This window comes from Lactuca sativa, chromosome 4, assembly GCF_002870075.4.
Source record: "Lactuca sativa cultivar Salinas chromosome 4, Lsat_Salinas_v11, whole genome shotgun sequence".
Taxonomy (NCBI): Eukaryota; Viridiplantae; Streptophyta; class Magnoliopsida; order Asterales; family Asteraceae; genus Lactuca; species Lactuca sativa.
In genome coordinates, this window is record NC_056626.2 from 287191163 (window position 1) to 287263251 (window position 72089).

At 37.5% G+C, this 72089-nt stretch overlaps 1 protein-coding gene and 1 long non-coding RNA gene across 3 annotated transcripts; both read left to right on the top strand.

Moving 5' to 3' along the window:
• The first annotated feature begins 25527 nt into the window (after positions 1–25527).
• Positions 25528–30042, top strand: LOC111898931 (serine/arginine-rich SC35-like splicing factor SCL28). 2 transcript variants are annotated; one of them, XR_002852747.3, is made up of 7 exons: positions 25528–25837; positions 26512–26589; positions 26675–26839; positions 27374–27432; positions 27532–27571; positions 29175–29423; positions 29609–29746. XR_002852747.3 is itself a non-coding variant. In XM_023894813.3 (7 exons), the coding sequence occupies exons 1-6, from the start codon at positions 25629–25631 to the stop codon at positions 29850–29852; spliced, it is 795 nt and encodes a 264-aa protein (XP_023750581.1). In that variant the 5' UTR covers positions 25529–25628; the 3' UTR covers positions 29853–29864; positions 29979–30042. The 2 variants fall into 2 exon arrangements, 1 of the variants encoding a protein (XP_023750581.1); XM_023894813.3 differs by lacking the exon at positions 29175–29423 and adding an exon at positions 29979–30042 and having other exon boundaries at positions 25529–25837; positions 29609–29864.
• Positions 30043–39376: 9334 nt separating this feature from the next.
• Positions 39377–43064, top strand: LOC111898948 (uncharacterized). Its single transcript, XR_006190894.2, has 5 exons — positions 39377–39761; positions 39844–39888; positions 39968–40019; positions 42655–42725; positions 42811–43064. It is a non-coding gene; the product is annotated as an uncharacterized LOC111898948 (long non-coding RNA).
• The last annotated feature ends 29025 nt before the right edge of the window (positions 43065–72089 follow it).

Genomic DNA, 72089 nt, shown 5'->3' on the forward strand with positions numbered 1-72089 from the left:
TTAAATCCTACTATAGCGAACTACTTTTCAAACTCTGCAACTTTGCAAAATAAAACTATATATATATATATATATATATATATATATATATATATATATATATATAGCATTGCTAACTTGCAACATTTAACATAATAATTGTGCTCCCACTAGCATAATAATTACATACTTACAAGCATAACACTTATGCTCCTACTAGTTTTGACATGTATTCAGAAATCAGTTGGACTTTTAGAAATCAACACTTATTGACTTTCTTACCAAAGTTTAGATTTCTGATACGAGATGTTTTGATAAGCCTTTATCTATGCTTTTCATACTCATACGCCTTTCAATAGACAACCTATGTGTGTGTCTAAACCTTTTTAGAACTTATAGCACTAAGTCCCAAATGTTCAAACATTTGCCATTTTTCACAATTCGAACTATGAAGAGGGATGTCGTAATCGTAATTGAATTTGAGAACGCAATAAACACAATTGCTAACTCTTTAAAATCTACCAGTGAACATGTTTCCCTATAATCATTTTCATGAAGTAGAGAGAAACTTATTAACACTTAGATTTTATGGTGTATGTGTTCCTATCTATGTAAATTTGTCATTTCCAACCACTTTCATAAGAGAAGGTTTGTGACAAATCCAAACTCATATGGACTGAACTTGTCAAATCTTAATTTCTTGCCATTTAGTAGCACAACGGCCTACCATTGCTTCCAAGCTACTTAGCATCTCACCCTTACAGGTCAATGTACTTTCATTGATCAAGGTGCTTTGCCTTATGCAATCATATGAGAACTCATAGAACTCACATGCATAGTAAACTTAAATGGAATGGCACAGAAACAAAAATATGTCAACACGATAGGTTATAGACCTCAAGTTGTGTGCTAGTGATAAATAATAGGTTTATTCTTGATTAGTTTTTGAAACTGTTCAAGATCATTAACACTCCCACTGAACTCTTGACATATAAGATTCTCTTGTCAAGAAACATTCATTGACAAACAAATATTCAAGAGTTAGTGCGGATTCTAATCAAGAAAAACACTTCATACAATTGGTTTTAGTTGGTCTTTGTTTTATCCAAAACATCACAACTACCAATTTCAAATGTGCAAGAATTAGAAAACATTTCTACTCCACATTTCATGAACTTTTATAAACCTACTTAGGATAAGTCACTCAAGACACAATCTTGGAGTATGACTATAAGACTTGATTTTGGAACGTAGTATGACTCACCCTATTGATTTAACCATTTCAACAATTCTCGATTCCTCTTCTTAGTCATACTTATGCACTAAGGTGTCCTTAGAGGATCAATTGTGACATGGTTCCATAATCATTAGGATGATCATAAAACTCGATACTAAAGTACTCTCCTTTTTTTTCAGATTGGAGAAACCTTCATCTTTCTTCCTATTGATTCTTCTTGTTCGTTATACTTTGAAACTTTTCAAGGTATTAAATTATACTTAATCTTGTAAGTATAATCATATTTACTGAACCATTAGTAAATCATGAAAAATAGTCTTTATCATCCTTTGTGGTGGATCTGACCAGTACACATCAATGTACCCTAGATCCTTACGTCTTTGACTTGACTTACATACATATGTGAACAAGGAATTAGTCTTAATTTCCCAAAGATGAAGATTTTCATTCATCACACAATACAACTCGCATGATTCCAAGTTTTTGTCCAATTGAAACTTGGGTGATGAGAATCCTTCCTTATTTGGTAAACTATGACACTTACCACAAATGATATAACTAATAATTAAATCCATATACAACATTGCTAACAATATATAAAACACCAATTTTCACAAATGACATTACAGGGAAATATAAAATAAGACAAAATCAAAATTTTTCGTTATTTATAAAATGCAGAAAAACTTGTCCTTACAACGCAAGTACAAATGAAAGCTATGTTACTAAATATTCTTAAGCAATCTATCATAATTACTAAGCAGCAGCTCAAAAATCTTATCATCGAACCATACGATCGAAATCCATCTCTTCGCGGCCAGACTCATCTCGATCTTCCTTTAAGCTTCCTTTCTTTTCTTCGATCCTACAAAACATCAAAATGCAATCTTATCACATCATGTATTAAGAATCTATAAATGGAACTTAATAGAGTTATATAGTGGACTTACTTGAAGTAGAGTCACACATTTTGACTTTAACATCCTTGCGATCCTTCAGGTAGATATGACAGCTTCGCATCCAATGCCCCTTCTCTTGCCAATAGAAACAAACAGACTCTTTCGGAATGGCGCATGAGATTATCTCAGACTTGGCATTTCTCTTATGATCAAACTTTTCGACCATGGCCAATTTCTCTCCCTTAGGAGAAGAAAACATTTCTAGACTATCACCTTTGCCATTGTCAGGGTCCATGGAAATTTGAGATGCAGATCTTCCAGTCAAATTTGCTTGATCAGTGTGCCAAATCATTGCTAATTCAACAACAATTAGCAACCATGTAAGATCAATAAGGGTCATGTTGTGATATGTCATATATTAGTCTTTAACAAACTGATCATACGACTCAGGAAGTGATTGAAGAACCAAGTCAACATCCAACTTCCTTGGGAAAACGACACCCAACATTCTTAGCCTGTAAATATGCAACTTTATCTTTAGGACGTGTGCATACACATACTTTCCATCTTCGTGTTTGCTTAGCAATAGGGCTTGAGTGAACTTGAACTTTTCAAGTCGACGAACACGTGGGTCAGGGAGAATAATTGGAGGAGGTGGAGGAAGTGAAGTATGATTTCTAGTTCCTTGATCAAAACTTGGAAAATCATCTTCAAGAGGAAAACCTTTTCCAAAAGATCCGGGAAGACCATAGGTGTCAGAACCAAACATCTAAAAGGGAGAAATTCAAGTTAGTTGTTGTTGGGTTTTGAGCATTCTAACACTCCTAAGTGTACATGCAACCCTAACTACCTTGGATCTATGTTTTCTCTATTATACATGCAAATATGAACTTTCCAAGGTATTCGTCCTAACTAGCATCATAACATAGATTTATATGAATATATCAAGTTAGAATTACATACCTCTTTGATGTAGAATGTCTTCATGAAGCTTGAGTGCCTAGTGCCCCAAGCATGACACCTCAAATGGTTCACACAACACCAAATGCACATGGAAATGACTTGAGAGAAATGTACGACTCCTTGAAATCGTGTAGCCCTCATATTCACACACTAGTGCGCAATTTCTTGAGTCATGGGATTCTTTTATATGTTGGCTATTAGGGTTACACCATGTAAATCATAACTTTACCCATTCCTTATGCTCCATGGATTTTAACCTCCATGTAGTATCCATGGGTCGCCCCATGGACTTGGTCCAACATAAGGAATCTTGGATCACAAGCCCACATATAAAAAAATGAATGATTTACACAATCAAGCCATATATTTAATTAGTCTCCTTTTGATCACTTAATTAATTCCAATTTAATTATTGATCAATACTAATTAACTAACCTTATTAATATATTAGAACTTATAATATATTAATAAACCTTAAGTGTTATTTCTCTCATTTTAGTCTATCCAAATGCATGATGCCATGCAACCCAAATGGACCATGTCAGGTTGGGTTAAGTCTTACCAATTATAGTTATGGACTTAGACATTAATCCAACAGTCTCCCACTTGGATAAGTCTAAAACTATTATTGTGTATGACTTCAGGAACCAATCAGCAATCGTAGCTCTCAAAAGCTTCTGTCGAACTCTGACCTTGTCGATGATCTCTGACCTTTGTCAATGACTTGTCCAATAGATAAGGGATCATATATTCCTCCATTCTAGATATCATATGGACTGAGACATGGATTATAATCATTCTCTATGTCTATTTGTTGTTTCCCGATTTCCGATTTATGACGACTGACTAATTGAACAAATCAAATCAGTCCAGGCCCGACCGAGCACATACGTTTGTCATCACTAAATCATCGAGGGGCCCACATATATCGATTTTATCCCGAAGGTAAAAAGAGTGGATAAACTTCGACTCATGTGGCTTGTGCTACTACTTGTTGAATCATACACAAAGGCACGTTTTATAACATCGAGTTACCAATGTGTTTTCGTGAAATCAATGTATAACCAACTCATAGTAACAACTCATATCTCTAGGTTTGAAGAATATAAGATATTATTGTCTCATGATCACTCGTGATAAAATCCATGAAGTGATTCCAATGAGCGCGAGTTGAATCCAATACTCAGAACTTATGAGCACTCATGAGTGTTGTTGCACCACCTTGTCCAACACCTTAGACCTCTACAAGCCCAACCCATGACACTATTGATTCATATCTACTTCCAACATATGACCGATTGTGGATGGTTTGAATAGCATAGTCATTCAGAACAATGACCTAGTTATTCTGGAAGTCAAAACATGCAAAGTGAAACACAATAATAATCGAATCCAATATGGTCTCGGAACTTATGAATATAAATAAAACACCTTTTATTTATCACCATGTGATTACACATTATTCATTGTATACTGTTTCAGCTATCAACCTTATTCTTGAATTAAAACAATAGTTGTCCCATGCTCCAAGCATGTAAATTGTGTTTTCTAAACACTAGTCATGCCACACACCAAGTATGCATACTATATTTGTCTATGATCTTTATTTTGTGAAATAGATCAATTGAACATAACTCCAATGATCCTCTTTTCACAGTCCCAAATCCTTACTGCAAATGCAAGAATTCCAAATTACTGCCACTTACCAAAATCTGTTAGATTTTAAACTTATATGCACTGATCCCGTTGTAATGATTATGCACAAAGTCACAAGGACTTGACAACAAATATTACAGAGCATTCCAAAGGAGATCAACTCCTTGGAAACATCCTTTTTGCATTAAGTTTTTCTAATTTTACACAGATTGAATAATTTCTAACTTTGAAACATTTCCATATTCCATTTTAACTATCACTTCTGAACAAGAGTTGCCTCCTTACAGATTACGTCAATATGGTCCCTCCAGAATTAACACTACACTTCCAACTATCCTTGAGCAACCAATCTTTGGTAAACCTTAGATTGTCCTCGAAAATTGCTTAATCATTTTAGTCATATTCAATTCTAGACCTTTTCCCCTCTTAATGCCCCAAGCATTTGGAAATTTTTAGAAAGGATGAATATAGCACATGAATCGATCCTATATCTGAAGCATATGGGACACGATTCATGATGTCTCACATAAAGACTAAACCAGTCTTTTGCTATAATATTTCCATTTCAATTTGCCAAGTTCTCATAATTCAAATTATGAAAAGGGATGTCATAATCATAATCAAATTTTAGAACGCAAATAATGGACCCATATATAGAATTTCCTTATGTTGAGCCATTCCAACATGAATTCATATATATATCCTTGACTAAATACGATTAAAACCTCAATATAAGCTTTTAGATTTGAGATGAAGTATAATTTCCTCTCCCTTAATTATAGCAAAACAACTTTTTTCCCAATTGAAACCTTTTGTTTTCTATAATTAACATTGCTAGCTTGCAACCTTTATCATAATTATCATGCTCCCACTAACATGATGATTATTAGCATAACACTTATGCTCCCACTAGCTTTGACATGTACTCAAAAATTAGCTGAACTTCTAGAAACAGTACTTTATTGACTTTCTTACCAAAGTTTAGACTTCTGATACTAGATTGCTTTGATAAAACTTTGTCAATATCATACACCTTATCTTAGATAGCTCACAGGTGTGTCTAAACAATTTTAATAGCTATGAAAATGTATTCCGTAATCATAGTCTCAATTGTTTAGACCTTTACCACTTCTCACAAGTCCATGTTAGTGTGCTGGTTAACCACACACGCTCCACTAACGACTTTGAGAATGCAAATATCACAATTGCTATCTAGCTAAAATCTACTTAGTGAAAGTGTTTCCTCACCATCATTTTCATGAATCGGATAGAAACCTTATGACACTTAGATTTTATGGTGTATGAGTTCCTATCCATATTAATTTTGTCAAAACCATAATCACAAGACAAGGTTATTGATAAATCCACACTTATATGGATTTAAACTTGTACAATCTTAAATTCTTGCCATTTGGCAGATCAAGGGCCTGCCATTGCTTCCAAATAGTTGTGCAACCAATTAAGAACTCTCAGAACTCCTATGCAAAGCCAACTTGAATAGGCACAAACATGTCGACATGATAGGTTATAAACCTCAAGTTGTGTGCTAGTGAAGAACTTCAGGTTTTAATCTTGATTAGTTCTTGAGACTTTCAAGACCTTTAAGACTCCCACTGTCCTCTTGACATATAATACTTTCTTGTCAGATATTCAAGAGATAGTGTGGATTCTAATCAAGACAAACACTTCACACAATTGGCCTTAGTTGGTCTTTGTTTTATCCAAAACATCACAACTTACCAATTTCGAATGTACAAGAGTAGAAAACTTTTACTCTTACATTTGACTAGTGTTAATAAACCTACTTTAAGATGTGTCACTCAAGTTATAATCTTGGAGTATAACTCTAAGAATTGTTTTTGGAACGAAGTACGAATCATCTTCTTGATTTAACCACTTCAACAATTCATAACTCCTCTTCTTAGCTATCAGAATGGACTTAGAGGATGAATTGTGATAAGGTCTCTTAATCATTAAGATGATTATATAACATGAAACTAAAGTACTCTCCCATCTTTTCAGATTTGAGAAACTTTTATCTTTCTGCCTAAGTTGATTCTTCTTATTCGCTCTGCTATACATTGAAACCTTTTCCAATGTCTCAGAATTACACTTAAGCTTATAAGTATAACCATATTACTAAACTTTAGTAAATAATGACGAATAGTCTTTAACGATCTTTAGTGGTGGACTTAACCAGTGCACAAGAATGTGTACTCGATCCCTTAGTTCTTTACTTGACTCACTTAAACATGTGAACAAGGAATTAATCTTAATTTTCCAAAGATGAAAATTATCATTCATCATACAACTTGCATGATTCCAAGTTTCTATCCATCTAAAACTTGGGTGATGAGAATCTTTCCTTATTTGGTAAATTTAGACACTACCACAAATGAAGGAATCAAATTCATATTTCCACTCTTGCTCTTAATGGAATCTTATAAGCAACAAAAATTTTCACAAATGCCATTGTAAGGATATTTTTAAAATAAATAAAATCAAAATTTTTCTTTTTATTTTAAAAACTTTGCGGAAAAACTATCCTTACAGTGCAAAAGCACATGAAAATTTTGTTGTTATCTATCCCTAAGCAATATATCATAAATCCTAAGAAGTAGCTTAAGAATCCGATCTTCAAACTATGCGATAGAAATCCATCTACGCGATCAGATTCAGCATATTCTTTCTTTAAGTTTCTTCACTTTTTCTTTGATTCTTAAAACATCAACATGTGACCCAGTCACATCATGTATCAAGAATCTCATAATAGAAACTTAGCAGAGTTAGATAGTGGACTTTACCAGAAGTAGAGTCAAACTTATTGACTTTAACATCCTTAGGTAAATTTGGCAACTTCGCAACCAATGCCCCTTTCTTTGGCAATGGACCCTTGATAATGGGACTATCTCAGACTTAGCCTCTCTCTTTACCATTTGGTCAAGCGAGTTGACTATGGTTGATCCCTTTCCATTGGGAAGAGAGAGCTTTACTGGATATTCAATGTCATCATTGTCAATGTCCATAAAGTTTTAGGAAGTTGATCTTAACAAATAGATAAGATTATTAAGGGTCTTGTCATAGTCTGTTTCATAGGAGTCCCAAAGGAACTCACTATGTGACTTAGAAAATAGTTGAGCCACCAACTTTCTCAAGACTTTGACACCCAACTCTCTCGGCTTGTCAATATGTGACTACATCTCCAAGATGTGATCACACATAGACCTTTGCTTGCCAATAGGGCTCGAGTGACCTTAAACTTTTCAAGAACTTGTGGTTTAGGGAGAATAATTGGAGGAGGTGAAAGAAGTATGATTTCCATGGGACATCATCTTCATTTAGGAAAGCTTGTTTCAAGAGATTTGGGGAGATCATAAATATCTAAACCAGACATCTTTTGGGAGATATTCAAGATAGTTGATTTAAAGTCCTTAATATAACACCCAATATGAAATATTAAGGCTAGGACCCAACACCATACTGTTATAACTTGGAAGAGAGATGCCGCAATCCAAGTTATAAAATATTTGAAGGTAGGTGAATGACAATTCACCAATTTCCACCAAGATAAACGAAATAATTTAATTAGGCTTTACTTGGATTTGAAACTCCTAGATCTTTGAGATTCATTGAAATGTTCAATGGCATGTTTCAATCTCGAGTGTACCCTTCAGGTTTTGTGACTGGGATGCCGAGGATCACAAAACAAGGTGTGAATAACCATGCAAATATACTTGGTACCCTTAATATGTAACACCCCAAAATTCAAGCCCAAAAATTTCATTTTTGATTGATTAATTCATAAACATTCATTAGGAAATATTGTATAAACATGTCATCTCAAAACCAAGTATCATGTTAAAATCCCACAACCATAAACAAATGTCACATCAGAGTACAATCCCAGAAAACACCGTGCGGAAATCATATGTGAGTGTGTGTGATGCCATGCTATGCCGCCGTCTCCTTCCCCTTAGATGAAGAGGTACCTGAAACCAAAACTGAAACCGTAAGCACAAAGCTTAGTGAGTTCCCCTATTATACCACATACCATACAATCCCATCGGTATCTTTCAACCGGTAATCATCATCGGTATCTTTCAACCGGTAATCGTCATCGGTATTTTTCAACCGGTAACTGGGGACTATTCCACCCCTACCACTAGAATACAATAGCAGATATAAGCACACATTCAGACATATCCGGGTACTGACCTACCCCTTGGTCCTACGGTTCACTATCAGGGAAACTATCCCTATCATGCAACATATCATACAGATATAACACATAACCAAACGCAAACCAGACCAAGATAAATTATCACAAAGACAATTATCTTCTAAATACTCCTCAATGGTGGGCTGGCATTGTGGCCTTAGACCCACCCCTACTGGAAGGCAACTCACCTCGTATCTGCTGAACTGCGCGGAAATCCTCAGACTGCTGTCGTGGCTGCTGTGGAAGTCCTCCGGCTAAAATTCCCACAAAACACTTAGTCAGAAACTGACATCTACCCTTAGGGTAAAATGACCATTTTACCCCTTGACCAAGTCAAAGTCAACGTCAAAAGTCAACTTCCAGTTGACCTGACTCGTCGAGTTGACTCGTCAACTCGCCGAGTCTCTATCCTTCCATCAGACCTCATACCCGTCTCTACTCGTCGAGTTAGGCGATGACTCGACGAGTTTTCCTTCTAAATGAACACCGACTGAATCCACATCTGACTCGCCGAGTTGTATGAACAACTCGTCGAGTACATCATCAACTGATACTCATGTCCTGACTTGACTCGACGAGTTGTATGAACAACTCGTCGAGTTACTCTTCATCCTATGAACACGTTCTATCCTCGACTCGCCGCGTTGATGAACAACTCGCCGAGTTCCATGAAGATTGTCTTGGACTCGCCGAGTCCGTTCATACACTCACCGAGTACCAAGAATTCCCAGAACCCTTTGCTTAGTCCAAAACGTTGGGTCACTCCCCGGGACTCCTAAAAACCCTTCCACACTCAACTGGTCCTTACGACCCTCATTGATATGGGACCAAAACCCTTGGACTCGCCGAGTCCAGGAACGGACTCGCCGAGTCTATCACATTCCTTACTAAGAACTTCGATTTCTGATGTACAACACTTAACTAAAAGATAGATCCAGGCCCCTAAACTCGATTTAGCACGTAAAGTTACAAACTTTACGTGCATGCATGGGACATTAGAGCTAAAAAGGCTCTAGAATGGTTCTTTTGTTGCATGGGGCCTTCCTTGGTGCAAAAAGCAACATAGATCTGACTTGTGGCTCATAAAATGACATGATACAGAAGCCCAAACCCCCAACCATGTTTGCAAACATGGTTGGCCACCAAAAATGGCTTATAAAAGCCCTAAATCACCCCAAAGAGGGATCTAACAAAAGAATGAGCAAGGTTCAGACTTTATACCTTCCAAATACTGCAAATGATGAACCAAACTCGGATCCTTCAGTCCCCTCTTGATCCTTCTATGCTCTTCCTTCTTCCTTGAGACCAAAAACCCACAAGAATCACTCAAAAAGCCTTAGATCTTCACAAAAACGGCTAAGGTTGCTATGAGGAGTGTTTGGGAGCATAAAGGGGGAAAGGAGGCTGCATAAGGTCGTTTAAATAGGGTGCAAACCCCTGGATTAGGGTTTTTGCCCAAACAACGGCTACTCGCCGAGTCCGTGACTTAAACCCCGCGCCTCATCCCGCTTCTACTCGGCGAGTCAATCCTTCGACTCGCCGAGTCCAAGGCCAAAAGTGCAAAAATAAAGAAGATTTAATAACATAACACATACCAAAAACCAAGTGCTACTTAATATTTACCCCTTAACCGATGTGTCGGTTAACCACACACGCTCCACCAATACCATGATAAACATTAAGTTACCCTTTGCCTACCTTGTTAAGTCCAGGTTAGTGTGCTGGTTAACCACACACGCTCCACTAACGGCTTAAACATGCAAAGTGTAATTTCATGGATTAACACCTTATTCACATTTTCCTAAGTAACTAAGATTGGGTATTAATAAGAGTTTAATTACATAGTATTCATCATTAATACTTTTAATGAAGGGAGAATTCTAGTCCTTGTCCTACCCATTCGGCTAACGACCCTCCACCGGCCAAAGAAGTGGTGGGTGAGAGTGGACACCCATTAAACTGTCATTTTATAGGCAGTAACCTTATACCCCCCTTATAGATTGGCTTCGTGAATGAGGCCTACTAATGGTAAGACTAACTTTACTCTTATACATATATATAAATATTATTAACTTATAATATTATAAAGTATAAGGGTTGGATTTTAACTTTTAAAATTCTAAGGGCTAACTTGGAATTAAAGTATTCATAAGTGAAAACTTTTCAAATTCCAAAACTTGATGACAAGTTTTGAAACTATTCAAAACTAATTAATTCCATAACTTATGATTTTAAAGTAGGTTTAATTAAAAACTCTTCAAGTTCCATAACCTGAGGACAAGTTATGGAATACTTTAACCTATTAAAGAATGTAATTTTTCTTCTTTTGTAACTTATGGAACTAATTAAGGTTACACATTTTATTACTTAATGAAGTGACTCTTGAACCTCCATAAGTTGATGACAAGACTCTTCATTTTTTTAACCATTGCCAACTTTTATGAGTTTTATGAAACTTAAATGTGACCTTTCATGTAACTTGAGGACAAGTTACACAAACACATTTTAGAATCATCTCTTAGATTAAAATGGATTGAACACACATAATCAATCAACTTATCTATCAATCTAAGCAACTCATATGAACAAAGATAATTCACATCAAACTTTTTCATGTAATTAGCATAACTCTTAAACTAATACAAAACATGAATCTATTGACAATTATCTTTTAAATTGGATTAGCATGAACATTACCACATCAAAAAACAAGTTTATAAGTCCAAAAACATCTTAGGGTAATGTTCCTAGTCCATTTCTAGCAAAAAAAAACTCGAATATATGTTGTCTGGGGGTCCAACTCGTCGAGTGCATGAACCAACTCGACGAGTTGGATCGTTTTGACCACTTTTAAAGCATGGACTCGTCGAGTCCCCTGATGGACTCGCTGAGTCCGTTTTCCGGACAGCACAAAACTTCGATTTTTATGTAGTTTTTGCAAGTATAACAAGAAAACAAGCCTAGGCTCTGATACCACTGTTGGGGTTTGAGCATTCTAACACTCCTAGGTGTACATGCAACCCTAAATACCTTGGATCTATGTTTTCTCTATTATACATGCAAATATGAACTTTCCAAGGTATTTATCCTAACTAGCATCATAGCATAGATTCATATGAATATATCAAGTTAGAATTACATACCTCTTTGATGTAGAATGCCTTCATGAAGCTTGAGTGCCTAGTGCCCCAAGTGTGACACCTCAAATGGTTCACACAACACCAAATTCACATGGAAATGACTTGAGAGAAATGTACCACTCCTTGAAATCGTGTAGGCCTCATATTCACACACTAGTGCACGATTTCTTGAGTCATGGGATTCTTTTATATGGTGGCTATTAGGGTTACACCATGTAACTCATAACTTTATCTATTCCTTATGGTCCATGGATTTTAACCTCCATGGAGTATCCATGGGTCACCCCATAGACTTAGTCCAACATAAGGAATCTTGGATCACAAACCCACATATAAAAGAATGAATGATTTACACAATCAACTTATATATTTAATTAGTCTCCTTTTGATCACTTAATTAATTCCAAATTAATTCTTGATCAATACTAATTAAATAACTTTATTAATATATTAGAACTTATAATATATTAATAAACCTTAAGTGTTATTTCTCTCATTTTGGTCTATCCAAATGCATGATGCCATGCAACCCAAATGGACCATGTCGGGTGTAGTCAAGTCTTACCAATTATAGTTTTGGATTTAGACATTAATCCAACATATACTTCCAACTGTCCCTGAGCAACCAATATTTGGTAACCCTTAGATTGTCCTCGACAATTTCTTAATCATTTTAGTCATATCCAATTCTAGACTTTTCCCTCTTAATGCCCTGGGCATTTTGAAAATTTAGAAAGGATGAATATTATATCACATGCAATCGATCCTATATCCGAAGCATATGGGACAAGATTCATGATGTCTCACATAAAGACATGATACTAGACCAGTCTTTTCCTATAATATTTCTATTTCTATTTGTCAAGTTCTCATAATTCAGATTATGAAAAGGGATGCCGTAATCATAATCGAATTTTAGAAGGCAAATAATGGACCCATATATAGAATTTCCTTATGTTGAGCCATTCCAACATAAAATTCATATATATATATATATATATATATATATATATATATATATATATATATATATATATATCCTTTACTAAAGGAGATTAAAACCTCAATCTAAGTTTTTAGAATTGAAATGAAGCATAATTTCCTCTCCCTTAATTATAGCAAAACAACTTTTTCCCAATTGAACTTTTTGTTTTTCTATAATTAACATTGCTAACTTGCAACAACTATCATAATTATCATGCTCCCACTAACATGATGATTATTAGCATAACACTTATACTCCCACTAGCTTTGACATGTACTTAGAAATCAGTTGGACTTCTAGAAATCAATACTTTATTGACTTTCTTACCAAAGTTTAGATTTTTGATACTAGATGCTTTGATAAAACTTTATCAAAATCATACACCTTTCCTTAAATAGCACATATGTCTGTCTAAACAATTTTTAGAGAGCTATGAAAATGGATGTCATAATCATAGTCTCAATTGTTTAGACCTTTTCCATTTCTCACAAGTCTATGTTAGTGTGTCGGTCAACCACACACACTCCACCAACGACTTGAGAATGTAAAAATCACGATTGCTATCTACTTAAAATCTACTTAGTGAAAGCGTTTCCTCACCATCATTTTCATGAATCGGAGAGAAACCTTATGACACTTATATTTTATGGTGTATGAGTTCCTATCCATGTGAATTTGTCAAAACCATAATCACAAGACAAGGTTAATGACAAACCCAAACTCATATGGATTGAACTTGTGCAGTCTTAAATTCTTGCCACCTGGCAGCACAAGGGTCTTCCATTGCTTCCAAGTAATTATGCAATCAATTGAGAACTCTCAGAACTCCTATGCAAAGCCAACTTTAACTGGAATGGGCACATAAATGTCAACACGATAGGTTATAAACCTCAAGTTGTGTGCTAGTGAAGAACTTCGGGTTTTATTCTTGATTAGATCTTGAATCTTTTTCAAGATCTTTAAGACTCCCACTGTCCTCTTGACATATAAGACTATCTTGCCAAGTATTCCAGAGATAGTGTGGATTCGTTATCAAGAAAAACACTTCACACAATTGGCCTAAGTTGATCTTTGTCTTATCCAAAACATTACAACTTACCAATTTCAAACATACAAGAGTAGAAACATAATTTACTCTTACATTTGACTAGTGTTAATAAACCTTCTTTAAGATGTGTCACTCAAGTTACAATCTTGGTGTAGAACTCTCATACTTGTTTTGGAACAAAGTATGACTCATCTTCTTGATTTAACCATTTCAACAATTCATGACTCCTCTTCTTAGCCATAAGAATGCACTAAGATGTCCTTAGAGGATGAATTGTGATATGGTCTCACAATCATTAAGATGATCATGAAACATGATACTAAAGTACTCTCCCATCTTTTCAGATTTGAGAAACTTTTATCTTTCTGCCAAATTTGATTCTTCTCATTCGTTCTGCCATACATTGAAACTTTTTCAATGTTTCAGAATTATACTTAAATTGGTAAGTATAACCATGCTTACTAAACTTTAGTAAATCATGACGAATAGTCTTATATATATTTTGTGGTGGACTTGACCAGTGCACAAGAATGTGTACTCGATCTCTCGGTCCTTCATTTGACTCATATATACATGTGAACAAAGAATTAGTCTTAATTTTCCAAAGATGAAAATTCTCAAACATCATACTACTTGCATGATTCCAGGTTTCTATTCAACTGAAACTTGGGTGATGAAAATCTTTCCTTGTTTGGTAAATTTAGACACTACCACAAATGAAAGAATCAAATCCACTTTCCAATACTGCTATCAATAGAATCATATAAACAACCATTTTTCACAAATTTCACTTGTAAGGATATTTAAAAATAAAATTAAAACTTTTTTCTTTTATTTTAAAACTTTGCGGAAAAACTCATCCTTACAATGCAAATGCATATGAAAACTTGTTGTTATCTATTCCCAAGCAAAATATCATAACTCTTAAGTAACAGCTCAAAATTTTGATCACCGAACCATGCGATCGAAATCCATATTCGCGATCAAAATCAACATATTCTTCCTTTAAGCTTCCTCTTTTCTTTGATTCTTAAAACATTAACATGCGACCTAGTCCCATCATGTAACAAGAATCTCAGAATATGAACTTAACATAGTTAGTGTAACGCCCGCAGATCCGGGCTAGTCAATTTAGAGGCAATAGGGGTCGAAAACGACTTTTTGACAAAAAGATTATTTAGAATAAATAATCTTAACCAATTTGTAGAATATGTCACAAGGTTTCCGTACATATAAAGAACGCTGAAATCCGAGTTATAACGAAGAAGTTATGACCCGTCGAAGTTTCGAGTCGGAACCGGCACGGCGCCGGGAAGCGTAAATAGTAAATTTATGATATATAGAGATTTAGCCTTATCGCTCTAAACAAAAGTCGTAGAATATGTTAAACTAAGAACATCGATAAAAAGAACGCCCAAATCTGACTTCGTATGAAGAAGTTATGATTTTTCGAAGTTTCGGATTAGCGGTGTACAGCCCGAAATTCGAATTTTAGATCGATTGATTTTTAGCCGACACAACCTAAACAAGAATCGAAGATCTCGTTATTAGTAGCGTAACGATAAAAATACAGACGAAAATGGACATCGAATAAAGAAGTTATGAGATTTTAACGGACCAATCCTGTCCTGACCTGTTAAAAATATAACTTTAAAAATAAAGTCAAAATTAACCAACGGAGTCTAAACGAAAGTTGTAGAGTATGTCTCCACCTACGCGTGGATATAAATAACGTCAAAAACGGAGTTCGTATGAGCGAGTTACAAATTATAGTAGTATATTTACGTATTAAAATAAAGTATAAATCATGTATACGTACACATATATATACATATGTATATATCATTAGAAAGGTATCGACGATGCGGTTATTATAAAACTAATGTTGAGTTCTTTCGACATTAGTTTAGTACAAAGATCATTAAATCCATTTAAAATAGTATTATAGAGGGGTGTTTAGTTGTTTATATAACTAAAAGGTCATTAAGTAATTATGGAGGGTAGTTTTTGAAAATTCAATTAGTATAAATAAGAGCCTTGGGCTCTCATATTTCTTGCACCATTCTCTTGATTCAAGAGTCTTTCTCTCCTTATCCCCCGAGCATTTCGGTCCCTCGTGATTCGACTTCTCTTTCTGTAGTTTTAGTATAGTAAGGTGAGCGCTGAAGCGCTGCACGAATCTTTCTTAGAAAGATTCAGCGACGAAGTTCTGCCCCTGCAGAGCCCGACTCCTAGCTAAAATCCCCTTGAAAGTAAGTTATGTTTACCCTATTTTAAATATAGTTTATATTTAAAATTAGTATTGTTATTATAAATTTATAATAAATATTTGGGCTATTATTATGACTTATATAAGTGTCGTTATAATATCTTTTAACTACTCGCGGTACGGGGAATCTGGTTTAAAGGGCCGCATAGGGTTGTTGGATTTCAGAAGTGCTATACGCCAAAATGGTCCTGTCCTCCGGTGTTTTATGTCTGGCCCCTGTCTGTACATAGTAGTTGGAAAGTATTGTTTAAACGCTTATATAATAATAATAATAATAATAATAATAAGACTAATAATTAGTCACGGTAATATTAGACTAAAATCTAGTGGTGATAATACTAGGTTTCGTCAAAGGAAATTATTTTAAAGTAAACGAAGCGTTGTTCGAGTACCGAGTCACCACCTTCTCAGGTGAGTGCATAGTTACTTTCAGCTTACACATAGATATGAAGTATTTTATATAAATTACGTGCTGTGTGTGTATATTATCTGTATACTTGCTATCTATGCTGGATGAACGTTTTATACATGTTTTCAATGATTTAAACTGTATATGTATTTTATATCTACAAAATGTGTTGGGTAAAACATGGGTAGATGTATTAGTTGCTGTGTGATAAAATGAAATAATGAGATGCCTCGTTATAGATGTTCTTGATGATCTAGTCATCTAGCGGAGTATAGATGACGACCACGGACTATTCTAGACAGTCCAGTGGAACACTAACAGGCTCGCAACCTGTAGGTGTTTATTCGAACTTTGTGTTTAACCGAACTGTGTGTTTATTCGAACTGTGTGAACTGTGTGCTCACCAGATATACTCCATCCCAATGATAGTCCTTTGACTAGGTCCCTTGTGTTAGATGTTTTAGGGACGTAATGTGAGGATAACGGGAATGGGTAATTGGGTTGATTGTTTGATGTTTAAAAATAATAATTATATTATTGTGGGTTGAAAACCCTATGTGCTCACCAGGTTTCCCAACCTGACCCACTCAGTTTATTTTTATCACAGGTGTTGATATGAAGTCACAATACACTGAGAGATTTAAAGAGATGTAGATCACTAGTGTAAATAATTGTAAGTTCTGTTTATGCTTATGTTTATGTATTAACGATGACATCCCAAATGTTTTAAAATGAAATAAATACGTTTCATCGAAAATGTTTTAATAACGTATTTACCATGTTTTTCTGGGAACAAATTCCGCAACATTTTTATAAAATGAAGTACTCTGATTTTTATAAAGCATAAACAAAATCGGTCTTTTCTGGCCGTGAAAATGGGGATGTCACAGTTAGATAGTGGACTTTACCCAAAGTAGAGTCAAACTCTTTGACTTTACCAACCTTATGATCCTTCAGGTAAACAGGGCAGTTTCATAACCAATGCCCCTTCCTTTGGCATGGACTCTTTGGGAATGCTACATGGGACTATCTCAGACTTAGCCTTTCTCTTTACCATTTGGTTAACCGAGTTGACTATGGCCGATCCCTTTCCACTGGGAAGAGAAAGTTTTTATGGATTTCCAATGTTACCATTGTCAATGTCCATGGAAGTTTGGGAAGTTGATCTTCTAATCAAATTTGATTTACTAGTCCTCCAAATCATTGTTGATTTCAGAAGCATCAAGCAAATAGATAAGATCATTAAGGGTCATGTCATAGTCTGTTCCATAGTACTCCCAAAGGAACTCACTATGTGACATAGAAAGTGATTGAACATCCAACTTTCTCAAGACTTTGACACCCAACTCTCCCATCTTGTCAATATGTGACTTCATCTCCAATATGTGAGCACACATAGACCTTGCTTGTCAATAGGGCTTGAGTGACCTTGAACTTTCAAGAACTTGTGGGTTAGGGAGACTTATTTGGAGGAGGTGGAGGAAGTGAAAAATGATTTTCAGGACATCATCTTCATTAGGAAAGCTTGTTCCAAGGGATTTGGGAATGATCATAAATGTCTAAACCAGACATCTAATGGGAGAAATTCAAGTTTTTTGATTTAAGTCCTTAATATAACACCCAATATGAAATATTAAGGCTAGGACCCAACACGATCTTTTATAAATTGGAAGAGGGATGTCGTAATCCAAGCTATAAAATATTTGAAGGTAAGCGAATGACGATTCATCAATTTCCACCATGAAAAATGAAACAATTTATTAGGTTTTAATTGGATTTCAAACTCCTAGATTTTTTGAGATTCGTTGAATTTTTCAATGGCATGTTTCAATCTCGATTGTGCCCTCTCAAGTTTTATGACTGGGATGTCGAGGATCACAAAACAAGGTGTGAATAACCATGCAAATATACTTGGTATCCTTAATATTTACCCCTCAATCGATGTTCCGGTTAACCACACGCGCTCCACCGATACTATAATAAACATTAAGTTACCCTTTGCCTACCTTATTAAATCAAGCTAGTGTGCCGGTTAACCACACACGCTCCACTAACCGACTTAAGCAAAATGCAAAGTGTAATTTCATGGGTTAGCACCAAATTCACATTTTCCTAAGTAACTAAGATTGGGTATTAATAAGAGTTTAGTTACTTAGTATTTATCATTAATAATTTTAACGAAAGGGAGAATTATAGTCCTTGTCCTACCCGTTCGGCTAATGACCCTCCACCAGTCAAGGAAGCGGTAGGTGAGAGTGGACACCCTTTTAATTAAAAAAACTCTTCAAGTTCCATAACTTGAGGACAAGTTATGGAAGACTTTAAACTATTAAAAGAATGTGACTCTTCTTTATTCATAACTTATGGAAATCTTTATGAGTTTTATGAATCTTAGATGTGACTTTTCATATAACTTGAGGACAAGTTACAAAAACACATTTTATGGTCAACTCTTAGATTAATTTGGGTTGAAAACACATTATCACATAACTTTTCTATTAATCTAAGCAACTCATAACAACAAGATAATTCAAATCAAACCTTTTCATGTAATTAGCCTAATCCTTAAACTAATACAAAACATGAATCTATTGACAATTATCTTTAAAATTGGATTAGCATGAACATTACCACATCAAAAACAAGTTTATAGGTTCAAAAACAAGTTTACAGGTTCAATATAGCTTATGGTAATGTTCCTAGTCCAATTCCAGCCAAAAACATCAAACAGGAAGCTGCCAACACCCAAAACTCGCCGAGTTCCTTGAGGAACTCGTTTAGTTCATGCCCAAAATGATGAACTCGTCGAATGTTTTTGCATAAACTCGTCGAGTTTTATGGTTTGGACAGTTTCAGCTTTGAAAAAAACAAGTTTGCATCAAGTATAAGTGAAAACAAGCCTAGACTCTGATACTACTGTTGGGTTTTGATCATTCTAACACTCCTATGGTGTACATGCAACCCTAAATACCTTGGATCTATGTTTTATCTATTATACATGCAATCTTGAAGTTTCCAAGGTATTACCCTAACTAGCATACAATCATATGTACTTGGATAACAAAAACTAGATAGAATACATACCTTTTGATGTAGCTTGATTCCATGGAGCTCAAGAGCCTAGTGCTTCAAGTGTGACACCTCAAATGGTTCACACAACATCAAGAACACTTGGAATAACTTGAGAGAAAGGATACATGCACTAAAAACGCTTTTGCCCTCTTGTGCACACATACTAATCACATTAGTTCCACTAGTGTGATTTCATGAACCATAGACCTCTTTATATAGTGTGGAGGATTAGGGTTATATTCATGTAAACCCTAATACCCATGACCTTTCATTTCCATAGTATCCATGGGTTAAACACTCCATGGACTATCCATGAAAGCTTAACCCAACCTAAATGAACTTGGCCCACTATATATATATATATATATATATATATATATATATATATATATATATATATATATATATATATATATATATATATATATAAAGAGTCCATATTTAATTAGTTCCTTTTGATCACTAAATTAATTCTAAACTAATTCTTGATCAATACTAATTAAATAATATGATTTCATATTAATATATTATAACTTATAATATATTAATATAAATCACTAGCATCCTTTTTCTCATTTTGTCTATCCAATTGTTCCGATGCCATGCAACCCAAATGGACCATGCCAAGTCGGGTCGAGTGCATACCAATAATAGTTTGGGCTTAGACATCTAATCCAACACTGTGGTCTATATAACACATAAAGTTACAAACTTTATGTGCATGCATGGGTGTTATGAAGCTAGAACACCAAAACTAAGCCATAAAGGAGTCCTAATGCATGGGATAGGGCCATAACTCAATAAAGGTGGCAACTTTGAGCTTCCTGAGCTCAAATGTTCCTAGATCTGAAGTCATCACTATAATATACACTCAAATCTGAAAGTGACTTAAAATGGCCCAAAAAATGACAATATGCAAGCCATAAAGAAGATCTAAGTGATGGAAAGCCAAGGTTGAAGCTTTTTACCTCAAACAAGCTGGAAATGAAATCAAAACCCTAGATCTAGTGTCTTTTTCTTGGATCTCCAAGCCTTTCCTTCCTTCTCCAAGCTTCAAATCACTAAAATGGCACAAAAAGCTCAAGAACACTCACAAAATAATTAGGGTTTCGAGAATAGGGTCTGAGGGTGATGGAGGCTGGAGTGGAGGACATATAAGTTGTTTAAATAAGGTGTAAACCCTAAAATTTAGGTTTTCATTCAGATAGATCTACTCGTTAAGTTGGGGCTTCCAACTCGTCGAGTAGACTCTTTCACCCGCGTCCAAGATTCGCCCCTACTCGATGAGTTTGGGGCCTCAACTCATCGAGTCCCAGTATAAAATGCAAAAACTCGTAATTAAAGTACGTACCAGAAACCGGACGTTACAAATCTCCTCAACTTATTTTAGACTTCGTCCTCGAAGTTTGTTGTTGCATCCGGAAAAAAGCTCAGGGTAGTGCTACCTCATCTAGTTCTCCGGCTCCCAAGTCCATTTTGAGCCCTTGCGGTGCTTCCATTGCACCTTCACTAGCTCGACCCTCTTGTTTCTCAAATCCTTCGACTTCCCGTAGAGGATAGCTACTGGTCGCTCGATGTAGTTCAGGCTGTCATCCACCTAAATATCCTCTAGAAGCACCACTGCAGAGTCGTTTACCAGACACTTTTGCAGCTAAGAGACATAAAAGGTACTGTGAATCTGGCTAAGCTTGGTTGGCATGTCCAACCTATACGCCACCTTGCCTACCTGGGCTGCAACCCTAAAGGGACCAATGTACCTGGGGCCCAACTTGTCCCACTTCCTAAACTGAATGACACCTTTCCAAGGTGACGCCTTCAGAAAGACCATATCCCCTACCTGGAACTCCAGGTCCGAACGACGCTTGTCGGCATAACTTTTATGCCGACTCTGAGTAGTTTGAAGCCTGCTCCGAACCTGCTAGATCCTCTCCGTCGTCTTGAGTACCACTTTGGTACTCCCCATGACCCTATGCCCAACCTCACCCCAACATATCGGGGTCCTGCACTTCCTCCTGTATAACATCTCGAAGGGAGGACAATCAATACTCGCATGGTAGCTATTATTGTAGGAAAATTCTGCCAAGGGAAGGTAGGTATCCCAGCTACCACCGAAGTCTAAAACGCATACCCTCAGCACATCCTCCAAGTTCTGGATGGTCCTCTCGCTCTGACCATCCGTCTGCGGGTGAAAAACGGTGCTAAAGTGCAGACGAGTACCCAAACTCGTCGTGAAACTTCTTCCAGAATCTGGAGTTCAAGGTGCCAAGATAGAAGAACACTCAGTTGTTTGGGCTCATTAGGGACCTGGAAATCATGGAAATCGGCGAGTATATGAACTAACTTGGTGAGTTCAAGGCAATGTCCCAACCCTATGAAGACGGACTCGACGAGTTCAAGGAGAACTCAACGATTCATAGACTAGACACATTCATTCAGATGAAGATGAACTTGATAAGTTCAAGGATGAACTAGGCGAGTCGGTTGAAGAAAGTCCCGATGTTTTGGTTGAAGGAGAACTCGTCGAAATCTTGCTAGACTTGGCAAGTAGAGTCGGGGTTTTAGCATTTTGTGGAAGTAGGGACTCGATGAGTTGGTGGATCAACTCGGCGAGTCGAGTCAACCGGATGTTGACTTTGACTAAGGTTTTGACCTTAACTTTGACTTGGACTTGAGTTGACCCTTAAAAGGGGTTATGAATATGAAATAGTAATCAAGAAAGGTTGTTGTGTAGGAATTGAGGAGTTGAGACGAGTTGATTTTCGTACCGAGGAAAGTGCAGACACTACACGACGTCGAGGTGAGTTACCTTGTAGTAGAAGTGGGTATAAGGCACCAAGGCCGGCCCACTAGTATGAGTAAGATGATTGTATTTGTGATAATTGTCTGGTATGTGTTATCTGTTATGATTATGTGCTAGTATGCCATGATGTTATGTGATATGTGATAGGATGGGTAGGTTAGACCCTAGTACCGGTCGAAAGGACCAAAGGGGTAGTTAGTACCCAATTATGTTAGACAACTTATGCTATGTGCTATGATATTACGTGGTAGTAGTAGGGGTGAAATAGTCCCCGGAGACCGGTCGAGAGGACCGAAGGGGGTAGGCCAGCACCCAGATATGCTAGGAAGGGTTACCGGTCGAGAGGACCGAAGGGGCAGGCCAGCACTCAGGTATGCTAGGCAAGGTTACCGGTCGAAAGGACCGAAGGGGTAGGTCAGGCACCCAAATATGCCTGGCAGTATGTGTTATGTATGGTATGTGGTATGATGGGGAACTCACTAAGTTTCGTGCTTACAGTTTTTAGTTTTGTTTCAGCCACCTCTTCAACGAAGGTGAAGGAGCCGGCATGGTAGCTGCACATCACATGCACACCATATTTCAGCATTATGTGATTCATGGGATTGTACTATGATTTTTATTACTATTTAATGATATGATTTTGAGACATGTTTATCATGGCTTTATGGATTGATATGATATCGACAATGTTTTTGGTAAACGATTTTATAAGTTACTTAATTAAAAACGAAAATTTTGGCCTTGAAAACTGGGATGTTACAGTCGTGCTACTACTTCTCGAATGTAGATGTCGGCCAGCTTCTTGGCCGAAATGCTCTCCTGGATCATAATGAAATGGGCGCTCTTGGTCAATCAATCCACGATGACCAAAATCGAATCCATTCCCCGTGTGGTCCTAGGAAACTTCGTGATGAAATCCATAGTAATATCTTCCCATTTCCACATAGGGATATCCAATAGTTGTGTCTTGCTGTGTGGCCGACGAAGATCTCTGTACATCTTCGTTGCCACGGGATGAATAGAAAACCTGGATTTATGGGCCTTATCCATCAAAATCTGCCGTACCCCGCTCCAGTACAGAACCCAGACCCTCCCATGCAGAGTTAGCAACCCGCGACTGTCATAATCAAGCGAGGCCACCTGGTATATATATATATATATATATATATATATATATATATATATATATATATATATATATATATGCATTCGATAGTTTTTTTTTTTAATATAAAATATATCCAAATTGAAGTATTCATATGTGAATAGAACAAAAATATAACAGGGGTATACAAGTTATTCATAAATGAATATAACAGAGATGATAGGAATTTTATACCTTTGTCATTTTTCTGTTTCGAGCGTGTTTCTCTCATTGTGGGTGACTCTTTATAAAAACGTCAATGTTTTACCTTCCTTCATTAGTGAGAAGAAGATAAATGAAATTGATATACATTTTACAAATAAACTGTTTTATATTCATAAATGAATAATTGAATAGAACATATATATCCATATGCTCTATTCAACTATGAATATATATGTTATATTCATATGTGAATAGAACATATATAACTTAGTTTTGTTCGATTCATATTTGAATAATGTATATCACACGAAATTATGTTCTATTCATATGTGAATATAACATATATAACTTAGTTTTGTTTGTGTTCAGAAGTAAACAAAACAGATCAAAACAAATTCATCTTCAGTATCTTAATTTTCTGTTGTATTTTTCAGTAAAATCGCATCTAAATGTTGTCAATCACATATGAATAAAATTAATCAGATCTAAATAGAATACCAATTTTATTTACATTTTTCATTCGTTTTTGTTTTTTGTTTCTATATATGCTTGACTCTTGATGTTGTTTATGTAAGGATAAATAGTTAATATTAGTAAAAAGTCTGTAAAACCTCATTAGATTAAGACAACATAAGCGAAATGTGAAGCAACATTTATATTTTAATATAAATGTTGTGAATAAGTATGAAAAATGAAGAGAATATGTAAAATCATTTATATATCAACTAATAATGGATGGTTATTACAAAAACTTTAAGTAAATAAACTAATAATGAAGGAGGATTACGAAAATGAAGGAGAATTACAAAATTTCAAATAAACAACCTAATATGAAGAATGAACAGTGTGAATACAACATTTTTAGTTGTAAATAAACTAATAATGAACGACGTTTACGAAAATTTCAAGTAAACAACTGATAAGTTTATAAATGATGACAAATCGTTAAAAATCGAAAAAAAAACCCGCTAATGATTACCTTTCATAGTCAACAGTGACGAAATGATTTCATTTAGGTTTTCGTCGGAAGACATTTTCTTTGATTTATTCTTCACGAGACTAATTTTATGGTTTTTGTTCAAAAATGGTGATTGAATCCTTTTGCAAATGGTTTTCGTGTTATGGGGAAACGATGATATGTTTGAAGAGGGAAATGATGGTTTTGCTGACGAGATTTGATGTGAGATAAAATTACAGAAGTGCCCTGGACGGTTAATCTTTTGGATTGTTTACAAGTTTGCCGCGTTTTTATGTTTTTTAAGTTCGTTAAATGATTAAATGATTGGCTAAAAATAATTTCTCCATTCTCAACCTTTTTTTTCTCAATTGAACCCCTCTCTCTCTTATATAGACAAGTGATGAATAGTCTAATTTTTTAAACCATATGGGTGCGTGTTGCTGATTTTTTAAAGACTGGATCAAAATTATAAATCCGATCAAACCACAGGGACCAACACTGTAGATTACTCTTAAAAAAAATCGTCGTAGGAGATTTTGCGATTGTCGCCAAAATTTAATCCTTTAATTAAATTAAATTTGTTTTGTTCGTTATCGGGCGGAGGGTACATTCCTCACACGAGGTTTGTTCTGTTTGAGAGTTATTTAGGGCATCGTGTTGTCAAACAATCACCAAAACCAAAAAAATGGGACGATACAACAGGTCTGGCCGGAGCAGAAGTTACAGTCCTCGTCGCAGTCGAACGCCACCGCCACCAACACGACGTCGTTACGATGACCCTCGAGACAGTCGTTACGATGACTTCCGAGACCGTCGTTCTAACCCACACCCGCACCGCCGCCGATCCCCTGCTCCCTCCGGCCTCCTCGTTCGCAATATATCTCTAGATTCTAGGTAATCCTTTTCTTCTATTTTCGCTTTCCTCAGGTTATGATCGAAATTAATTTATGCTGTTTAGTATCAGGTGATGGTGTCGTAGAGCAATAGATAAGGTTTATTAGATTGTGACATTGTTCTAGTGGATTGTATGCAAAACACGAAGGGTTCCTCCCAATTGTATTGGTTCAATGGGATCCCAAAATTAGGTTTTAGAGATATCATGTAATATTTTGATAATAAAATATATGAAAAACTCGTTTGCATTTTCAAATAGCACCTGGCAGAAGATATGATAAAAAAGAATAAGAACGAACAACCCTTAGGGTAGGAAAAAAGAATGAAACCCATGAAAAGTTATAATATGGTTATACGGGAAACCCTAAGCGTTATCAATACCATTTTTGTGGTGCATACGCCCCTGCTTTCACATATATTATAGCACATGCGTGGATTTAAAACTTCTTGAAGATGAAAACTGAACACTACAACCTTTATTATAAATGACCTTGGACCTTGGAGAGTAATTTAGAAAGAAGGTTGTTTGAATTAAGATTGCAACATTGATAAGTTTTAGCAAGTTTTACTTTATGTTGTTCTTCATACCTAAGAAAGTGATGTGATTTAAGTGTTTTCCTACAATTTCTAATAGTAAAATATGTTAATGTTGTTTCTGTAATCTGTATATGCAGGCCAGAAGATCTGAGGATTCCTTTTGAACGTTTTGGCCCAGTAAAGGATGTCTATCTACCAAAAAACTACTATACAGGGTATAAATTTTTGTAGTTTATGAGAAGTACTAGTATAGATTATTAGAACTTGATTATGTTGTTGAATCTTGATAATTAATTGCAGTGAGCCACGTGGGTTTGGTTTTGTGAAGTTTTGTAATGCTGAAGATGCAGCAGAAGCTAAACATCAGTTAAATCATTGTGTGATTGGTGGGCGTGAGATAGCTATTGTTTTTGCTGAAGAAAATAGAAAAACTCCTAGGGAAATGCGGACTACTAGTCAGCCAAGGTCTTCTATATCTATTTATACCTATATATCTATATCTATATATCTATATATATATATATATATATATATATATATATATATATATATATATATATATCTTATAAAAGAGGCCATCGTTTTCATTTGGTTCAAGATAAAGTATTTATCTTAAAGACTTGAACAACATTAATATTATTTTTTTGATACATTAAACCACTTTATATATAATATATTTATATATTTAATGCTAACTCTTCAACTTGTAACCTAGTATACTCAAATAAGCTGAAAACAATGTCCAAACACTGTTTTTTAAAAACTATAGTTTTAATTGTAAAACCTATATCAAATTGCCCAAATCAACAAAAACTGTTTTTTATAATAATGAAAACTTTTCAAAGAAGTAGGGCCTAAATTAGTTAAAAATAATACTAACAGCTTAAATAACATCAAATTAAAATTTTATCACTGTACCTTGAAAACATTATTTAGTAGTTAATGGCAACGATAATTACTTTTATTAATTTGGTCTGATAGCTTTTATTTCTCTTTCAGTGGGCGTTATGGAGGTGGTTCTGGTAGGCGGAGCCCACCTAGATTTTCTAGACGCCGCTGTTAGTTTCATTTAAACTTTTTCCACTCATCTCATCATAATATTATGTCTCATTATTAATAGAATATTACAGCTGATGTATTTCCTTTTTTTAAAACAGCATATTCACGCTCTTTATCACCTGCTAGACGTGAATTCAGGTTAGGATCATCTTCATAATCTTTTTAATTCTGTATTTTATTTTGGCTTGTTACTTATTACAATTTCAAAGCCTTAAGAGTGTAGAATTAGGAATGATTTTTTTTTTAGATATGCTCTGCATTTATGCACTTTTTATTAGTGATGTCATGTCTGTTATTTTTTGATCTAAGTTAAAGATAAAAAGGTAACTTCAACTTAAGCTCTTTTAGTTTTATATACTCTAATCTCAAAAAGAATTGTTACTTTAAAGTGAAATCTAACAAATATGACATAATTAACTCATCCAGCATGTCATGCATTCCAACTTTGACTTAGGTGTTGTGTTGTTTCTTTTTGACTTAATGGACTTAGTAGAGTAAGTGAGGATATGGACATTTTTTTTATACATTCAGATCTCCCTTTTCCAATTTTACCCTCTCTTTATTACTTCCTAAACCTCGCTTAATGATCTTTTTTTAATTTCATTTTGGTTTAAAGTTATATTTATTGCACCGAGTCATTTTTGTAAAACATAAATTCTATATGTGAAGGTATAATGGTAATTTATTCATATTCAGACACTTTATTAATCCTAGAAAAGAATCAACCTCTAACCGTATCTAAGCAGACATTATTATGTATTCAGCCACCATATCCATTCAGGACTTAATATGAAAAAAAAAACAACCTCTTAATGCATCTTGTTAGAGGTTTATTTGATTTAGCATGCACTGCAGAAGAAATTTAAGAAAAGGGTGGAATACAGACAAAAAAAAACTTAACTTACGTTCATCATTTTATCGATATATTTTCTGTAATGATTAAACCGTTATAAAATAACATTTTTCTCGATAAAATGGTAAAATTACATTGTGTTTTTTGTATTTTACTTTTATTCAGAACCTGGCAACCAAGAAAAAATGTTTTTTGCTTTAAAGTAAAAAAGGTATAATGTTTTAATTACTACAGAAAATAGATATTGGGTTAAATGCAAGAAATAACAGTAAGTATTCTGTATTATGTTATAGTAATATAGAAAGAGTATCATGGACATGGGGTTTCCACTTTTTTGTTATATTTTGAATTTAGTGTTTTCAACTTTGTAGCTAGAGTAAAATTTGATATATTTTAGGCTCTGGTGCTTACAAAATGGACTCTCTCCGCTTTCAGTGCCAACATTAGATATTGGGTTAAATGCAAGAAATAACAATGTACTTTTCATTGATTTATTTTCTACAACATTCTACTTTCATTTCTTCCAATTACAACACCACACTTCCAAAAATCCACACAATTATCGCAACACAAAACAATGTCCATTGCTATATTTGCATAATAGATCTTTCAAAGTATAATGTCATAATAAGAAACAAATCAAACGTACAATGCTATAAATCGGCAAACTTTTCAAAATATAATGTCATAATAAGAAACATATTAGAAGTAAGATGTTATAATAAGAAAAATTATGTAAAATTTTCAAAGTATAATGTCGCAATAAGAGAAACTGTAATAAGAAAGAGACGAAAAAAGTATGTTGGTATTTGTTGCATTTAGGGCTTTTATATCTGTATCTGATGTTGAATTTAAAGTTTAATATATTATTGCTTTGCATACCAACAGTCGAGAAAGAATGTAAAGATTAAAGTTGGGCCTCACGAGAATGGAAGTTTGAATGGAAATGTTATTCATCAGTCTGTCACAGTCACAGTGACATGATAAAAGTAATGTTGCGAATCTAGAGAGATGATACTGATACTGATACTGATACTGATACCGCAAAAGAAAAGATTTCCAATCCTTCCAAGTTTTATTGAAGCCTAAAGCATAAAAGTTAATCTTTAATCATCCAAATTTTTAGCAACTTGTCAGGTAAAGGTCCCAAACCACATTATACATTATACCCACACATACATACATACATACATACATACATTAAGGGTAAAAAACTAGTCTCAGGCTATGTTAGGGGCAAAATGGTCTCTTTTTTTTTTTTTTTTCTTTCTATATCTGTTTATCATGGTACATTAGGGGCAATTTGGTCTTTTTACATGCAGCAATCGAGATCGTAGAGACCGGGATAAGTTTGTGCCCGAACGGTCGAGGTCGAGGTCTCGATCGCCTCGTGATGGTAGAAAGTCGCGAAATTATTCTAGAAGTCCTCAGAGAAATGGGCGGGACCCGGTTTTTCAGGAAGTGAAGGGTAGTCCTCATGAGAAGCGAGCCACGGAGGATGCTGGCCCACCATCTAGGTCGTTTTCTCGGTCGCCACCTCATCAGTCGATTGCTCATACTCGGTGAAAGATCTTTTGGGTATGTCTCATATGTCTTTATAATGTTTGCCTATATTGGTAAATAGAGTAAAGTCAAGTGAGTTCCTATTTTCTGAGTGTAGATTCTGATAGTTTCATTTGCTTTTGTTTTCAGCTGAATTTTGATGGGAGAAAGAATAGATGTGGTCAAATTTTCATATTAAAAAGTTACTTGATAATGGTCTTCTTTTTTCATACACTTAAAACTTCATACCTGTGGAGCTTGCTCAAATTTGCTTCGTATTATTTTTTGCTATTTTTATGGCCTCCCAGTGATATTCATATAATTCTCGTTATAACTACAATTCCATTATTTGTTGATTAATCAAAACCCAAAAGGTAAATGTCAAATCAATGAATTGCCAGTCCTTGCTATTGTTTAGACCATATAAAAGATTGGTATAAAATTTCATCCTATAACGATTATAGAATATAATAACTAATGTTTTTATCTTTACTCATTTCAGTAATTAAGCAATCCAGTTTCTCCGCTATTTGAATAACTAAAGCTAATATATATATATATATATATATATATATATATATATATATATATATATATATATATATATATATATATATATAATGTGTATTACATCTATTGTGTGGTCGTAAGGATAGTTCTGAACCAACAAATGAAAAAAATGAGTGGCTAACTGGCTATGATGCGATAGTCTGGACAAAATTGCAAAAATAGTCACTATGATATGTATTTTTTTTGGGTTTTGATCCAAACCCCGACTTTTTTGGATTGACGGTTCTTTTAAGCTACTTTGTTTGTGGTTTGGTTCACTCGTAAAATTAAAAAGACAAAATACCATTCTGGTACATTTTATATGCTTTTTTCTATTTAACATAAAGTTTTATTAATAAAAATTATGGAACCTCTCACTCTCTCTCACACACACAAACACATGTCTTGGTCGAGTCCCACCACCATTCCCTTATTGTTTTTGTCGAGCAAGCTGGTAGCATGGTTTTGAAAACTGGACCGGACCGACCAGTTCAACCGGGAACCGGTGTGGATATCAGTATTTAAAAGCACAAAAACCGCCCTTAAACCAAACCGGAAAAAACCGGCGGTTCAAACAAAAACCGGACTAAACCGACATGGTTTAACCGGAAAAAACCGGCCTGCTGATAAAAAAGACTTAAAAATTAAACTAGAATAAAATGATTTGTCCTGGCTTTCATAAGCGAGAAGCGCACTTTACTTTAACTGCCTCTTTAGATTCTTGTCATTTTATAGAGCTCTCAAAGGCCGCCATTTTATTTTTGTGGCGATGTGGGATGAGGCTAATAGCCTAAACAATCTTTAAACTAATTCACGGTGTATACTCATTTTCTTCCACATTGTATGATACCTTTTATTTATTTTTTTATATTTTTTGTTTTCTTCTTTTGGACTAATTTATTTAACCTATTAAGGGTTTCTTTTACTGTGATGATTTTGAAAATAGTCAAATAACCAATCTCCCCTAAAAGTGAAATATGCAAGAAAAATAAGCATACTTGAAGTAGAAATGAAACCAAATCCATATTAAACTCAATTGATATCATTTACATAAAACTCCTTGAATCCTTATAACAAACTTTTAGGAGAGCAACATATAAAAATAAGATATTGTTGACTCATATTAAAATTTCATAATCGTTTTATATATATATATATATATATATATATATATATATATATATATATATATATATATATGGTTTATCTGGTTTTTGAGACCGGTCGAACAGTTGAACCATCGAACCGGTAACACGGCCGGTTTGATGTCCGGTCCGATTTTCAAAACATTGGCTGCTAGGCACCACCCTACACCATCGTGTTCTTCCCGCTCTTGCTATTGATCGGACCTACACCATCGTGCTCTTGCTATTGATCGGACCTACACCATCGTGTTCTTCCCGCTCTTGCTATTGATCGGAGCAAACTGTCACCACCATCTTAACCCACCTAGTTTTTCGAACACCCCCTTGACCGGCCGGTTCAACCGTGAACCGGTGTGGATACCGGTTTTTAAAAGCACAAAAACCGCCCTTAAACCAAACCGAAAAAAAACCGGCGGTTCAAACAAAAACCGGACTAAACCGATATGGTTTAACCGGAAAAAAAACCGGCCTGCTGATAAAAAAGACTTAAAAATTAAACTAGAGTAAAGCGATTAGTCCTGGCTTTCATAAGCGAGAAGCACACTTTACTTTAACTGCCTCTTTAGATTCTTGTCCTTTTATAGAGCTCTCAAAGGCCGCCATTTTATTTTTGTGGCGATGTGGGATGAGGCTAATAGCCTAAACAATTTTTAAACTAATTCATGGTGTATACTCATTTTCTTCCACATTGAATAATATTTTTTTTTATACTTCTTGTTTTCTTCTTTTGGACTAATTTATTTAACCTATTAAGGTTCCTTTTACTGTGATGATTTTGAAAATAGTCAAATAACCGATCTCCCCTAAAAGTGAAATATGCAAAAAAAAATAAGCATACTTGAAGTAGAAATGAAACCAAATCCATATTGAACTCAATTGATATCATTTACATAAAACTCCTTGAATCGTTATAGCAAACTTTTAGGAGAGTAACATATAAGAATAAGATATTGTTGACTCATATTAAAATTTCATAATCGTTATATATATATATATATATATATATATATATATATATATATATATATATATATATATATATATATATATATATATATATATATATATATATATATATATACCGGTTTATCCGGTTTTTGAGACCGGTTGAACCGGTCGAACCAGTTGAACCGTCGAACCGGTAACACGGCCGGTTCGATATCCGGTTCGGTTTTCAAAACATTGGCTGCTAGGCACCACCCTACACCACCGTGTTCTTCCCGCTCTTGCTATTGATCGGAGCAAACTGTCACCACCATCTTAACCCACCTAGTTTTTCGAACACCCCCTCCACCTCCCCATGTCGTGACCCACCACCGGCAAACACCTCTTTACTATAGCCTTGCTCTTCATTGCCCTCTCTCTCGTCGAGCTCATCTGAATAGAAAGGAAACGAAGGCAGTGAAGCTGCCACCATAGCTCTGTCACCACCCACCGTTGGCAAAACCCACTTCACCACCCACCAAACGCCTTCATCCTATTGTAACCCACCACCACCAAACGCCATTGTCGCCGTTGCTTTGTCTTGGTCCCTCGTCGAGCATACACTAATAGAAATGTAGCAACAAGGCCGCCCACAACCACCCATCGTCGCCGCTGCCCTTCCACCGTAGTTGCAGTCTGCCACCGTCGCTATAGCCCGCCACCTGCGACCCACCATTCATCCGAGTTTCAATTTGGGGTTAAGAATGTGATTCAAAGAGGTGGAAAGATAGATGGCGGCAACGGTGTTTCTTGGTGGCCAGAAAACAGCTCCACCTTCGGTGGGGTGTTCTTGACTGTAAATGAAGAAGGTGGGGGGAGGGGGAAGTGTGTGTGTGTGTGTGTGCGTGTGTGTGAGGGACCAAATTTACATACAAACATGGCCAAAAGGACCACAAATCCAAAAAAGTCGAGTTTGGACAAAACCCCCAAAAAATGCATACCCGAGGGACCATTTTTGCAATTTTGTCGAGGGTCTATGGTATTACAATGGGGTAACATGTATCCTATAATCACTCAAGTTTCATTTAAAGAGTATTTAAGTCAATTAAACGATATTTAATAAAGGAAATTTTCGAATTTTAAGGGTTTATTGATTCTCCTAATTTTAATATTATGATTTTTTTTAATTATTTTGGTTTCAATTCTAATGTAATTTATAATTATAACCGATTTTGTTACGTACGAATTCTGTTAGGATGATATTCTTTGAGAATATCAACAATTAAATAATTTTTTTTTGAATCATTCTCTTAGCACAAGAACGATAACATATCATTCCAATGTTAAAATGGTATAATATTGTTTAATAGCTAACAAGGTCCCAAAATCCTAAAAAAGCCCTAAAAACCTAAAATTTATAAAATTTAACACCTAAGATTCCATAAAATTTGTTATGAACTTTATAATATCAATTTAAAGAAACTAAAATTAGGAAACATAATCAAGAAAGGAAAAAAATTAATTATCAACATTTAACCCTAATCTACAAGTTAAATGTCAATATCTATGAAAAGAAAACTAGGCTAATGCATAGTTTATAAAAATATGGAAAACTTATAAAAAAAAATAGAAGGGGTTTTATCTAAAAGAATAAAATGAGAGGGAGACCCTCTAAGGCCCTCAAAAACTCGGCCTCCCCTCTCCCAAGGCAACCTTCCCCTTCCCAATACCCCTAATCATTTTTACCTCTCTTGAACTCCAACTTCCTTCTCACTCTCTCTCATTTTCTATCACCACCACCACACCTTTTCTCTCAAACCCCTCTTTAACTCACAAAAATCAGCAGCCAAGAAGCCATTTCCACATCAAAAATCATCTTCTTCAAGTGTTCTTCTTAAGGTAATCACGAAAACAAGCATCATCCTTTCATTTCTACTTATAATTTCACCATTTTATGCATTTATTTCTACTTCTACTCCATTCTATGAAAAAGTTTTGAACCACGTACCATATCCACGATTTTGATGATGATGATGGTAGGTTTTCACACAAAAGCAACATGCATGTTGCAAATGGTGGAATCCCATGATCCAAACTTATGTTAAAATCAAAATAAACCACTTTTATACAAGTTTTGGTGGAGAAATCATAATATTAACCAATGTTTGATTTTTAAATTTTTCAAACTCATGCATGGCCTTAAACCAACATGCATGTGTAGATCTTCAAGCCTAAGATGCTTCATGATCAAAGTATGTTGTTAAAATGTTTAAAGTCATGCATGAAGTGATTTAAATCCACCTGTAACGACCCAAAATCCAAGACCAAAAATTTCTTTTAATAAAACATTACTTTAAGCAAAGTCATCATTTCAAAACATAATCAGAGTATTAATTTTCAAAACACATGTTCGTTATCAGAGTAAACATTCCCAGGCTGTCTAATCTATGGTGTGTGCCATGCGATCACCCCGAGCTCTTCCCTCCGCTACCGGAAGTACCTGAAACCAAAACTAAAAACCGTAAGCACGAAGCTTAGTGAGTTCCCCACCCTACCACATACCATGCATAACCATATATTGTACATACTGGGCCACGCCCGCTATCCTGGGCCTCGCCCCCTGCCTCGGGCCTCGCCCGCTACAACGGCCCCGCCGTTCCAGGCCCCGTCTGGCTTTGAGCCTCGCTCGGATACAGATCTGTTTCAATTAGGCCTCGCCCACTAACAAATAATAACACATAAACATATCACAACACATAAACTAAACACATACACTGGTTCTGTCCTAAGGCCTCGCCTATCCTGGGCCTCGCCCTTGTCTTGCTACTGATGAGTCATGGAACCCCGTCCACGCTCCTACTGGTAGTGAGATACGGGCCCAGCCCACTCTCACTCCTTCCCTAACTTGGGCCTCGCCCCTGTTCTGCTACTAATGAGATGTGGAACCCCATCCACACTCTGCTATTGGTGAGATATGGGACTTCGCCCACGCTCACCTCCCTACCAGGCACATACATGTATCACACAACAACAAGTATAAACTATCATATAAACAAATCCTTGGGCACCCGCCCGCTATTGATGGACCTCGTTCGGAATATCATACTAGCATATTGTGCCTAGGGCTAACCCCCGGGCCTTCTACTCATAACTACATGGGCCGACATTGTGGCCTTAGACCCATTCACACAAAGGGAAACTCACCTGCACTGGCTGAACTTGCTGATGATCTCACTAGTTACTGCCCGACAACTCACTGAACTCCTGCTCCCCTTGCTCCCCGAACTACCAATATCAATGCAACACTGAGTCTAACTGACCCCCGAGAGACAACCAAGTCAACTTTAGTCAAAGTCAAAGTCCTGGTCAAGGTCAACCTCCCAGGTCAACACTACTCGCCGAGTTCATGTATTAAGAGTCCTTCCTTTCGCGCCTCGACTCACCGAGTCAGTCCATGACTCGCCGAGTCTACCGATTTCTGAGTCCTGACCTGTCCAAATCATCGAGTCTCCACTCGACTCACTGATTCAAGTCTCAACTCGAAGGGTTTGGGGTTTCGCGACCTGACTCGCCGAGTCCAAGAACAGACTCGCCGAGTACAAGGCAATCTTCATCTGACTCGACGAGCTGTTCATCCCACTCGTCGAGTTGCTCCTAATCTTCATGCTGCTCGCCGAGTCCACTCAAAGGACTCGCTGAGTCCATTCAAATCCCCTTACATGCAGAGGGCTTTTGAGTCATGCATGGACTCCAAACTGTAGATCTACCCTTCCCAAGCCTATTTCTCACGTAAATTTGCAAACTTTACGTGTAGAGAAGGAGATCTAGGCAAAATACACCATAAACTAGGGTTTAAGGCAAAGAGGCTCCATAATCAACTCAAGGGCTGATACTTTATGCTTCTCAAGACCATAAAATGCTTAGATCCAAAGTAGCAACTTCAGATCTGGCTTCTAACTCAAATGGATAACATTATGGCTAAAAAGCCCCAACAACCACACATAGATCTAGGTGCAAAAGAGTCCAAGAACTAGATTATTACCTCCAAATGCTCAGAAATATTCTCACGATTCCAGATCTCTAGTCCTTTCTTGCACCTCCAAGTTCCTTCTTCCTTCTCCAAGCTTTAATGCACCCTTCAAGGCAACAAATGGCTCAAATAATGGATATGGCGGCTAGGGTTTGGTGTTATGGGTTAGAGAGGCAGTAAAGGAACCCTAGGGGAGAGAATGAGACGTTTAAATAGGCTCCAAGTCCCGAATTTAGGGTTTTCCTCGCACAGACCAGACTCGCTGAGTTCCCCTGGTCGACTCGCCGAGTCGGTCACTTACTCCTTGACCCGGATCCCGCTCGGACTTGCCGAGTTCCTCCTTGGACTCGGCAAGTCGCCCTTTAAAATTAGGGTTTTCTTTCCTTTCTTGGCCTTCCAGACTTCGGGTGTTACACCACCAAACTATCTAAAACTCATATTTAACATTAATCTGATTTTTCCTAGAATCTTACCAACAAAATGAGAAGTTTTGGAAACTTTCAGAAAATAAATTATTCATCTCAAATTAATATAATTATTTCGTAAAATTGAGCAAAAAATTCATATAAAATACTGTTTACAACCAATAATTTCTGAGAAAATTTGGAGACGACCCATACACTGATTAAAGACATTGTATGAAGTTGCATGAACTTATAGGGCTGCTTTGTGTTGATTTCGAAATTGTTTTTGTTAAAGATAAATAAATAGTAAATATAGTTATGAATGTTCAAAACCATATTTGATAAATTTTGCATCTTTTGGACATCATAAAGAACCCATGCAAAAACTTACAAATTTTTCCATGACAATTTAGTATTTTTCCCGATTTAATGACTTGTTAAGAGATTAAATTGATGAAAACAAACTACACTTATCCAAAAAATTATGAAGCTTCATCAAAATATCTTATATTACATATTGATCATACATAAAAAGTTTAGTGAATTTTACCCTATGTTTAGTAATTATTCACGAATTAATGTCTATTTAAGTGAATAAAACAAATACAAATAGCCAAACTGATTGAAGAATAACTTTTATATTTTTTCCGGCTTCTATATGTTTAATAACAATATTACAAAAAGTTTGAGTAATTTTGGAAACTGTTTTCTATTTATCTTCATTTATGTTAGAATAAATGCACAAAATAATAAAATCGGGTTAAACTGTTTAGAAATTAATTTTTATATTTTCCCAGCTTAATTATGTATAATAACAGTATTACAAAAAGTTTGGTTAATTTTGAAAACTTTTTTTTATAACTTATGTATTATTTATTAATTAAAAAGATTAAAAAAATAGTTTACAAATAATTGGGTCCAACTACCCTACACAAACTCGCCTTCTCCTTTCCCCTTGGCCTTCGTCAACATCCGTTCATCCACCATATGTAACCTCATTCACCTCCTAGAGCACCTCCATGTATCTCTCCTTATAATCTCCAACAACCACCACAATTAACCTCTACTAACCACAACCAATCACAACACCAAATCAAAAGGAATTTGAACAAAAAAAAAGCGAACCTCCACCACCATTGCCATCAGTTAACACTCTAAATCTACTCAGAATTAGGGCAAATTGATTGAAAAATAAAAAAAGAGATAAATACATAAATATTTTCCGTTGCCAATATCTAATTAGAAAAACACAAACCCTAAATCAAAAATTGCATCAAGGTTTATCGTGGTTGGTTTATTTCGAAGGAAGAAAATAGAAGAAAATTGATGGCATCAGTGGTGTTAACAAAATTGAATCTCCTACCGGAAATTGTTGCCCAAACTGACGTGCAATTGGGTAGAGTTTCTAATAGGCGTCGTGAGGATGCATAATAGTACAACAAAGATTAAAGGAGATCGAAAACATTGGACGACGACAAATTTAGAGTTGCAATTTTTCGGTGACTCTAACGGGGCAATTGAGGTGGAGATCGGTCGTTTTAAGTTTGAAGTTAGAGAAGATGGGGTGATGAATTTTGAGCACATCGTGGCTTTAGAAAGAAATGAGTGGGTGGGACCCAATTATTTTAATAATATCTAAATTAATTTTCTAAAATAATTTTTATTATAAAAATAAAGTAAGGGTATAACAATCACAACACCAAATCAAAAGGAAATTGAACAACAAAAAAAGCGAACCTCCACCACCATTGCCATCAATTAACACTCTAAATCTACTCATAATTAGGGCAAATTAATTGAAAAATAAAAAAGAGATAAATACATAAATGTTTTCCGTTGCCAATATCTAATTAGAAAAAACACAAACCCTAAATCAAAATTTCCATCAAGGTTTATCGTGGTGAGTTTATTTCGAAGGAAGAAAATAGAAGAAGATTGATGACATCGATGGTGTTAACAAAATTGAATCCCCTACCGGGAATTGTTGCCCAAACCGACGTGCAATTTGGTAAAGCTTCTAATAGGCGTCGTGCGGAGGCCTAGTAGGACAACAGAGATTAAAGTATATCAAAAACATTGCACGACGACAACTTTAGAATTGCAATTTTTCGGTGACTCTAACGGGGCAGTTGAGATGAAGATCGGTAGTTTTAGGTTTGAGATTAGAGAAGATGGAGTGATGGATTTTGAGCATATCGTAACTTTAGAAAGAAATGAGTTGGTGGGACCATTGGGGAGAGGAAGGGGGTATGTGGGACCCAATTATTTTAATAATATATAAATTAATTTTTATTATAAAAATAAACTAAGATATAACTATCCTTTTATACCGGTAAGGGATGAAAATTGAAAAAAAAAAAAATTATAAGGACAGTCTAAGCGGAAAAAAACACTAGAGTCCAAAGGTAAAATTTATACAAACCCGATTTCAATAATTTATTCTAAAATATATAATTTTAACATAATGACTTAAAATCGAAACGCTACTTCTTTTTTTCTATAAGACGCTAATATTATAACCTGTATGTTTATAAAACTTAAAATAATAATGAGCGTATCATATTATCACCGAGCGGGAAAACTCGATCGATAGATAGATCGAGCGGGAAAACTCAATCGATAGATAGAACGAGCGGGAACACTCGATACACAGAAGCCCTCCCTCCTGCCTCCTCCTTGCGTCCCTATTTCTTCTGGCGGCGACTCCAAACCCTAATTAATGACAAAAACCAAAAAGAACAAGTGAAGAACACAGGCTAAAGATGCAGCGATTTCAGCTCACCTTGATGGTATAATAGGATGTTTTAGAAGAATACAAAGGCTCCAAAAGGCTGAAAACAAGAAACATGTCATGCAATCATACCTTGAAGACAACGCAAATGTAACACATTTAGTAGATCGTAGGTTTTCTTAGTATTTAATAATTTTTATTTTTATACTCTTTCTATGATTGCATTTTACAGGATGCCCTTGGCAGATCAAGATTTGAAGAGGAATTACTTTTGAAGGTATAACTTTTCTTAAGCATTAGAAATATTCAAATCCATGATATTTTAACTATTCATTAATCATTATTACTTTTTGCAGAAAAAAGCTAAGATCATCAAAAAGAAAGGCTACTGTAGGCCTTTCGTTTGAGGTAAGTAGGCATTAATAATAAACACAAGTAGTTTACAACTTTTAACACACCTCCTATAAGCTAGATGTTGGAACATCCCCTGTGAACAAATCCAAAACAACCGTAGGCTACATCTTTCTAAACTCTCTCGCTTTTTATTCAGTATCATAACATACAATATATATACACGTACCTAGCTGCTACTCCACTTTTAAAGGGAAACAAACTCACCTAATCAAAGCAATAAAACAGGAGCAAACTAAACCTATCTAAACTATTCTAAAATTCTGCAAAATAAACGCGGCCTAATTCAAACTCTACAAGAAGGACTAAAATACCCCTAAGGATAATTACGTGATTGACTATGTTTGGATTAACACTAGACATGCCTAATTCTTTCTTCAATCTATCAAAGTTTGGGAACTTGTAAAGCCTTCGGTATATCTCTAACTTCGATTGCTTTCAAACATTAGACTCCAAACTACATCTGGTTCATCCGTCATCAAGTCACCATCTTAAGTTTGAGGAGGGTGTTGGTATGTATATAGTAGGTTAATATTATAATGTAGCTGGACATAATTGTATTTTCTATTCTTTGCTAGGAGTACATTATGTTTCTTTTGTTATCCCATTTAGGATTGGATCATGAGACTCAACAAGAATGTTATCCCATATGTATATATTAGGTTAATATTCTACTACAATATTATTAAATATAAAATTCCGTTCTTGATAAATCTTTAACTTATGCTTTTTAAAATTGATTTTAATCATCAACATAAAAAACATGTTTCATACTATATATGTATTATTATCATTACGTATTACTATTGTTAATAGGATATAAAAATTTATGTTATAAATGATTTTTCATATTATTTTCTTTGAATATATATAAATTTTTAGGTGAGAAGTTGGAATGAAAAAAGAAGAGCAAATAGGTAAAAGGTTGGTGTCTTGACTCTTTAAGCCATGTTTTTCTGGCCTAACCCACTAAGTCATTGGATCCAGATTAAATGAAAAACTATAATCAAGTACAGTTATAGAAATTAAGTACATAACCCACTTAGCTCATTAAGTCAACCAAAACAACCATGTTCTATTTTTTTCTTCCATTTCCACAAGTAATGGTAAAAATGTATATACGCAACTACTTACAATGCATCATTCTACAAAATGTTCATTGAAGTTTGATCAGTTCTACTTGCATTCATCATCAGACTTCACAATTTTCAAACTTCTAAGTTTACCATCCAGCTTAATCTAACTATTCCTTTATTACTAACCTTCTCTCTATGCATATATTTGGCCCGAACCCCTAAATTCATTACCTGTAATAAACAAATAAAAAAATAAGATACATAATTACATATCAATATAAAAAATATTGGTAGGATCTAAAATTATTATCCGTGCCTTTTTTTTAATCCTAGCAACACCATGGCTCCTACCCCTTTCTTGAGAGACGACGTTAAGCTTGTGAATCACTTCAAAATAACAAAGGTTGTTCAACCTATATATATATATATATATATATATATTTATATATATATATATATATATATATATATATATATAACAGTTCTTAGCTTGTTACATGTACAAAAATTTGGAAGTATGTGTTATATATATATATATATATATATATATATATATATATATATATATATATATATATATATATATATATATATATAACACATACTTCCGAATTTTTGTGCATGTAACAAGCTAAGAACTGTTATCTTGAGCCTGAAATCAGAATTGAGATCATGTTGATTTATAAATGATTGGGTCATTTTCTCCTCTCTTTTTTCAAATCCCCGCATACCATCAATAAATTATATTAATGATCTTTTATCTTAATGTATGGTTGTTCTGTTAAATACTAAACTACAATTAATATTAGTATTTATTAGGGTTAAATGTTAGTAATTAATTCTGAATAGTAGTCTCTTAATGAGTGCAATAAAAAAAGGGAAGGTGGTTAAGAAGTATTCTAAAAGACTTAAGATGGAACAGTTCGCATCCATAATAATCCTGTGTGATAACAGGTCACCAATTGCTTTCACTAAGAACCTAGTCTTTCAAGGTAGAAGGAAGCATATAAAGATTAAATTATTTGATCTTTATATGGTTCCTTCTACATTGAAAGATTGGGTTCTTAGTGAGAGCAATTACTGACCTGTTATTACACATGATCATTGTTGAAGCGAACTGTTCCATCTTAAGTCTTTTAGAATACTTCTTAGCAGCCATTGGAAAGAGCAATAAACTCCGTCTCTGCAGAGGATAAAGGAACTACCTTCTGTTTTTTTTATTGCACCCATTGAAAGACCACTATTCAAAATTAATTACTAACATTTAACCCTAATAAATATTAATATTAATTCTAATTTAATATTTAACAGAACCGTACATTAAGATGATGGGTTATTAATAAAGTTTACTGATGGTGTGTAGGAATTTGAAAAAAGAGAGGGAGGAAATGACCCAGTAATATATAAATCCGCATGATCTCAATTCTGATTTCGTGCTCAAGATGAGAGTTCTTAGCTTGTTAAATGCACATTTGGAAGTATATATATATATATATATATATATATATATATATATATATATATATATTGATTGAACAACGTTTGTTATTTTGAAGTGATTCACAAGCTTAAAGTCGTCTGTAGAGAATGGGTTAAGAGCCATGTCTTTCCTAAGATTAAAAAAAAGGTATGTATAATAATTTTAGATCCTACAATTATTTTTTATATCGATATGTAATTATGTATCTTATTTTTTTATTTGTTTATTACAGGTAATGAATTTAGGGGTTCAGGCCAAATATATGCATAGAGAGAAGGTTAGTAATAAATGAATAGTTAGATTAAGCTGGATGGTAAACTTAGAAGTTTGAAAATTGTGAAGTCTGATGATGAGTGAAAGTAGAACTGATCAAACTTTAATGGACATTTTGTAGGATGGTACATGGTAATAAGTTGCATATATACACATTTTTACCATTACTTGATGAAATGGAAGAAAAAAATGGAACATGGTTGTTTTGGTTGACTTACTGAGCTAAGTGGGTTAAGTACTTAATTTGTACGACTATACTTGATTGTAGTTTTTCATTTAATCTCTGGATCTAATAACTTAGTGGGTTAGGCCAAAAAACATGGCTTAACGAGTAAAGACATCAACCTTTTATCTATTTAGTCTCAGGGGCATTTTTGGAATTCTTTTTTTAAATGTTTCAGGAGTCTAGTTTGTTTAGTATATACATAGGGGGGGGGGGGGGTTGGGTTAATTACAAGTATTTTTATTAATGATTCAACATGCTCAAAGTGTAAAGATACACACACACACACACACATATATATATATATATATATATATATATATATATATATATATATATATATACACACACACACAACAGAAAAGAACCGTTACACCCTTTCAAAGCAACGAATCCTTCTTTAACTTGTATAACCGACAACTTATTTATAACTGCTACCATCGTTTTAAAAATCGTCAGAAGCGTACGCCTTGAGGCGCGCCTTAAGGCGAAGCGGACCATGGCCGAACTAGAGGCGCCGCCTCTGTGGTTTGATTTGAGACATACGCTTCGTCCAGGTGAAACGTAGATGAATCGGTAGAGGCGGTGCGTTCTTCAGAAACGTACGCCTTGAATTTTTAGTCTAATTTTGACTATTTTCTTTTCCAATCCCACCTGGTTTGCATCGTATCTTGCAATTCTTCATCAATTAATGAAATTGATGTTCCATACATTCAATTGAGTCTACCAGATGTTGTTTGGATATCCAATTTCAGAAACATACGCCTTGATTTTTAGTCTAATTTTGACTTATTTTGACTTTTTTCTTTTCCAATCGCACTGTTCTGCATCGCATCTTGTAATTCTTCCTCAATTGATGTTCCATACATTCAATTGAGTCTACCAAATGTTGTTTAGATATCCAATTTCTTGATTCCCACAAACATTCTGGCATAAATTGGATGCATATGACCAAAATTTATAAAAATATATGTTCTGACCCTTGGAGATTCAATTTTATATTATTGTAGTTTCAGTTATATGTTTAGTATATTGTTTGCCGCTGATGACAAATACTCTTACCGTCGTCTCTCGACTTCCCTCGTTAATTGCAACTCGGGAACAGGGTGTAAAGTAATTAGATGATGTTTCTCTAACATCGACTTTTACCTGTTAACATCTTTGACGTTGGTCTGGGACAGGTAACGTAAATATACAAAAGCCTATGGTAATTTTAAACCGATCCTGAAATAACTTCTGTTGCAGGAGACTTCCCGCTACTTTAATTGCTTAAATTAGTTTTTTTTTTCGTTCTTGCTTTTCTTTTTTCGTACTGTTGGTGTGTGGCGGTGCTGGTTGTAGTTATTCAAGAAGCAGAATCATTTATCAAGCAAATGTTAAGGTGGTTATTTGATAACTAAGAATGTTTGGGTGTTCAATTTCATATTGTTTCGTTCTTTTATGCTATCGATTCCGAGGCAGCTGACATCGTAGGAGACTTCCCGTTTGTCTTCAAGTCTATATTCAAAGCTTCTTATAACCTGTGATTTCCTTGACGTAATTGAGGTTTACTTTTTTTTTTTTCTTGATTCTGGGTTGATTAAAGATTACGGAGGTCAGCACAGCAAAGGGTTTTCCCCCTTAATCAAACGAGAAAGGGTAAGAAACCACAATCAAGGTTAGATTGGTTTTTGTTAATATACATGATTTTGATTTCATTCATCATGTTGGGGTTTGTTGCTCAACTTGTGTCCGATCATTTTCCTGTGTTAGTTTGGACGTGGTGTAAGGGTCGTTTAATAGTTGCTGATTGAGTTAGTGCTGACTGAGATGGTACCGACTGAGTTAGAACTTCTGATTGAGTCCACATCTGACTGAAACCATATTGTTTGATTATATCTCTGACTGACTGTGGTGAATTGTGAAAAATGACCATATTACCCTTATGTTGCATTTTGTATATATTAATATCAAAACTAGACAATTCTTTTTTAATTTTCTCGATTATTTTTGTAATTGTCAAATTTAAATTTTGTATCATATGCATTAATTTAAATTATGTAATTATAAGAAAATGTTTTCAAATTTTTTGCAATAATCACAAACAATGTAATATATCACTTCATTAGAATTCTACTAGTTTGACCTAATCATAAAATATGACCCCATAAACACACAAGTTATAAAAAAACATATATAAAAAAAATAACAAACATGAACACTCTATAATATTTGTAACTTATAAGGCACCTAATTATGCAAATTCCTAGCCCCATCACAAATGATGAGCAATCAGGTGGTGATTAGCGTACCCACCACATTGCCACCACCACTCCTTGTAAGCTAGGCTTTGGCTCCTTAATTATACATCCTGCAATGTGATCCTCATGCATGCATTTTCCGTTGTGGTTTCCTTAAAATAAATACAACTTTCTGCTTGTTCAAGTGAGCCAAAATTCTGCCCCAGTTGCAGAAGCTAATAATAATATAAACCAGAATTTGTCAGTAAGCTTTCATTAGAACTTGAACAATTTTATTCAAACATTTCAACAAACATCTAACGAGCATGTTAAAGAATCATGTTTTGATAGTCAAATTGATTCACAGCTCCATTGTTAATAGATTTAGTTTTCACCTAGAAAACGGGTCAACAATTGATAATAGACCAACAATGAAGAACCCTAAGGTCCCAATTTAACAATCGATATTATTAACTACCCTCACAATCAACTAAAACATCAAGAAGATCTTACCTTAACAGTTACCAATTCAACGATCGGAACGAATATAAAATTGATCTGGAACATCGAATTGGAAGCAACTGGAACAAATTAGTGAATCACTTTCTTCTTCCATTACTGTCGAGGCGATGTTTAGGGCAAAATCGGAATAATCGACTTCTACAAAACTAAATATTACCGGAATAGGCTCGATTTCAAAATCGATATTATGGCTCGCTTTCAAAATCGATCAAAGAGGACGAGGACCATTGGTGGTGAGATTGAAGAAGAAGGAGAAGAAAGAAGTGTTGGATTAGTGTCTAAGTCCATAACTATTTTGGTATGTACTTGACCCGATGGTGCATGGTCCTTTTGGGTTGCCTTCACCAAAGCAACTTGATAGGATGAATTATGGAGAGAAAGAATTAAATATGATTTATTAATATATTATGAGAATAATATATTAAAGGAGAAATCATATTGTTTAATTAATATTAGTCAAGAATTAATTAGTAATTAGTTTTGTGACTAAAAGAGATTAATTAAACTTAAGGGACTGGAATTGTAATTATAAGATAATTGCAATTTGGGCCATGGATTGTCTTGTATTAAGGAGTGGACGAATTGTATGGGGAAACCCGTAAGGAAATCGTCCAAGGCCTTAATTAAAGGAGTCTATGGGTTGCTTAGGGCTTAAGCATCCAAATTAGGGTTTCCTTGTTAGATAACCCTAATAGCCTCACTATAAATAGACCCCTTAAGGACCCAAAACGTAGCTAAGCTTTGTTCTAGGGTTTCACACGTTTTTGGGCAGCCTCCATCCTCTCTTCTCTTCATCCTCTTGCTTATGGTGTTTGTGAACCATTAGAGGAGTGACATTTGTGGCTCTAAGCTTTCTAAAGTCAATACAAAGAGATTTGGGATTGTTATTGCTACATAACAATCAAGGTAACATCTTAAACCTATTCTCATGTTAATATGATTACTTGAATGCTAGAATCAGGGTTTATAGTCTTGGATAACTTGCATGTACAATAGAGAAACCTAGATCCAAGCATTAGGGTTTGTATGAGCACATAGGATGTTCTTAGGACCAAAACCCATCAAGAAGTTACGTTCAGGGGAAAGAAGAAGGAGAAGGGCAAATACGTGAAATTGGTACAAATGACCGAGTCCGTTGTTTTTTTTTGAGGACCGAATCAGAGGATTTTGACCGAATCAGAAGTGCAAAGAAGCATAATCAAACAAGCTGTTCCAGTTGATCCGGATCGAGTCCAAAAAAACGACTGACTGACCCAGACAGACAAACATCAAACACCCCCTAAATCTTTTATATATGTCCATTTTGTGTATGTGACTGTTTATCTTTATTGGAAGATGTTTGTTATAATGGTTAGGTTGATTTTTTTTGTGCGCACCTGGTCATGAATATATTTCATGTAGACAAGGAAATCTATGTACATGTAAAATGCAAGTATAATTTATTTTGTTCAAGGGTGTTTAACTCCAGAGCCATTTCAAAAGCAATGAAGCTTCGAGAGCATGCAAGGGCTCTAATCTTCACTCTATAGGGAGGTATGTCTTATGGTGCAGATTATTGTAAATCACAGAACTTGACAACAGAGAATTGTATTCAGATTTTTCTATGTATCTCAATGTACAACAACAAGAATATATATACAACCAGCTTCCTATAATACAACCTACAATCAAGGGCAATCAAGGACAATTAAGGAGAATACAATAAACTCTAAAAATACATCCGATATTGACAGCTCATGTCAACACTCCCCCTCAAGCTGGAGAATGTATATCTATCATTCTAAGCTTGCTGATAGAGCTGTGAAAAACTCTTCCGCATACTGCTTTTGTTAACATATCTGCAAGTTGATCTTTCGAATTTACATGAGGAAGCTCCATAGTCTTTCGTTTCAGATGGTCTTTAATAAAGTGGCGATCAATCTCTACGTGTTTGGTTCTATCATGCTGAACGAGATTGTTAGCTATCTTCATAGCCGCTTGATTATCACTGTTAATATAGCGAACCAATGATGAAAAATAATAAAACCTTGACAACAACTACTTCTATTAGGATTCCTGTTTTGCCCTTAGTCCCAAGACCAAGCAATGACAATAACCAAGATAAAGAAAAGTAAATAGAGAATGAAGAACAACAGATTTAACGTGGTTCAGCAATAACCTGCTTACATCCACAGAGGAGAGAAAACTTTTGTATTAGGTTAAGAAGTAATTTACCTCACTTTTATCCCCTTGTTACAAAACTTACGTACTACACTCATTACAGCTGAAATTAGCATATAAGCAAACATACATGGGGCTACAATCTTAGGGCTATTAACTAGATCATTTAACCCATAACAGTTGGGCTGACCCAAGTCAACTCAAGCTGAGTTCTTGGGCTGACCACTTACAATTCTCCACCTCGAACAACATTTGATAGACCTCAAATTTTGGATGATACACCAAAGAAGAAGTTGAACACCTTGATATGTAAAACTCAATCAGGCTGCACCATTTGACCATGGTTGCCTACGTACCTACATTTGGGATCAAGCCACCGTAGTTCACTTCACCGGGTGAAAACTCCACCTCACGTTAACATCGCCCCACAATGTCATTTCCCTCAAGGGCAATCACTGATTAATATTAAGCAAGTTCAAGCAATGCTTAAACTTGCCACCTGGTACCACCTTGGTTAACATGTCTGTTGGGTTCTCATCAGCGTGCACCTTCATAAGAGAAATATCACCATCCTATATGACATCCCGCACAAAATGATATCTGACATTTATATGTTTGGTACAAGCATGATAAACTTGATTCATAGCTAAGTGAATTACACTTTGACTATCACACCATAAGTCTACACAATCTTGCTCAAACCCCAAATCATCTAAAAAACCCCACAACCACAGTGCTTCCTTTACACCTTCTGTTATAGCCATATAATCGGCTTCTGTAGAAGAAAGCGTTACTGTTGCTTGTAGCATCGATCGCCAACTAACTGGAGCACCATGTATTTTGAACACATAACCAATAGTAGATCGACTTCTATCCAGATCACCAGTATGATCTGAATCCACAAATCCAGTAATTCGACATGTATTTCCGCCAAAGCATAAACCAATATCAATGGTTCCTGTCAAATATCTCAAGACCCATTTCACAGCTTCCCAATGTGCCTTCCCTGGGTTCGCCATGAACCTGCTGACCACACTGACCGCTTGTGAAATATCTGGACGTGTACACACCATGGCATACATCAGACTGCCGACTGCACTGGCATAAGGCACACGCTCCATGTACGTCTTATCTTCTACTGTAGAAGGAGATTGTCTATTAGAGAGCTTAAAATGTGGAGCCAATGGAGTTACCACTGACTTGGCATCTTGCATCCCGAACCTCGTAATGACCTGCTCAATGTAGCCTTTTTGGCTCAAGAACAATTGATGTTGCGTCCTCTCTCTTCTAATCTCCATACCAAATATTTTCTTGGCAGTTCCCATGTCCTTCATCTCAAACTCTTTACCAAGTTGAGATTTCAGCCTATCTATCTCCACCTTGCTCTTCGAAGCAATAAGCATGTCATCCACATACAAAAGAAGATAAATATAATCACCTCCATGAAGCTTCCACATGTAAACACAACAGTCATGCAGAGACTTTTGGAGAACCCATGCTTCAGCATGAAAGAGTCAAACCGCTTGTACCATTGTCGAGGAGATTGCTTCAATCCATATAGTGATTTCCTCAGGCGACATACTGGACTTTCCTTATCAACAACCTTGAATCCATCAGGTTAATGTATATAGATTTCCCCATCTAATTCTCCGTGCAAGAAAGCGGTTTTTACATCCAGTTGTTCCAGCTCCAAATCACCATGAGAAACAATACTCAACAATACCCGGATGGAAGTGTGTTTCACTACTGGAGAAAATATCTCATTGTAGTCTACTCCCTCTCTTTGTGCAAACCCCTTTGCTACTAATCTTTCCATATACCTTGTACCACCGAGTTCGGAAGAATCCTCATTTTCTTATACACCCACTTACAACAAATAGCTTTCTTTCCTACGGGTAATGGCACCACCTCCCAAGTTTGGTTCTTTTGAAGAGACTCCATCTCTTCTTCCATAGCAGCCAACCAACTCTCATTATTGCCATTCTGAATAGCTTCCTTGAAGGAGACCGGGTCATCTTCCTCCATCGAGAGTGCATACTCAACCAAACTTACATGTCCATAGTGCTTTAAGGGTTGATCAGACCCCAACTTTTGAACTTTCTTATATGCTCGCCTCGGCCTAGTAGAGACCGAATTGTCCCCGAGCTCTTGTTCCTTTGGTTCGTGTACATTTTCTTGCTGAACCGTCTCATGTTCAGTATCATCGTGAATACCACCATGATCTTCCTCGTGAACACGATTAGAACCTTGTTGGCTTTTAGGTTCTATATCAACTACTTTAGACTTGACCGTCTCAATGTCATCACCATTTGGGACCGTAGCTTTTGAAGAAGCTACATTGGAGTTCTCATCAAAAGTAACATCTCTGTTGATTATAAATTTGGAATCTTCCAAGCACAAAAGACGATAGCCTTTCACACCTGATATATATCCCAAGAAAATTGCCTTCTTGGCTCTTGCTTCAAGCTTTCCCTCACTAACATGATAATTGGCTGTGCACCCGAAGATTCTGAGTTTCTCATAATCTGCATGTTCCCCTAACCATACCTTATAGGGTACATTTCCATCTAGAGACGTATGAGGAGATCGATTGATAATGTAGCAAGTTGTAGCAATCGACTCTGCCCACCATTCTCTGCCTAAACCAGCATATGATCGCATACACATTGATCTCTCTCACAATGTACGATTCATCCTTTCTGCGACCCCATTCTGCTGTGGTGTTTTCCTGACCGTCCAATGTCTAGCAATTCCTTCTTGATCACCAAATTTCTTGAAGGCACCTTCTGTATACTTTGTACCATTATCAGATCGAAGTGTCTTCAATTTCTTGTCTGTTGTGTTCTCAACCATTGCTTTCCACTTCTTGAACGTGTCAAATACCTCATTCTTGTGTTTTAGAAAGTAAATCCAAACATACCTAGAATGATCATCCACAAAAGTGACAAAATATCTGAAACCTCCCTTGGAAGTGACTGAAGCAGGACCCCAAACATCTGTATGCACATAGTCTAAAATTCCTCTGCTTTTGTGTTTGCTTGATTTGAACTGAACCCGGTGTGCTTTACCGTACACGCAATGCTCACAAAAATCCATGCAAGGGTTCTTCAAGTTATTCAACAAACCTTCGTTACCAAGCAGATCAAGACCCTTTTTGGACATATGCCCAAGCCATTTATGCCATAACCGAGTGCTTTCACATTGGTCACCACCACTACCATTTGTTCCAACTGCTGCACTATCTGTCACAGTTGTACCTAAAAGAACATAAAGGTTTCCTTGACGAATACCTTTCATTACAACCAAAGAACAACGAACAACCTTATTCACTCCTTCCCATGTAACTATCTTACACCCAACAGAGTCCACTACACCTTCAGAAATGAGATTCTTTCGCAACTCAGGAACATGTCTCACATCCAACAAAGTTCTAACCACTCCATCATGTATTTATATTTTAACAGAACCGGGCCCAACCATTTTGCAGGAATGGTTATTTCCCATTACCATGATTCCACCATCTATGCTCCTATAGTTAGTAAACCACTTTCTATTTGGGCACATATGGTACGAGCAACAAAATCAATAATCCATTTACCAGAGATTTCTTCATTAGAAGTGACAAAGTAACAATCATCATTGCTTTCTTCTCCCGAGGCATAACAAGCTTCTTGCTTCTCTTGTGTATTTCCTTTGTAGTTGTTGTTCTTTTATTTGTTCCATCTTACTCTCTTGTTAGGACAGTTTGCTTTGAAATGTCCAATCTCGCCACACTTAAAGCACCGCCTTTCTGCAAGAGGTCTAGATTTAGATCTAGACTTTCCTCCCTTGGCTTTTCCTCTCTCATTACTTCTACCTCTTGCAAACAATCCTTGTGCCTGGTCTTTGTTACCACTAGCAGCAACCATGTCACCGATTGCAATATTTCGAAGATCATCCGCTAGAATTGATGTTCTAGTCTCATCTATGGTAAGAATGTCACCCACAAGCATCAATGTTTGTATAAGATTCTCATAAGACTTTGGCAATGAAAGAATTAGTAAAGTTTTTGATCCTCATCTTTTACCTTCACATCAATGTCTTTTAAATCTGATATACACCTATCAAATTTACTTATGTGATCCTGGATTGAAGAACCTTCATCCATTTTTCAAGTAAACAATTTGGACTTCAAATAGATCCTATTTGTTAGAGTTTTCTTCATGAAATTTGCCTCTAACTTTTCCCATACCGCAGCTGCCGATTCCTCATTAGCAACCAAGAAAGCAACATCCCTTTCAAGGCATAAAATGATCGATGCTCGTGCTTCAAGATCTAAATCCTCCCAATCCTCATCAGACATATCTTTATGCTTCTTTGTCTTACCCGCTAAAGCCTTGTGTAACTTCTGTGAGATTAATAGATTTTTCATTTGCATACTCCAATAAGAAAAATCATTCTTCCCATTGAATTTCTCTAATTCGTACTTCCCAACTTTAACTATTTCACTCGTAGATGCTATTTATCCGCTTGTTTCAGAACTTCTCTCTCAGGACTTTTATTGAACACCTTGAGTGCAGAACACAAAATACCACCTAAATACCTCAAATCTGAGCTCTACCACCCGGATTTGATATTAAGCTCTAATACCAATTGTTAATGCAGCAAAACAATGTTGAAAAATAATAGAACCTTGACAACAACTACTTCTGTTAGGATTCCCGTTTTGCCCTTAGTCCCAAGAACAAGCAATGACAATAACCAAGATAAAGAAAAGTAAATAGAGAATGAAGAACAACATATTTAACATGGTTCAGCAATAACCTGCTTATATCCACAGAAGAGAGAAAACTTTTGTATTAGGTTAAGAAGTAATTTACCTCACTCTTATCCCCCTGTTACAAAACTTACATACTACACTCTTTACAACTGAAATTAGCATATAAGCAAACATACATGGGCCTACAATCTTTGGGTTATTAACTGGATCATTTAACCCATAACAGTTGGGCTGACCCAAGTCAACTCAAGCTGAGTTCTTGGGCTGACCACTTACAATCACAATATAGTTGCATAGGAGAAATTAATCCAATGCCTAGATCCCGCAATATACGTTTAATCCACAATAATTCACACACCCCATGTACCATTCCTCTAAATTCTACCTCAGTGCTTGATCTATTACTCCTCCATGTGAAAAGATTACCCCCAACAAATGTAAAATATCCCGAGGTGGACTTCCCATCATTTCGATCTCCTGTCCAGTCATCGTCAGTGTACCCACTTACATGATGGCTTAGGTTCTTACCAAAGAACAACCCTTTACCTGGAGATGATTTAAGATATCTTAACATTCGATATACCGCATTCATGTGATCTTCGCTAGGTGCGTGCATGAACCGACTTACAACACTCACAACAAAGGCTATATCCGGACGAGTATGAGACATATAGATAATTTTTCCGACTAGCCTTTGATACATTTCTCGATTGGCTGGGGCCTGATCCTTTTTAATAGACAACCCATGGTTTGTTTCGATTGGAGTTTCTATGGGTTTACAATCAATCATACCTACCTTTGCTACTAATTCTAGAACATATTTTCGTTGGCACATAGTGATTCCAGCTTTTGACCTAGCCACCTCGATACCCAAGAAATACTTCAGATGTCCAAGATCTTTTAGTTCAAACTCCTTTTCTAGGATAGCTTGCAGACTCTTTATTTCTTCTAGATCATTTCCAGTTACCACTATATCGTCAACATATACAATCAATGTCATCACCTTTCCATTATTCTTCACAAAGAGTGCGTGATTGTATCACTTTGCTTATATTCAATCTTTTTCATGAATGCTGAAAAACGACCAAACCAAGAACATAAGGATTGTTTTAGACCATATAAAGCTTTCTTCAATCTACACACTTTACCATTACAATCAACACCTGGAGGAGGATCCATGTACACTTCTTCTAAATACCCGTTCAGGAATGCATTTTTAACATCAAATTGCTTTAATGGCCAGCCTTCATTTGCAGCAATCGAGATCAAAATTCGTATTGTATTGATTTTAGCAACCAACGCAAAAGTGTCTCCATAATCAATCCCATACTTTTGTGTATAACCCTTGGCTACTAGCCTTGCTTTATACCGGTCTATGTTTCCTTTGGAGTCAAGCTTAATTGTAAATATCTACCTACATCCGACAGTCTTCTTGCCCAGAGGAAGGATAGTTTCATCCCACGTCTGATTCTTACTTAGTGCATTTAATTCTTCGTCTAACGCCTTTCTCCACTTTTCATCCTTTAAAGCCTATTCTATGCTGGTTGGTAGAGTCACGGAGGATAATACATCTACAAATAATCCCTGTGAGTTAGCCAACCGGTGTCGAGACACATAATTGCTGATCGGGTACTTAGTTTTTGCTCTTAGGGTTGGTTCATACTGTTTCTTCGAAATTCCATGAGTACTCCTTGTTGGGTATCTGGATTCAGTTGGGCTCTTCGTTTCCTGCAAAATAGAACCAGATGCATAATCTGGTATATCAAATGCATTAGTAGAGTTAGTGGTTTCTTGGCACAGAGTTGGTACTGACACCGACATCGGCGATATCAGGTTCAACGGTGGTGGTGGTATTGGGTTCAGCGACAAAGACATCGGCGGTGTTGGATTCGGCGGCGGTGGTATTAGGTTCAGCGGTGTCGGCTGTTGTACTATCATCTACCGTTGTTGCTCGACCTTCATCATTATTTCCCACTTCATTAGTTCCTTCGTTTTGGTCAGGAGTTTCAAAAACTTCTATATTAGGAATATGGGAGTTCGCTTCATCGTTCCTCTCCCCCTGGAGCGAACGCGTGGGCCTGCAATATGGTACTATCTCGTGAAAAACTACATCCCGAGTTACATACATCTTATTTATAAAAGGGTCATAACATCTATAACCCTTTTTCTAATTTGGGTATCCTAAGAAGATACACTTAACTGCTCTTGGCTCAAGCTTTCCCGCATTTTGATGCACATATGCCTTGCATCCAAATTTTTTTGGTTCGAGACCATAGTTCACTGGTAGACTTACAAGTTCATGCAGTCTTTGTAAGGGAGTTTTGAACTCAATCACACAAGATGGTGTCCTATTCATAAGATATGCAGCCGACCTAACTGCTTAACCCCAGAATTTTCGCTGGACACTCATGTTAAACAATGAGGTTCTGACTATTTCCAGGATCTGCCGATTCCTTCTTTCAGCCGATACGTTTTGCTGGGGTGTTCCGACAGATGATGTTGTATGATTGAGTTTTCTCTACAAATTTTTTTCATCTCATCATTTATGTATTCCCCACCATTATCAGACCGAAGTATTTGAATTTCTTTCTTGTATAAAGACTTTATCAAATAGTGCAATTCCTTGAAAGCATTATAAACTTCATTTTTATTTTTCAGCAACGATACCCAAACCATTCGTGTGCATTCATCAACAAAAGTGACAAAGTAAGAGCCCCAATAGGTGTGGCTACTCGAGCAGGACCCCATACATCTGAGTGGATAATCATAAAAGGAACTGATGTTTTATTCAAGCTTGGAGCATAAGAATTTTTTTTTGTTTTTAGCTAACTCACATGTACCACACTTAAAATAACTGTCTTTTACATTTAGAAATAAATTAGGTTTAAGTTTCCTAAGATAACTGAAAGATAAATGCCCGAGTCGACGATGCCATAACCACGCCACTGACTTATTTGCTTGAGTTATTAATCCCGTATGATGGCTTCACTTTGACGGTTCTCTTCGAGGTAGTACAACCACCCCCGCCTAGTACCATAACCAAGAGTCCGATGTGTCGCCATATCCTGAAATGTACATTCATTTGGCTAGAAAGTTACATAGTAGTTCAGAGCCTCGATAATTTGGCAAACGGATAATAAGTTAGAAGATAAAGAATGAACTACAAGGACGGAGTCAAGGTCCATAGAGTTCGAAATTTTAACTGATCCTTCACCCGTGACCGGTGCCACACTCCCATTTGCCGTCTGTATGTTTATTTGTTTTGGAGAATAGGTTGTCATGTGGTCCTTATTATTTGTCATATGGTCTATTGCACCTGTATCGATTATCCAATTATAATTATGAGTGGATTTTTGACGTAACATACCGGATTCAGTAACCGTGTGAGCAGCCATCGGCGTGACAAGTTCTTTTGGATCAGACAAAGTTACCATAGAACTTGACTTACAACTAGGAGATACGGGCCAAAAATTTCGTTTTTAAACATGTACTTAGCAAAACATTTAGAAATTTAACAACCATTTCATTTCACAAAGATGTTGCATGTCAGAAAACATTGTCATAATCACAAAATGTCAGAGTACAATCTCCCAGGTAGATGTCATAATGCGGAATATAAGCAGGTGTGTGTGTGATGTACCGCTACCGCGCCAGCTCCTTCCCCTTCGACGAAGAGGTACCTGAAACCAAAACTGAAAACTGTAAGCACGAAGCTTAGTGAGTTCCCCCATAATACCTCATACCATGCAGGCATACAACATACAGCTAGGAGATACGGGCCTTGCCCACAGTCATGAAGATACGGGCCTTGCCCACACTCCGCTAGCCGAGAGATACGAGCCTCGCTCACACTCCACTATCTGGGAGGTACGGGCCTCGCCCACACTCCACTCTCGGAGAGATACGGGCCTTGCCCACACTCAGCCGCTAACCCATAATATACAAGTATCACACAGACAACAAGTATAGACCACTCTATCATACTGGCACATATCATAATCAACTCAACCAAGAGATACGGGCTCGACCCACACTCTAGTACTAACATCTCGTCTATACGGGTCGGCTTTGGTGCCTTAGACCCGTACCTACTGAAAGGAAACTCACCTCAAAGTAACTGTCGATCTGCGTGGGAACTGACTGCCTGCTGCTACTGCCGCTCCGGAGATCTTCCGGCTATAATTCCCACAAAACCCTTAGTAAAATACTGCTAACCGATTTTAGGGTAAATTGACCATTTACCCTTTCAAATCAAGAGTCAAGTCACAGTCAACTGCCAGTTGACCAGACTCGCCGAGTCCCTTTCCCTTAGCCTTTCCATAAGTTCGTCTTTACTCGTCGAGTTAAGCGTAGACTCGATGAGTTTTCCTTCTATACCCAAGGCCAATATTCCTTCATCCTTGATATGTGCATAATTAGTTCATATTAAGTATTCATTTATTAACTTAATTATCACATATTAGGGACAAAAGGTACTTAAAAGTATTAAATTATGTTTTTCAGTCCGAAGATGAAGCTCGGAAGCGAAAGGAAGCGGGAGAAACAGTTAGAAGATTGAGAATGGAATAAAGAAGAAAAACACTGAAAAAGGTACCTACTCGGCGAGTCAGATCGTCTACTCGGCGAGTCCAGTCGAAGAATCGAGAAGATAATGACTCGGGATCCCAGAGAGTTATCGCAATACGGGGAATGTGAGAGGGACTCGACGAGTCACCACTTGACTCGACGAGTCGGATCCTATATTTAAAGATAATTCCACAGATCGATTGGGGACGACTTCTAACCTAATTTAGTAGACAATTAACTTCTGTTAAGCCGTTTTGAGGGTCTAGAAGGCGGCCGGAAGGCCGTTAAGCTAACGGGAGCGGAGATCGGAAGGATTGGAGAGCGGATACATGTTGATTATCATATGGTTTGCTGACGTGACCACGTTTAGCATTCTATGGTGGTACTTTTCTGTATTTAGTTTCTGATTTAGGTGTAAAAACCTTTTACTTTGTGTTTACGATTGAATGAAGCTTTGATTATTAGACTAATTGCTATATTAAATAGTTTATTTGTGTTTAATTTATCTTGCCAAGCTTGTTAAAAGATCCTCATGTGTTAATGATGATTATTTTCTGTTAATTGTTAAGTGAATTGAGTTGCTTGAACATCTGCTTGATTTGCTTGTCTCTTATGATCTTTGATGACCATCGAGATTATAAGACTAGAAATAACGAATGTGAAACTAGAATTAACTTGAGAATAAGTAAGTTAATGTGTGAGCCTTGTTTGATGACCATTAACAAGAGGTTGATTAAATGTCTACATTGATTAACTATATTTACAAGTCTTGCTTGATACGAACTTAACACTAGGAAGCATGTTAGTTTAATCAACTGATCACTGTTTGAATTGACTTGTTTGCTAAAGGATTAGTTATAGTGAACGCGAATCTAATCATTTTAGGAATCGGTGAACATTGAATAAATGAATTTGTGTATGCAATTGTCTATGTTTTAAGGTGTAACTTATCTAAACCAAAGTACCTGAAGAGATTTGCTTTCCTGTTAGTTTATCGAGAGTTGTTATTTGCTAATTTGAGATTTATTAAACCATTTTATTTATTATTTTCGTGTGACCTATAACCTATAATCAAATATATTAAATTAATCCACCGTTCCCTGTGATCGACACCCGACTTACCTAAGCTATACTGTAATCTGACTAGGTACACTGCCTATAAGTGCATAGATAGTCTAAGTTTGTTAGGTTATAAATATTAAAATTAGTGGGTACTTTTGTGCACATCAAGTTTTTGGCGCCGTTGCCGGGGAACGGCTTGTCATTAATTTATTTTATTTGATTATTCGTTATTTGTTTTTAGTTAGTTTTTATTTTTAGTTTTTATTTTTAGTTTGATTTTCGATGATATCATTTCACTTGTCGGGTAGGTTCTTGTTTTTATTTTGCAGGAATTTGGGATTGTACACATTGCTTGACTTTACTTTTTGCATGGGTTTCGGGAATGAAAGCGACTAGGGAATTCTTGACCTGCTTAGCCTACTACTTTGTTGATTTGTCCAACTCAATCCATGAGGCGTAGTATAGCAAGGCGTATTGTGGTGGTTAAGTGGAAGACCGAGCTCTTGCTGTTCTTGACTAGTTAGGTCACTTCTTGCTCCGCTTTTAGCTAAAGGTGCAAGGAAAACAAAGGAAATAGTCTGACAGGTCCCGAAAGTTTTTGTTTTCACAAACCACCTCTTGCATGCAAGGGATTTAATCAACAATTGTAACTTGATTTCGACGAAGTCGAGTGATCGTGATATCCTTTTTAGTTATTTTAGTGAGTTTTTATTTTTATTTTTTTTAGTTTGTTTAAATTTTGTTTTCCATGTTGATGCTCTTGATGTTTCAGATCTTTGCAAAACTTTTACCCTTCAGATGCTTTCAGAATTGAATTAGGAGTACTAACTTCAAATGGGTTTAGAGTCATGGAATCAAAGTGAGAAAGAGAGTCAAGGAAGTGGAACTTTAACGTCAAAGTGTCGAGTCCGGTCCTTAGGGGTATGAGCAATTGAGTCTAAACATGGGGAAGAGTTAGAGACGTTTTTAGAGGCTAAAACAGTTGCAAAATACCAAGTTTTTTTCGTTCAGTGGCCTACTCGACGAGTGCACTAAACTGACTCGACGAGTCGCCTTGTATTTCTACACATTCTGAGAAGGCGCGCTGGTACTCGACGAGTCCACCATAAGACTCGACGAGTTGTTCAATTTTTATACCGACGGACTGCTGATTTGATGCTGCTACTTGTCCCACTTGCTCAATTATTCTTCCATATCCATTCTTGAAGATCTTACACTGATTTCCGCGTATTTGGAGCGACCCACACGAGTTTTGACACCCAAGGCATGGATGAGATGTTACCATGTCTGAAGTTAATTGAAGTTGGAGCTAATATGGAAGTGATCAGCCTATCGACTGCTATCCCAGGCGAGTTTGTTCCAATTCCCTCTTTAGTTTATTTTTATGGCATAATATGCAATGAGGGCATTGCATCAAATAAGTGTGGGGTAGGGGGTTGGTTACATAATAAAAAATCTAGAGTCTTAAATAATAGAAAATCTAGAGTCTTAATTTAGGTTAATTTTAAAATTTTGCATACCAAAAGTATTACTTAGGATTTTATTTAGAAAATATTGGTAAAAAAATTAGGATTCCATGTTAGAGTTGTGTTGATAATTGCATGATAACCCAAATGTTTAGTTGAGCCTATACACGTTCTAGTGCATTTGTGGCTTCCTTATTTCAGTGAAATCATGAGACAAAAACACAATCTTGCTCAGCCTGAGGGATGCAATATGTTTAGCAGCCTAAACCTGAAATGTATTCAGGAAAGTTTTTATCATTAGCCAATAAAGGTTGAGATTGAGCACCCCTGCTTAAGCATGTAGGGATTTGAGTGAAAAAAATATATTGAGAAATACATGTAAAAAAGAAGAAAAAAAAAAGAATTGCATGAAAAGTTATAGGAATTTTGGAGCAAATGAAGTGAAGATCTGAAGATCAAGATTCCAAGAAATTAAAAAAGTTGAAGATACCAAAAATCAAACAATAAAGGTGGTGAATTCAAAGATATCAAAGATCAAATTATCCAGAAAGTGAAGAATTCAAAGAGCTCCATAATGGTATAAAAAAATTGTAATTTTCTAGAATATGTATGCTTGGGTTGCTCAATTAAAAATACCTTGAGGGTAAAGAGGTTTTCTGCGGATGGATTCGGAGGGTTGCAAAAATGAGCATAGTTCGGGGTGAGTGGGAAAGTGTTTATGAGGATTGTGAGTATTTGGAATATGGGGGGTTCTTTAGGAAAAATTTTAAACACAAATGCATGCGTTGCGGTCTTGGCATAATGGCTGGGTTAGATTGGAGTTGTTATACATAATTCTAATGTGTTAAAATTCAGTTTTGCTTGAGGGAAAGCAAAAGACAAGTGTGGGGTATTTTGATATGTGCATAATTAGTTCATATTAAGTATTCATTTATTAACTTAATTATCACATATTAGGGACAAAAGGTACTTAAAAGTATTAAATTATGTTTTTCAGTCCGAAGATGAAGCTCGGAAGCGAAAGGAAGCGGGAGAAACAGTTAGAAGATTGAGAATGGAATAAAGAAGAAAAACACTGAAAAAGGTACCTACTCGGCGAATCAGATCGTCTACTCGGCGAGTCCAGTCGAAGAATCGAGAAGATAATGACTCGGGATCCCAGAGAGTTATCGCAATACGGGGAATGTGAGAGGGACTCGACGAGTCACCACTTGACTCGACGAGTCGGATCCTATATTTAAAGATAATTCCACAGATCGATTGGGGACGACTTCTAACCTAATTTAGTAGACAATTAACTTCTGTTAAGCCGTTTTGAGGGTCTAGAAGGCGGCCGGAAGGCCGTTAAGCTAACGGGAGCGGAGATCGGAAGGATTGGAGAGCGGATACATGTTGATTATCATATGGTTTGCTGACGTGACCACGTTTAGCATTCTATGGTGGTACTTTTCTGTATTTAGTTTCTGATTTAGGTGTAAAAACCTTTTACTTTGTGTTTACGATTGAATGAAGCTTTGATTATTAGACTAATTGCTATATTAAATAGTTTATTTGTGTTTAATTTATCTTGCCAAGCTTGTTAAAAGATCCTCATGTGTTAATGATGATTATTTTCTGTTAATTGTTAAGTGAATTGAGTTGCTTGAACATCTGCTTGATTTGCTTGTCTCTTATGATCTTTGATGACCATCGAGATTATAAGACTAGAAATAACGAATGTGAAACTAGAATTAACTTGAGAATAAGTAAGTTAATGTGTGAGCCTTGTTTGATGACCATTAACAAGAGGTTGATTAAATGTCTACATTGATTAACTATATTTACAAGTCTTGCTTGATACGAACTTAACACTAGGAAGCATGTTAGTTTAATCAACTGATCACTGTTTGAATTGACTTGTTTGCTAAAGGATTAGTTATAGTGAACGCGAATCTAATCATTTTAGGAATCGGTGAACATTGAATAAATGAATTTGTGTATGCATTTGTCTATGTTTTAAGGTGTAACTTATCTAAACCAAAGTACCTGAAGAGATTTGCTTTCCTGTTAGTTTATCGAGAGTTGTTATTTGCTAATTTGAGATTTATTAAACCATTTTATTTATTATTTTCGTGTGACCTATAACCTATAATCAAATATATTAAATTAATCCACCGTTCCCTGTGATCGACACCCGACTTACCTAAGCTATACTGTAATCTGACTAGGTACACTGCCTATAAGTGCATAGATAGTCTAAGTTTGTTAGGTTATAAATATTAAAATTAGTGGGTACTTTTGTGCACATCAATCCTACTCGCCGAGTTCATCTTCATCCGAAGAACACTCTAAGCTGTGACTCACCGAGTTGTTCTTGAGACAAGAAGATTGCCATGAACTCGCCGAGTCATGACATTGACTCGCCGAGTGACTTCATGAATGAGTCTGGCTTCCGACCCACTGAGTCATACCCTATGACTCACCACTCCAACTCACAACACAAAAAGGGGGAACAACCCGGGGACTCGCGACCCGACTCGCCGAGTCTGCCTCATGCAAAAACTATACACGCAATTTTGCTTGAATCCAGTCCATGCCATTCATAGATCTGGGTTCCTAGGGCCTGGTTTACACATAAAGTTTCCAACTTTACGTGTAGATAATCACCAATGAAGGTTTTAGGGCTCAAAGTGCACCAAAAGGGGTAGATCTAGGACTTTCATGCAATAAGACTCCATAAAGGCAGTAGATCCAAGCTCCAAGGACTAAATCATGCCTAGATCTAAAGGCTAACAACTTATTACAACCCATCAAGCACAAACAAGCTTGAAGAATGGCTCAAAAAGGACTTTCATGAAGCTATTAGGGACTACAAGCTTGAAAACAGAGGGGAAACGAACTATACCTCAAGGAAAACGTTGAGATGACACAAAAATGCTTGGCCTCCTTTTCCACTTCTTGATCTACTCTTCTTTCTCCTCAAAAAACTTCAAGAACACACAAAAACATTTTAATCTCACAAGGAATAAGGGTAGCACGAGGTTGGGAGCTCTGAGGGTGAATGGGGGCGAGGTTGGGGCGGAAATGAGTGTTTAAATAGGGTGCAAACCCTTGAAATTTAGGGTTTCAACAGACAACGGTGACTCGCCGAGTCGCCAACTTAAACGTACCCCCGGACCGCGTCCCTACTCGGCAAGTCGGCCTACAACTCGCCGAGTTCAAGGCTAAAATGACAAATACTTAGATAAATTTTACGTACCAGGAACCAGGTGCTACAAATCTCCCTCCACTTATTTTAGACTTCGTCCTCGAAGTTTGCCGCTCGATCCTGAAACAGCTCGGGGTAATGCTCCATAATTTCTTCCACCGACTCCCAAGTCCATTCCGAACCCTTGCGGTGCTGCCATTGCACTTTCACTAACTCCACCCTCTTGTTCCTTAGATCGTTCGACTTCCGGTCGAGGATTGCGACTGGGCGCTCAATGTAATTCAGGCTGTCATCAACCTGAATATCCTCTAATGGCACTACTGCTGAATCATCCACAAGGCACTTCCGCAGCTGGGAGACATGGAAGGTGCTGTGGATCTGGTTGAGCTCGGCTGACAGATCCAGCCGATATGCCACCTTGCCCACCCGGGCTACAACCTTGAATGGTCCGATGAACCTCGGGCCCAACTTGCCCCGCTTCCTGAATCGAATGGCGCCTTTCCAAGGCGACACCTTCAGGAGAACCATATCCCCAACCTGGAACTCCAGGTCAGATCGACACTTGTCGGCGTAACTCTTCTGCCGACTCTGCGCAGTCTGAAGCCTGCTCCGAACCTGCTGGATTTTCTCGGTCGTCTTGAGCACCACCTTGATTCTCCCCATGACCCTCTGGCCAACTTCACCCCAGCATATCGGGGTCCTGCACCTCTGACCGTACAACATCTCGAATGGGGGACGGTCAATACTCACGTGGTAGCTGTTGTTGTACGAGAACTCAGCCAAGGGAAGATAGGTATCCCAGCTACCACCGAAATCTAACACGCATGCCCGCAACATATCCTCCAAGGTCTGGATGGTCCTCTCACTCTAACCATCCGTCTGCGGGTGAAAGGCGGTGCTAAAATGCAGACAAGTGCCCAACTCATCATGAAACCTCTTCCAAAACCTGGAAGTGAACCACACATCTCGATCCGATATCACTGACACTGGCACCCCGTGCCGCATCACTATCCCCCTGGTATAGATATCGGCCAACTTTTCGGCCGAGATACTTTCCAGAATCGGAATAAAATGGCCGTTCGTGGGAGCTTCGTGACAAAATCCATCGTAATATCCTCCCATTTCCATAACGGGATGTCCAACGGCTGCATCTTGCCGTGCGGTCTCTGATGCTCGGCCTTGACCTTCCGGCAGGTCAAACACCGCTCGACGTACCACGCCACATCCCGCTTCATGCAGGGCCACCAATAGTCTAGGCGAAGATCCCGATACATCTTCGTCGCCCTTGGATGAATAGAAAATCGGGATTTGTGCGCCTCCTCCATCAAGATCTGGCGCACGCCTCCATGATACGGCACCCACACCCTACGGTGTAGTGTCAATAACCCCCGACTATCATAATCGAAGGAGGTGACTTGTCCCATTACACGCTCACTCTTCCGATGCTCCTCCTTCATAGCCTCCTGTTGAGCCTCCCGAATCTGCTCCAATAGGGGAGTCACTACAGTCATCCTCATGCAAACATCCCTGATCGGCAGCGCCTTGCGGCTAAGCGCATCGGCCACCACATTGGCCTTCCCCGGGTGGTAAAGGATCTCGCAATCATAATCCTTCACCACGTCCAACCACCGCCGCTGCCTCATATTCAGATGCGGCTGATCCATGAGGTACCTTAAACTCTTGTGGTCCGTGTAAATGGTACAACGAACCTCGTAAAGGTAATGCCGCCAAATCTTGAGGGAGAAGACCACCGCCCCCAACTCTAAATCGTGCGTCGGGTAGTTCGCCTCGTGAGGCTTCAGCTGCCTCGAGGCATAAGCAATGACATGCCCCCTCTACATCAACACTGCGCCTAAAGCTGAGATCGACGCATCGCAAAATACCACAAAATCCTCTACGCCCTCGGGCAGGGCTAAGATCGGCGCCTCGCACAATCTCTGCCTCAGAGTCTCGAACGCTGCCTGCTGCTCAGGCCCCCACCGAAAGATCACGGCTTTCCTAGTCAACCGTGTTAGGGGTACGGCTATCTTGGAGAAATCCTGAATGAACCTCCGATAGTAGCCTGCCAATCCTAGGAAACTCCGAATCTCGGATGGAGACTTCGGAACCTCCCATCTCATCACTGCCTCCACCTTGGCCGGGTCTACTGAAATCCCGTTCTGATTGACGAGGTGCCCAAGAAACTGCACCTCGCGCAACCAAAACTCACATTTGGAGAACTTGGCGTACAAGCTCTCCCTCCTCAGGGTCTCCAATACCTCTCTCAGATGCTCCTCATGCTCTTTCTGAGTCTGTGAATAAACCAAGATGTCATCAATGAAAACTATCACAGACCGATCCAACATCGGTCTGCACACGCGGTTCATGAGGTCCATGAACACGGCAGGAGCATTGGTGAGCCCAAACAGCATCACCACGAACTCATAATGGCCATAACGCGTTCGAAACACGGTCTTCTGAATATCCTCCTCTCTAACCCTCATCTGATGATAGCCTGAACGCAAATCGATCTTGGAGAACCAAGATGCTCCCTATAACTGATCAAAGAGGTCATCAATCCTCGGGAGTGGTTAACGGTTCTTCACCGTTACCTTATTCAGCTCCCGGTAGTCTATACACATCCAGTGCGACCCATCCTTCTTCCTCACAAACAGGATCGGGGCTCCCCAGGGTGAACTGCTCGGATGAATAAATCCCTTGTCTAGCAGCTCCTGTAGCTGCGTAGACAACTCCTGCATCTCGGGAGGAGCCAACCGATAGGGTGCCTTGGCTATTGGAGCCGCACCAGGAACTAGGTTGATCTTGAACTCTACCTGACGCTCCGGAGGTATTCCGGGAAGCTCCTCCGGGAACCCATCAGCATAGTCTCGCACCACTGGAACCTCGCTCACCGTCGCGTTACCCGTCTCCCGGGTATCCATAACATACGCAACATACCCCACACAACCCTGCTGGAGGTAGCGCCTAGCCCTCGCTGCTGAACATACTACAGGTTCACGCTGTGGCCTCTCGCCGTGGATCACCAACTCTCCCCCACTCGGGGTCCTGATCCGCACTAGCTGCTGTGCGCAATCTATCACTGCCCCATTAGGGCTCAACCAATCCATGCCTATAATTACCTTGTTCCCCCGCAACGGGATGGGAACTAAATCCACCAAATAGCGCTCCTCGAAAAGCCTCAGGACACAATCCCTTAATACTGATGACACTCGCACCGATCGATCGTTGGCGATCTCTACCTCTAAAGGGCAATCCAACATGCCTGAAGACTCAATAAACCTCTTGCTAAGCGTAAGGGAAACAAATGATCGGGTGGCACCTGAATCGAACAACACCTGGACAGGAATACAGTTCACATGGAACGATCCTAATGCATATACACAGAGCACATATGAATAACATAACATCATAAAAATAAAGTAGAGGGAAAGAATCATACCCGTCACCACATCGGGTGCGGCGCGTGCCTCCTCTGCCATCAGCTGGAATGCCCGGCTCCTCACCACTAGAGCCTCTGCCTTGCCCTGCCGGCCATCTGTAATCCGCAGGGTAGCTGGAGCCAACACCCTAACCGGCACTGATGTTGTCAACTGAGGGAAATTGGCCTTCTTGTGGCCCCTCTGGTTGCAGTGAAAACACAACAACTCCGATGTCTGAATAGCCGAAGCAGGAGTAGTACAATCCCTGCTAAAGTGCCCTGCCTTTCCGTACTTGTAGCAGCCTTCTGATCCCATCCTACATGCTCCCTCATGCGTCTTGCCGCATTTCCCGCAGCGGCCCGACCCTCCTTGGCCTTTCGGCCTCCCATCTAATCCCCTGGGCTTCTTCCCTGAAGCCCCAACCACCTGTCCCGCCTCTGCTTTCCTCTTCCGAATGTGCTCCAAATCAATCTCCCTTTCCCTCGCCCTGGCAAGCATGGAATCCAGGGTAGGGCAATCTGAAAAGCTAACATGCTCCCGGATGTCAGCCCGTAGCATGTCATGATAACAGGTCCTCCTCATATCCTCATCACCCGCATACTGGGGCACCAACAATGCCTTCTCCTGGAACTTGGCGGTGATCTCCACCACAGTCTCTGTCGTCTGCCTCATGTCCAAGAACTCCCTGGCCAGCTGCTGAAGCTCGACAGCTGGCGCGAACTCCGCCCTGAACCTGGTCACAAAGTCCAACCAAGTCATAGCCTCGACAGCCGAGACTCCCAATGAGTCTCCCACGGACTCCCACCAATCCCTAGCTCGATCTCGTAAACACCCTGCTGCGAACCTCACCTTCGACCCCTCAGGACAGAAGCTAATCATCTATGCATACTCAATGTCGGCAATCCATCGTCTGGCAGCTATGGGGTCCTTCGCCCCGTGAAAATCCGGCGCACTACTGCCCCGAAAGTCCTTAAAGGACAGCGTGAGAGATCCCGACTGGCCAGATGACATGTCGCTCCTGAATGCCCGAAGGCGATCCTCCATCAACTCCAATATCCCTTTCTTGATCGACCCGAAGATGATGAGGGTCGACTCAAGGATGCCTCTGGTGATCTCAGACGCGATGAACTCGCGTAGCCCCTCATCCATTGGCTCGGAACCAGATCCCGAACCTGATCCCTCTCCTGCACTGCCAACTGCTGGCCTCGAACGTAGTACCACCATTCTGAAATACAAAGGAAATGACAATTGTTAGTGATACTGATACCTCTGGAGGGATCATAATTACTACAAGTTCCCTGGTCTTATCTTGGTATTCCTCGATTCGGGTACGGATCCTCTGCTTTCAGTAGTACGGGCCCATACTACCTTCCACATCTATCCGTACCTTCTCCAAGGACTGCCTTGACTCCACCAGGTCCCTTTCACTACCACTGATCTCTGCTACTCCTATCCTAGGCTTACCCTAGGAAACCTCTGACTTCACCCAACCTAGTCCTCAACTGCTGAAGGCCTCTTGGTGATGCCAATTAGTCATTAGCTGAATACAATCACATGTGACGAAGCTCGAATAATCCTTCGAGTAAGGGACTCATCCCTACCACGGTTAGGACTCAAATAAGAGCTACGCAATAGGGTCAAATCCAACACTCTGAGATTATTCAACCCTGATCACATGTGACTTTATCGTATTCACCTAACAACTAACTCCCATCACTTCAAAGCCCACATAGCACAAAGCAAACAACATTTGGACATAAAGGAAACAATTTCAAGCAACCCTATCCTCTTAGAGAGAAACTGAACTAGCATACAATGTTAAACTCGCACTATCAGGCATAACCTAAATAGACCATCCTAATGCTGTCTACTCAATTCTAGCATGCAACTTTTCACACACTGAAGCACATAAAGCAGGCACATAAGGCATCACTCCTAGATCCTTAGTCCTATTCTAGCATGCTGTTCTACTGAAACTGATAAGCATAACATAAACTTGTATGGGTACTTTGGGGAATACTTACTTGAGCTTGGCCGGTCACGCACATCACACACTTCGTTCATTCTTAGAACCCTTTACTAGCTTTTAGAAAACATTTTCTTTTTCCAAAATCTTTTGATCCCTCAATTTGAGTTCAAACACCCCCGAAGGTGTGTTCGAATCTCTCAAACCAGGGCTCTGATACCAACTTGTAACGTCCCAAAAATATGAGCCAAAAATTTCGTTTTTAAACATGTACTTAGCAAAACATTTAGAAATTTAACAACCATTTCATTTCACAAAGATGTTGCATGTCAGAAAACATTGTCATAATCACAAAATGTCAGAGTACAATCTCCCAGGTAGATGTCATAATGCGGAATATAAGCAGGTGTGTGTGTGATGTACCGCTACCGCGCCAGCTCCTTCCCCTTCGACGAAGAGGTACCTGAAACCAAAACTGAAAACTGTAAGCACGAAGCTTAGTGAGTTCCCCCATAATACCTCATACCATGCAGGCATACAACATACAACTAGGAGATACGGGCCTTGCCCACAGTCATGAAGATACGGGCCTTGCCCACACTCCGCTAGCCGAGAGATACGAGCCTCGCCCACACTCCACTATCTGGGAGGTACGGGCCTCGCCCACACTCCACTCTCGGAGAGATACGGGCCTTGCCCACACGAGCCTTGCCCACACTCAGCCGCTAACCCATAATATACAAGTATTACATAGACAACAAGTATAGACCACTCTATCATACTGGCACATATCATAATCAACTCAACCAAGAGATACGGGCTCGACCCACACTCTAGTACTAACATCTCGTCTATATGGGCCGGCCTTGGTGCCTTAGACCCATTCCTACTGAAAGGAAACTCACCTCAAAGTAACTGTCGATCTGCGTGGGAACTGACTGCCTGCTGCTACTGCCGCTCCAGAGATCTTCCGGCTATAATTCCCACAAAACCCTTAGTCAAATACTGCTAACCGATTTCAGGGTAAATTGACCATTTACCCTTTCAAATCAAGAGTCAAGTCACAGTCAACTGCCAGTTGACCAGACTCGCAGAGTTGGCTAGCCAACTCGTCGAGTCCCTTTCCCTTAGCCTGTCCATAAGTCCATCTCTACTCGTCGAGTTAAGCGTAGACTCGACGAGTTTTCCTTCTATACCCAAGGCCAATATTCCTTCATCCAACTCGTCGAGTTGTATGAACAACTCGCCGAGTTCATCTTCATCCGAAGAACACTCTAAGCTGTGACTCGCTGAGTTGTATGAACAACTCGCCGAGTTGTTCTTGAGACAAGAAGATTTCCATGAACTCGCCGAGTCATGACATTGACTCGCCGAGTGACTTCATGAGTGAGTCTGGCTTCCGACCCACTGAGTCATACCCTATGACTCACCACTCCAACTCGCAACACAAAAAGGGGGAACAACCCGGGGACTCGCGACCCGACTCGCCGAGTCTGCCTCATGCAAAAACTATACACGCAATTTTGCTTGAATCCAGTCCATGCCATTCATAGATCTGGGTTCCTAGGGCCTGGTTTACACGTAAAGTTTCCAACTTTATGTGTAGATAACCACCAATGAAGGTTTTAGGGCTCAAAGTGCACCAAAAGGGGTAGATCTAGGACTTTCATGCAATAAGACTCCATAAAGGCCGTAGATCCAAGCTCCAGGGACTAAATCATGCCTAGATCTAAAGGCTAACAACTTATTACAACCCATCAAGTACAAACAAGCTTGAAGAATTGCTCAAAAAGGACTTTCATGAAGCTATTAGGGACTACAAGCTTGAAAACAGAGGGGAAACGAACTATACCTCAAGGAAAACGTTGAGATGACACAAAAATGCTTGGCCTCCTTTTCCACTTCTTGATCTACTCTTCTTTCTCCTCAAAAAACTTCAAGAACACACAAAAACATTTTAATCTCACAAGGAATAAGGGTAGCACGAGGTTGGGAGCTCTGAGGGTGAATGGGGGCGAGGTTGGGGCGGAAATGAGTGTTTAAATAGGGTGCAAACCTTTGAAATTTAGGGTTTCAATAGACAGCGGTGACTCGCCGAGTCCAGAATATGGACTCGCCGAGTCGCCAACTTAAACGTACCCCCAGACCGCGTCCCTACTCGGCGAGTCAGACCTACAACTCGCCGAGTTCAAGGCTAAAATGACAAATACTTAGATAAATTTACGTACCAGGAACCAGGTGCTACAAATGGCTTCAACATTCAGGTTCTCCAGCAAAGCTACCCTTCTCCCTTGTCTTGCAGCGTAACTAGTGTCTTTCATTAGTTTCAACTCATACTTGAAATTGTTGAAGGCATTCTTGTAGTGTGGTGTCAGCTCATCATCAATCCACTTGAAGTATTTACAGTCTCAACTGCCATCTCCACCTACAAACAAACATACCAACGAAATATTCAGTCACACACACCATAAGCTCGTTCCACTATCAACTTAATCGAGAACAGTAAACCCTAAAATCAACATTATCCCCATTGTTTGATAAACCCTAATTCCACAATCTTGACAACACATTTAAAGAATATGATGCTTACCAAAGAGTCAACGCAATTGCGAAATCTACGAGCTGAATTCTTATCTGGCATCGACATCCTTTCTACGCTTAACTTTGGATGACGACAAGCACACAGGACGTTGTCACGATTCCTAGTAGCGACAACAGTGTGGTTATCATATGATGATCCAGATGAGTATGCCATCGAAGGAAAATCAAATCGATTCTTAAGGGTTCGTGACCTAAAAACTAAATTTTATAAACTGGAAATGATCTTGAATATCTCGTCTTCATTTAGGGCACTCTAAATAGCTTATTAATGAAGCTGATCTGTCACCTACCAACTATGTATCTACGTGGACAAGATTGCCCACCTATGCAATAACTAAATGGATAACCGACAATTGTGTGTAAATTTTACGGTAAAGGGTATGAGAGACAGACAATTTTCGAGTTTGAAGGTCCATAAAGACCAAAGAAAAAGAATATTGGTCTTTTAAAACCTAATGTAAAAGTTAGATGGGCCTGTATGACAAAAGCTATATATATATATATATATATATATATATATATATATATATATATATATATATATATATATATATATATATATATATATATATAGGAAAGGGTTATATGGAAAATAAACAATTAGGGCAACACATGTTGAAACCAATGAAAACATGACAACACATCATTTTGGAATAACTACATAAATAACTTCCATAGTAGATTGCTTATGAATAAAGAAATGGACACGTGTCACTTGATCATTGGTTCCAGTATATGTTGCCCTAATTGTTCATTTTCCATTGAACCTAACCCTATATATATATATATATATATATATATATATATATATATATATATATATATAGGGAGAGAGAAAGATCACAAATCAACCAAAACAATGCATTACATTGTTAAAATTTAATGGAGTAAATAAAATCAACCCAACCCGAACCGAACCCAAAATTAACGGGTTGGTTTGAGATTTTCAATCTATTTAAGTTAATTGGGTCAACACGTCTAACTCATTTAATTAAATAGGTTGGGTTGGGTTAAAATTATCAACTTATTTTAAACCCACCAACCCGATTAACTTTAATATATGCTTAATTTAATATTTAATTGAATAT

Bases quoted from the DNA above. Each gene is read 5' to 3' on its own strand.
- LOC111898931 (XM_023894813.3), top strand. From the start codon at position 25,629: ATGGGACGATACAACAGGTCTGGCCGGAGCAGAAGTTACAGTCCTCGT. The intron at 25,838-26,511 runs GTAATCCTTTTC...CTGTATATGCAG, and splicing joins AATATATCTCTAGATTCTAG to GCCAGAAGATCTGAGGATTC. The intron at 26,840-27,373 runs GTCTTCTATATC...TTTCTCTTTCAG, and splicing joins CGGACTACTAGTCAGCCAAG to TGGGCGTTATGGAGGTGGTT.